Source organism: Carcharhinus amblyrhynchos, chromosome 3 (assembly GCF_965287045.1).
Source record: "Carcharhinus amblyrhynchos chromosome 3, sCarAmb.v2.hapA, whole genome shotgun sequence".
Classification (NCBI taxonomy): domain Eukaryota; kingdom Metazoa; phylum Chordata; class Chondrichthyes; order Carcharhiniformes; family Carcharhinidae; genus Carcharhinus; species Carcharhinus amblyrhynchos.
Window position 1 is genome coordinate 2,544,208 of NC_137326.1, and position 58,677 is coordinate 2,602,884.

Consider the following 58,677-nt stretch of genomic DNA (forward strand, 5'->3'; position numbering starts at 1 on the left):
GTCATGAGGGACCTTGTCAAAGACCTTACTGAAATCCATGTAGACAACATCCACTGCCCTACCCTCATCAATCATCTTCGTCACTTCCTCGAAAAACTCAATCAAGCTCGTGAGACACGACCTCCCCTTCACAAAACCATGTTGCCTCTCACTAATATGTGCACTTATTTCCAAGTGGGAATAATCCTATCACAAAGAATCCTCTCCAATAATTTCCCTACCACTGATGTAAGGCTCACCAGCCTGTAATTACCTGGATTATTCTTGCTACCCTTCTTAAACAAAGGAACAACATTGGCTGTTCTCCAATCCTTTGGGCCCTCCCCTGCACTGCCCCTTCATCAGGTGAGTGGGTGAGGAGCAGTCCTCCGAAAGCTAGTGGCTCGTGCTACCAAATAAACCTATTGGACTTTAACCTGGTGTTGTGAAACTTCTTACTGTGCCCACCCCAGTCCAACAGAGGATAAATAAACTTTAAACAGTAGCTGCTGGATCAATTAATAATTTTAATGAGACTGTTAGGTGTTTTGTTCGATAAGATTATAAAATGAAATGGAACCAAAGGGGATGGATGGAGTTCAGATAAAATCAGTCATGATCTCAGTGAATGGAGGCACGGGCTTAATGGGCTGAATGGCCTCCTCAGTCCCTCTGTCACTGATATGCCCCTCTCTTTGTTCGATTACACCATTCCAGCGTATTCTTCAACACATTCTTATCCGATACTAATTATCTGGTGTTAACTGCAGCTTAGATGTTAACTTGTTCCCACTGTGAGCACCGCTCCCCATTGGGGGAATCTGATTCCAGCAACGCTCTGAAAGTTTTTATCAGATGGGTCTCACTGCGTGTTGGTTTAGTGGGCCCTTCTATTGCCCTCTTTGTTGTCCAAGTGAAATAGCCAGGAATCCTGCAGGGAGTAACTCACCTCCTGTATCCCTCCCCCCACCTCCCCCCCTCCACCCCCCTCAAATCCTGTCCACCATCTGCAAGGCAAAATTCAGGAGTGTGATGGAACACTCCCCACTTGCCTGGATGGGGGCAGCTCCAACAACACTCAAGAAGCTCAGGACCATCCAGAATAAAGCAGCCTCACTTCACTGGCACCCACCTGCAAACATCCACTCCCTCCACCACCGGAGCTCTGCAGCAGCCGTGTGTACCATCTACACAATGTTCCGCAGAAATTCATCAAAGATCCTTAGCCAGCACCTTCCAAACCCACAACCACTTCCATCTTGAAGGACAAGGGCAGCAGATACATGGGAACACCACCTTAGAAATAGCAGCTGTAATTTGCATAACCACTCTGAATTTGGAAACGGACATGCCTCTGGCTATAATTAATGAATAGTGTCTATCCAGGTATGAAAGCTCCTCACACACGATGCACTGCACTGGCAGCAGAGCTGCAACACACTCTGTCATTGGCATCCCGCACAGCCATGGGTCAGTGCACATCAGCAGACTGGCCTTCCTGTGTTGGCAGGAGTTACAGAGAGTGAAAGAAGATGTGTCTCTCAGTGCCCAATTCCCAAAAAAAACTATCGATTCAGCAGATTTGAGTGAGAATTAATCAATGGAACAGAGGATGTTCGGGGGGAGAATTTCTGATAGAAACGTACAAAATTAAAAGACAGGGTAGATTGTAAGAATCTTTTCCCATTGGCAGAGGTGTCTGAGATCAGACAGGAAAGATTTAAGGTGAAGAGTAAATAGTTTACAGGAATCTGAGGAAAGATTGTTCATGCAGAAGGTGGAGGGAACATGGAACAAGCTGCCTGAGAGGATGGTGGAGGCAGGTTCTCTCACAACATTTAGGCAGAATAGACTATGGCCCAAGAGCTGGTAAATGAGATGAGTAAAGATCGGTATTTGGTGGTCAGCAAAAACATGGTGGGCCGAAGGGTCAGTTCCTGTACGACAATTGGGAATTGAACTGAAATTAGCAGAAGTTCTCTGAAATTGCTAATCTAAATCTAAATCTGTGGGCGGCACGGTAGCACAGTGGGTTAGCACTGCTGCTTCACAGCTCCAGGGACCTGGGTTCGATTCCCGGCTTGGGTCCCTGTCTGTGTGGAGTTTGCGCATTCTCCTCGTGTCTGCGTGGGTTTCTCCAGGTGCTCCGGTCTCCTCCCACAGTCCAAAGATGCGCGGGTTAGGTTGATTGGCCATGCTAAAAAATTGCCCCTTAGTGTCCTGGGTTGTGTAGGTTAGAGGGATTAGCAGGTAAATACGTAGGGATATGGGGGGGGGTTAGGGCCTGGGTGGCATTGTGGTCGGTGAAGACTTGATGGGCCGAAGGGCCTGTTTCTGCACTGTAGGGTTTCTATGTGTGTAAAGGCAGCCTGTATCTTGACCGTAGTTATACTAAATGTTCTCTGTGGAAAGGTCATTGATCTGGGGTGTTGTCAGAGCTGCTGAGTATTTTGAACATTTCTTGTTTTTTCTCAGTCTCATCACTGAGTTCAATAATTTCAGATAATATCCACTGTCTCCATTTTTCATACAGTGGCTGTTTCTGCTACTAATCACACCTCCTCTGGACCTGTCTTGCGTTTCTCTGTTTGGTTTATGATCCTTCAGTCTTACACCATCACCCCACTTTACCATTTAACCTCTCTGTCTATCACAGACTTCCTCTTCTGTTCTTTCCTCCTCTCCCCAGTTTTCCAGATTTCTGCTCTTTCTTAAAACTGGCAAATTTCTAATTTTGTTCAGTTCTACGGAGAGGTCACTGCCCTGAACCATTAACTCTGCTTCTCACTCCACAGATGTTGCTTGACCTACAGATCACGGAAGCTTGTGTTATGGTCGGAACGTAGCTGAGATAAGGACATAAGAACATAAGAACATAAGAAATAGGAGCAGGAGTAGGCCATCTGGCCCTTCGAGCCTGCCCCGCCATTCAATAACATCTTGGCTGATCTGTCGTGGCTCAGTTCCACTTTCCGGCCCTCTCCCCATAACCCTTAATCCCCTCTCTTATCAAAAACCCATCAACCCGCTTCTTGAAAATATTTAGCGAGGCAGCCTCCACCACTTCAATGGGTAGAGAATTCCAGAGATTCACCACCCTTTGAGTGAAGAAGTTCCTCCTCAACTCCGTTCTAAACCGCCCCCTCTTTATCTTGAGGCTGTGCCCCCTAGTCCTACTGTCTTTTTTCAGTGGGAAGAGTCTCTCCACCTCTATCCTATCCATCCCATTCATCATCTTATACGTCTCAATGAGATCTCCCCTCATTCTTCTAAACTCCAGCGAGTACAAGCCTAGTTTATTCAGCCTCTCCTCATAGTTCAGCCCCCTCAACTCCGGTATCAGCCTAGTAAACCTCCTCTGCACTCCCTCCAAGGCCAAAATATCTTTGCGCAGGTGCGGCGCCCAAAACTGCACACAGTACTCCAGCTGCGGCCTCACCAATGCCCTATACAGCTGCAGCAAGACCTCCCTACTTTTATATTCAATCCCCCTCGCGATGAAGGCCAGCATCCCATTCGCCTTCCTGACCACCTGCTGCACCTGCAAGCTGGGTTTTTGCGACTCATGCACAAGAACATAAGAAATAGGAGCAGGAGTAGGCCATCTAGCCCTTCGAGCCTGCTCCGCCATTCAATAAGATCATGGCTGATCTGTCGTGGCTCAGTTCCACATTCCCGCCCTCTCCCCATAACCCTTAATCCCTTCTCTTATCAAAAACCCATCAACCCACGTCTTAAAAATATTTAGCGAGGTAGCCTCCATCACTTCAACGGGCAGAGAATTCCAGAGATTCACCACCTTTTGAGTGAAGAAGTTCCTCCTCAACTCCGTTCTAAACCGCCTCCCCTTTATCTTGAGGCTGTGCCCCCTAGTCCTACTATCCTTTCTGAGCGGGAAGAGTCTCTCCACCTCTATCCTATCCATCCCATTCATCATCTTATACGTCTCAATGAGATCTCCCCTCATTCTTCTAAACTCTAACGAGTACAAGCCTAGTTTATTCAGCCTCTCCTCATAGCTCAACCCCCTCAACTCCGGTATCAGCCTAGTAAACCTCCTCTGCACTCCCTCCAAGGCCAAAATATCCTCGCGTAAGTACGGCGACCAAAACTGCACACAGTACTCCAGCTGCGGCCTCACCAGTGCCCTATACAGCTGCTTCAAGACCTCCCTACTTTTATATTCAATCCCCCTCGCTATGAAGGCCAGCATCCCATTTGCCTTCCTGACCACCTGCTGCACCTGCAGGCTGGGTTTTTGCGACTCATGCACAAGGACCCCAGTGTTGTTCTTCACGAAATACCCACAAAATGTCCCAAAAGAAGCCACATGAACTTGTCAGAAGAGTTTATTTAGATTGCAGGATAGGGAGTTTAAACTGTGTTCACTCCTTGAATGGAAGTGGTTTTGTTCAGTAGCAGGGGAAAAGCAGCTTTTGCTGCAGTGTGATATGGATCATTGCAACCTGCATCTTGTTTTGTTCCTCAACATGTTACCACAGGAATGGGTCAGTCCAGAAATATTTGTTACTCACTTTGCCTAAGGTCTGGAATTCTCTCCCTATGCCTCGCTCCCCCCCCAACACCTCCCCCCCCCCCCCCACCCCCCAACCCCCCGCATTCCCCTCTCTCTCTCTTCCTTTAAGATGCTTCTTAAAGCCAACCTCTGTGACCCAGGGTTTTGGTTGCCGTGTTGCTGTGGTGTTGTGTTGAGAATAACAGATGGGATCAGTGCATTAATCAGGGACAATCTCAAATCAGAGCAAAATGTGGACTCAGTCTGGGTGAAGCTGAAAGGCAGCAAAGGACAGCAAAACATTGGCAGGAGTTGTTTATCAGCTACCAGTCATGGTCGCGTGGGCATGGTATTAATCAGGAGATTAGAGAGGCGGGTAGCATGGGTAATAACACTGATCAGGGGTGACTTTAATCTGCTCACAGACTGGTTCATCTGAGTGCCTGGTGGCACAGTGGTTAGCACTTCAGCCTCACAGCGTCAGGGACCTGGGTTCGTTTCCCGGCTTGGGTCACTGTCTGCATGGAGTCTGCACATTCTCCCCGTGTCTGCATGGGTTTCCTCCGGGTGCTCCAGTTTCCACCACAGTCCGAAAGACCTGCTGGTTTGGTGTATTGGCCGTGCTAAATTCTCCCTCTGTGTACCCAAACAGGTGCTGGAGTGTGGCGCCTAGGGGAATTTCCCCGTGGCTTCATTGCAGTGTTAATGTAAGCCTACTCATGACTAATAAATAAATTTTAACTTTTAAATCCTACCGAGCAGTGATGTTGTGGAGGGTGAGTTTCTGGAGTGTGATAGGGATAGTTTTCTAGCTCTGTATGTTGAGGAACAGACTAGAGAACAGGTTATTTTAGATCTCGCACTATGGAATGAGAAAGGGTTCATTAATTATCCTCCTGTTTAAGAACCTTTCGAGATGAGGGACCACAATACGATAGAATCTTACATTCTGTTTGATTGTTTAATCTGAAACCAAGGTGTTAAATGTGAACAAAGGGAATGATGACGGGATGAGGGACAAATTGACTGAGGAGGATTGGGAAAATGTATTAAAAGGATATTATGGGGCATAGACAGTGGAAAGTTAAAGAATTATTACGTACTTAACTGTAACTATACATTCCCTTAGGATGCAAGAACCTAAAAAGAAAAGTCAGTGAGCCATGACTAACAAGGAAGCGAAGGATTGTGTAAGATTAAAAGAAAGTTGCCAGAAATTATACATCTGAGGATTGGGAAGATTTCAGAATTCAGCAAAGGAGGACAGAGAAACTGATAAAGGGAGAAAAGAGTGTGTACATAAAGCAGCAAATAACATGAAAATGTATAAAAGCCTCGATAAGTACGTAAAAAGGGTAATGTTTTTGAAGATAAATGTAGGTCCATTACAGACAGGGTCAGGGGGATTTATAATGAGCAGAGAAATGGGTAATGTCAGAGAACTGAATGTTAACTGTGGAGGCAGCCACACTGCGAGCCGGGAGACCCAAGCGGAGATTGTGCAGCGGGCTTCCCGCTGAGCCCCAAGCCTCCGCGAGTCTCTATCTGCCAGATTTCCAGCACCGTCAGCTCCTCGCTGGAAATCGGCACAGAGATTATTTCGATATTTAAATGCTGATTTAAATATAATTAGCAGCCCGGGTCTGAAGTCTTCTCCCCTCCCCCCCCAACCGGGGGTGGGTCACTCCAGCTGGGTTTACAACACTTCCCCACTTACAGGGGGGGGCTGGCGGCCCGACCCTGCTGGAGTGAAGGGGGGGGGGCACAATTGAGGCACCCCCCCCCTGCCAGGAGGTAGGGGTAAAGAGGGGGTGTCTGTCCAACTCTGCTGGCACTGCCCAAGGAGCAAAGTGGCAATGGGGTTGGGACTGCCAGGGAGATGGGGGGGGTGCTGGGCGAGATCAAGATGGGCTGGAGGGTGCGGGGGTGGGGGGGGGTGGTCAAAGTTGGCCCGGACACATCCAGTAGTCCAGCGACCCACGCAGACACGGGGAGAACGTGCAGACTCTGCACAGACAGTGACCCGAGCCGGGAATCGAACCCGGGTCCCTGGCACTGTGAGGCAGCAGCGCTAACCCACTGTGCCGCTGTGCTGGGTAGGAGGAGGATCTGTGGAGTCTGAACAACAGCATGGAGCAGTTGGGCTGAATGTTTCTGTGCCTTGCGACTCTGTGAAGTTTTGGTGGGTGAAGGGTTTGAAGCAATCGGCCAATCCAAAGAGCAGGGACAGAAATTTTAAAAAAAACACCAACAACAACAATTGTGAAAGCGCCTGGAATTCTTTCAAAAAGAACATTTTTCTCCACGCCACTCCATTCAGGAAGCTCTGCGCTCTGCTGCAATTTAAACATCGCACTGTCCGCTTAGCAAAAACTTTCCCAAACTCTGTCCCTCCCAACCCAGGAATGAATCACCAATTTCAGAAACAATCTGAAAGGAGCATTTGGGACAAGGGGTAAAAGTGTTTTTCCTGGTTGATTTGCTGATAATGTGTGAGACAGATGCACTTTCACAGATTGCGACAGATTCTATAAAAATCAGACTGAGATAAGGAACAAAACATGACTCATGGGGAATGTGAGTCACGACAGAGAATTTGTTTTTTTGACTGGAATAGGCAGCAACAGGAAAACAAGGGGTTGGGACAGAGCAAACAACCCAAACAGAATAAAGGGACAAAAGGTGCTTGTTTCAGCTGGTGGGACACAACTGGGAGAGTAAAGGGATTTGGGGACACAGATTCACAAATCACTTCGGTTGAGGGGAGACCTGATAGAACTCTACAAGATTATGAGGGGCGTGGACAGAGTGGATAGTTAGAAGCTTTTTCCCAGGGTGGAAGAGTCAATTACTAGGGGGGGCACAGGTTTAAGGTGCGAGGGGCAAGGTTTAGAGGAGATGTACGAGGCAGACTTTTTACACAGAAGGTGGTGGAAGCCTGGAACACGTTGCCGGGGGAGGCAGTGGAAGCGGATACGTTAGTGACTTTTAAGGGACATCTTGACAAATACATGAATGGGATCGGAATAGAGGGATACGGTCCCCGGAAGGGTAGGGGGTTTTAGTTCAGTCGGGCAGTATGGTCAGTGCAGGTTTGGAGGGGCCGAAGGGCCTGTTCCCGTGCTGGAATTTTCTTTGTTCTTAACAAAGCCAGAATTAAAACATGACGTAAACCAAGCCCTGAAATTCACTCCAAGAGGGATAGAATTGAAAAGTGGAAAGGTTTTGCCAAACGCTTAGTTAGGCTAGAGTGGTGTCAACAGCTCTGATTTCCAAACTGTAAGAAGGATGTAGAAAAGACTGGGGCAGGTACAAGAAAAGATTTGCCAGGATGGGAGGAGAACTGAGCGATTACACCAATCATCGCTGGTTAGGAGACTGAGGGGAGACCTGATAGGGGCTCTTCAAAATTATAAACGGATAAAAGCAAATTACTGCGGATGCTGGAACCTGAAACCAGAAAACGCTGGAAAATCTCAGCAGGTCTGGCAGCATCTGTGACACAGTGATTAACATTGCTGTCTCACAGTGCCAGGGACCCGGGTTCAATTCCAGCCTCGGGTCACTGTGTGGAGTTTGCAGATTCTCCCTGTGTCTGCGTGGGTTTCCTCCGGGTGCTCCAGTTTCCTCCCACAGTCCAAAGATGTGCAGGTTAGGTGGATTGGCCATTTAATTGCCCCTTAGTGTCAATAGGATTAGCAGATTAAATGCATGGGGTTGTGGGGATAGGGTCTGGGTGGGATTGTGGTTGGTGCAGACTCGATGGGCTGAATGGTCTCTTTCTGCACCGTAGGGATTCTACGATTCTAGGTCTTTAACAAAGGGTCGTCTGGACTCGAAACGTCAGCTCTATTCTCTCCTTATAGATGCTGCCAGACCTGCTGAGGTGAAGATGGTTTCACTTGTAGGGAAAGCGATTATAAATTTAAACTGGTTAATTAATGAATCCAATATTGGATTCCACAAGAGGCTTTTCCACCCAGAGTGAGGTGAGAATGTGGAACTGGATGGGGCGCCTGTGGATGGTTGAATAGCTCTGACAAAGGGTCACCCAGACTCAAAACATTGGCTCTATTCTCTCTCCACAGGCATGGTCAGACCCGCTGGGATTTTCCAGCATTTTCTGTTTTTGTTGCATGGATGTAGATACATTGATGCAGAAGCTGGATAGACAGATGAGGAAGAAGGGATTGGAGTATTTATTGATAGGATGAGAGGAGATCAAGTGGAAAGGGATATGGATGTATAGAGAAACCGAGAGAGAGAGAGAGAGAGAGGAGCAGGTGGGCTGAATGGCCTGTTTCTGTGCTGTACCTTTGATGAAATTTGGGTAGTTGGAGGATAAGAGACAGTATCTGAGGAACAATATCTGGTGAGTGTATCCCGGTAACAGTATCCCGGTAACCATATTTTGGTAACAGTATCCCGGTAACAGTATCCTGGTAACCATATCCCGGTAACCATCAGTCACATCAAGAAAGAGAAATGACAAACTGAAACAAACAACAGAACAAATGGACAAAGTGTCTGGGCCAATATCAAAAAGAACATTTCTCTCCACAGGAATGCATGTTAGTTATGCAATTCTGCATTTCAATATGATTTAAACAACACATTGTCTCTCTCTTATAAACAAAAACATTGCCAAACATGTTGTTTTGATTGCAGTGCAGTGTTTGTTAATGTGCCCAAAATATATACACTGCTTCTCCCAGTAACTCCAGTGTGTCCAACTGGCTTCCAGAGACCCCAGACTGACTGCGATTTCTTTGTTGTTTCATCTTCTCTGTGGCACAGGAACAAGCACTCAAGTCCCAGTTAGATTTATGACTTAAATAGAATTTCCATAAAACTAAAATATTTCCACAAACCAAGTTTTAACCCTTTCATTTTGCTGCTCCTGTTGTTCCCAGCTGCAATTTGATTTGTTCCATTCTGCTTTCCGACCTGACTTAACGGAACCCGAATATCCTAACCCTGACCCTAACTCCTCCAACCCCCGCTGGACTGTAACACACCCAGTCCCTCACCCTAACTCTAACCCTAACCCTAACTCCTCCAACCCCCGCTGGACTGTAACACACCCAGTCCCTCACCCTAACCCAGTCCCTAACCCAGTCCCTCGCTCTAACCCAGTCTCTAACCGTAACCCAGTCCCTAACTCTAACTCTAACCCTAACCCGAACTCCTCCAACCCCCACCTGACAATAACACACCCAGTCCCTAACCCTAACCCAGTCCCTAACCGTAACCCAGTCCCTAACCCTAACCCAGTCCCTAACCGTAACCCAGTCCCCAACCCTAGCCCAGTCCCTAACCGTAACCCAGTCCCTAACCCTAACCCAGTCCCTAACCGTAACCCAGTCCCTAACCCTAACCCAGTCCCTAACCGTAACCCAGTCCCTAACCGTAACCCAGTCCCTAACTGTAACCCAGTCCCTAACCCTAACCCAGTCCCTAACCGTAACCCAGTCCCTAACCCTAACCCAGTCCCTAACCGTAACCCAGTCCCTAACCCTAACCCAGTCCCTAACCCTAACCCAGTCCCTAACCGTAACCCAGTCCCTAACTGTAACCCAGTCCCTAACCCAGTCCCTAACCGTAACCCAGTCCCTAACCCTAACCCAGTCCCTAACCGTAACCCAGTCCCTAACTGTAACCCAGTCCCTAACCCTAACCCAGTCCCTAACAATAAGGGTTGGACGTGAGCTGAAAAAAAGTGACAGAGCATGAAGGGGGCATATCCTCTCCCTGTCTGATCCAAAAAACCTAATTCTGAACCCTACCTGACTCCCTGAACCCTCACCTGACTGTCACACACACTAACCCTAACCTGACAGTAATACACCCAGTCCTTAACGCTAACTCTATACTAATGCACGCAATCCTTATCCCTATCATAACGTGCCCTAACCTTAACTCTAACTTTACAGGACCATATCTTGTCCTTAACTATAACCCAACAATTACCTTTCCTATATCCACTGTAACACATCCTAAACCCTAATCATATAATATATAATACAATGACACCTCTTAACCCTCATCCAAACTCTAACACATTACTCCAGTTTGATTTATGTATCCTAACCCAAATCCAGCCCCACACTAACATTGACATAACCCTTCCCTACCCTGTCTCTCCAATAACTCTAACATAATCCCATTGCTACTCTAACCCTACATACTTAAACACTCAATGAAACTATCCTAACAGAGCCATAACCCAATCTCTGATTTAACACCACTCCAATTAACTTTCATTCCTTGACACTGCTCCTCCTTTCTGTTTGTATGCTAGAGATGGGACACGTGTTGAGAAAGCGATTCTAAAGTGATTTCTGCCATTAAAACCCTCCACCATCCCTTCCTTGCCTCTTGACTTGACTATTCCAGTGCTTTCCGAGCCAATGTCCCATCTTCCACCCTCCATTAACTTGACCTTATCCAAAACGCTTGCCACTATCCCAATTCAGATGAAATCTCATATGCCCATCGTGGCTGTGTTCAACTTACACTGATCCCAGGTCTGGGAATGCCTCAATTCTGAAATTCTTATCCTTGTTTTCAAATCCTTCAATGTCTTCACCTCATTTCTGTAACCTCCTCCAGTCCTACAGATCTTTGAGATCTTTGCATTAGTTTAATTTAGATATCTTCTCCATTGTCTTAAGAGGAGACATTGAGCTGGTTGGGCCTTTACCCACTGGTGTTCAGAGGAATTAGAGGTCATTTTGTTAAAACAAATAAGATTCTGAGGGGGCTCAATACACAGTGGCACAGTGGTTAGCAGGGCTACCTCGCAGTGCCAGGGACCCAGGTTCGATTCCTAGCTTGGGTCACTGTCCATGCGGAGTTTGCACGTCCTGGGTTTCTTCCGGGTTCTCCAGTTTCTCCCACAGACCAAAGATGTGCGAGTTGGGTGGATTTGCCGTGCTAAATTGCCCCTCAGTGCCAGGGGATTAGCAGGACAAATATGTGGGGTTACAGGAATAGGGCCTGGGTGGGATTATTGTCAGGGCAGGCTCGATGGGCTGAATGGCCTCCTTCTGCACTATAGGGACATTTTTGAGTTGATTTATTATTGTCACATCTGTTAACACACAGTGAAAAGTATTGTTTTTTGTGCGCTATACAGACAAAGCATACCATTCATAGAGAAGGAAAGGAGAGTGCAGAATGTAGTGTTACAGTCGTAGCAAGGGTGCAGAGAAAGATCAACTTAATGCAAGGTAAGTCTATTCAAAGGTCTGACAGCAGCAGGGAAGAAGCTGTTCTTGAGTTGGTTTGTACGTGACCTCAAGACTTTTGTATCTTTTTCCGGAAGAAGCTGGAAGAGAGAATGTCCGGGGTGCGTGGAGTGCTTAATTATGCCGGCTGCTTTTCCGAGGCAGTGGGAAGTGTAGACAGGGTCAGTGGATGGGAGGCTGGTTTGTGTGATGGATTGGGGCTACATTCACGACCCTTTTGTAGTTCCTTGCAGTCTTGGGCAGAGCAGGAGCCCATACCAAGCTGTGATACAACCAGAAAGAATGCTTTCTATGGTGCATCTGTAAAAGTTAGACAGTCACAGCTGACATGCCAAATTTCCTTAGTCTTCTGAGAAAGTAGAGGTTTGGGCTTTCTTAACTATAGTGTCACCCTTGAGGGGACCAGGATAGGTTATTGGAGATCCTGAGAGGATGTCCTCTCATGGAGAAACCCAGAACTAGGGGGCACAGTTTAAAAAATGTATCCCTCCCTCCTCTTCTGAAGGTGCTGACTCTCACTGGGGTACAGGGTCCCCCTCTACTCCTGAAGGTGCTGACTCTCAGTGGCGTACAGGGTCTCCCTCCTCTCCTGAAGGTGCTGACTCTCAGTGGGGTACAGGGTCTCCCTCCTCTCCTGAAGGTGCTGACTCTCACTGGGGTACAGGGTCCCCCTCCTCTCCTGAAGGTGCTGACTCTCACTGGGGTACAGGGTCCCCCTCCTCTCCTGAAGGTGCTGACTCTCACTGGGGTACAGGTTCCCCTTCTACTCCTGAAGGTGCTGACTCTCACTGGGGTACAGGGTCTCCCTCCTCTCCTGAAGGTGCTGACTCTCACTGGGGTACAGGTTCCCCTTCTACTCCTGAAGGTGCTGACTCTCACTGGGGTACAGGTTCCCCTTCTACTCCTGAAGGTGCTGACTCTCACTGGGGTACAGGTTCCCCTTCTACTCCTGAAGTTGCTGACTCTCACTGGGGTACAGGGTCCCCCTCCTCTCCTGAAGCGCTGACTCTCACTGGGTTACAGGGTCTCTCTCCTCTCCTGAAGGTGCTGACTCTCACTGGGTTACAGGGTCTCCCTCCTCTCCTGAAGGTGCTGACTCTCACTGGGGTACAGGGTCTCCCTCCTCTCCTGAAGGTGCTGACTCTCACTGGGGTACAGGGTCCCCCTCCTCTCCTGAAGGTGCTGACTCTCACTGGGGTACAGGGTCTCCCTCCTCTCCTGAAGGTGCTGACTCTCACTGGGGTACAGGGTCCCCCTCCTCTCCTGAAGGTGCTGACTCTCACTGGGGTACAGGGTCCCCCTCCTCTCCTGAAGGTGCTGACTTTCACTGGGGTACAGGTTCCCCTTCTACTCCTGAAGGTGCTGACTCTCACTGGGGTACAGGGTCTCCCTCCTCTCCTGAAGGTGCTGACTCTCACTGGGGTACAGGGTCCCCCTCTACTCCTGAAGTTGCTGACTCTCACTGGGGTACAGGGTCCCCCTCCTCTCCTGAAGCGCTGACTCTCACTGGGTTACAGGGTCTCTCTCCTCTCCTGAAGGTGCTGACTCTCACTGGGGTACAGGGTCTCCCTCCTCTCCTGAAGGTGCTGACTCTCACTGGGGTACAGGGTCTCCCTCCTCTCCTGAAGGTGCTGACTCTCACTGGGGTACAGGGTCTCCCTCCTCTCCTGAAGGTGCTGACTCTCACTGGGGTACAGGGTCTCCCTCCTCTCCTGAAGGTGCTGACTCTCACTGGGGTACAGGGTCTCCCTCCTCTCCTGAAGGTGCTGACTCTCACTGGGGTACAGGGTCTCCCTCCTCTCCTGAAGGTGCTGACTCTCACTGGGGTACAGGGTCTCCCGCCTCTCCTGAAGGTGCTGACTCTCACTGGGTTACAGGGTCTCCCTCCTCTCCTGAAGGTGCTGACTCTCACTGGGGTACAAGGTCTCCCGCCTCTCCTGAAGGTGCTGACTCTCACTGGGGTACAGGGTCCCCCTCCTCTCCTGAAGGTGCTGACTCTCACTGGGGTACAGGGTCTCCCTCCTCTCCTGAAGGTGCTGACTCTCACTGGGGTACAGGGTCCCCCTCCTCTCCTGAAGGTGCTGACTCTCACTGGGGTACAGGGTCTCCCTCCTCTCCTGAAGGTGCTGACTCTCACTGGGGTACAGGGTCCCCCTCCTCTCCTGAAGGTGCTGACTCTCACTGGGGTACAGGGTCCCCCTCCTCCTGATGGTGCTCCCGCTGGGGTACGGCTGTCTAAGCACTGAATACTGGAATTCTCTTGCTGAATCTCTCTCTTTATCACGTTCCTTAGCCATGTACATCTTCAACAATGTTTTTTTACTTGTCCCATATCCTCCTGATGAGTTTTGCTCCTGACATTTCAATAGGAATATTAATTGAATGCAGGTGGTTGTTAATATCTTCTATGTTTTACTCCAGACATTCTGATAGCACATCGCCATGGGAGATTCTAATTAGAACATAGAACACTACAGCACAAACAGGCCCTTCAGCCCACAAGTTGCACTGATCACATCCATACCTACCAAGCCATAGAACTATCTGTAACTTCCAATCCCATTAAATTCCATATACTCATCCAGAAGTCTTTTAAAAGACCCCAGCGAGTTCGCCTCTACCACCACCGACGGCAGCCGATTCCACTCACTCACCACCCTCTGAGTGAAAAACTGACCCCTAACATCTCCTCTGTACTTGCTTCCCAGCACCTTAAACCTGTGTCCTCTCGTAGCGACCATTTCAGCCCTGGGAAATAGCCTCCGAGAATCCACCCTATCTATTCCTCTCAACATTTTATAAACCTCTATCCGGTCACCTCTCAACCTTCGTCTCTCCAGGGAGAAGAGACTGAGCTCCCTCAACCTATCTTCATAAGGCATGCCTCCCAATCCAGGCAACATCCTTGTAAATCTCCTCTGCACCCTCTCAATAGCTTCCACATCCTTCCTATAGTGAGGCAACCAGAACTGCGCACAGTACTCCAACTGGGGTCTGACAAGGGTCTTATAAAGTTGCAGCATTACCTCCCGACTCCTAAACTCAATCCCTCGATTAATGAAGGCCAGTACACCATACGCCTTCTTGACCACATCCTCCACCTGCGAGGCCGATTTATGGACCCGCACGACAACGTTCCGATGAGACAAGGAGGTTTTGGTAGGTCAAGGGAACCGTGGTGCACGAAGGTTGTGATGAACCTAGTCAGGAAGAAAAGGAAGGCGTACAAAAGGTTCAGAGAACTAGGAGAAGTTAAGGATCCAAGGATGTTAAGGATTCTCAAAGATTCCAGGATAATTTTGGAGTTGGGGCCACCCTAGCTCCCATATCCAGAGCGCACATGAGCCATCTTGTAGCTTCTTCAACCCTCAAAAGGCTCATGTGTAACCCCCACCCCCAAGATGCCACAGCTACCTGGAGCCCAGCCACACGGCTGTTTCTGCTCAGACACTCAATGTTAGCTCTGCCTCATGATTTACGGAAAATCACTGCACCCTCCCCCTCACAAAGCTGCTGATATCACTTCATATTTCATAGTTAAAGCTGCCCCACCAAAGAAACGTGTAGCAAAAATCAACTGACAGCCGGGAGTCCGACTGTCAGCAGCAGTTTACTTCCACTTGTCATGTCCAAGGTGTTGTTGGTGAAACCTGTCATAAGGAGTGGAGTCTGTGCCCCAAAACAGCTCCTCCAAAACAGTGCTGCCTGCCTTCTAACCAGGAATAAATCCTGTTCACCCAAATCCCACCCACCCCGCGCTCACCCAAACCCACTGCTTCTTCCTTTAAAATACCTTTTTAAACCTTCCTCCCTGATCGAGCTTTTGACCATTTCACTTAATGCTGCCTCCCGTGAAACATTCGGGGTTCTTTATTATACGCGTGGAGGCTTTGTAAGTGAAAGTTGTTATTGTGGGACAGGGTCCCTAACTCATGCTTCCGTACCACCCACTCCAACAGCAGTGCTTGCTGTCCGAGGACAGGGGTTACGGTGATGCCTCCCCTGCTCGAACAGCCTGCTGTCATTCACATGGAGATGGTAGCCTAGGAATAGTGACAGAGGACCTGCCTGGTATACAAACCTGTCAAGGGTAGAGAGAGAACCAGATTGGGGGATTGGCTTGGTTGGAGGCGGGGGCAGGGCACTTTTGGATGGAGGGTCCGAATTGGGGAAGCAGGACATAAGGGAGAAAAATTAAAGAAAACATAACCCTTCTTCAAGACGAGGAGGGGGCGGTGGGTACAGTGGCACAGTGGTTAGCACTGCTGCCTCACAGCATCAGGGATCCAGGCTCAATTCCCAACTCATGTTATTGCCTGTGTGGAGTTTGCTCATTCTCCTCGTGTCTGCTTCGGTTTCTCCCCACAGTCCAAAGTTAGGTGGATTGGCTATGCTGAATTAGTGTCAGGGGGATTAGCAGGATAAAGTTGTGGGGTTAGGGGATAGGGCCTGGGTGGGCTGAATAGCCTCCTCTTCCCCTGTAGGGATTCTATGATTAGAACAAAAACGACCAGACACCAAGATACAAGGTAAAAATATCTTTAATTTACTAGAATGTATTTGTTTAGAGGGAGGTTGTTACACCGGGTAACAGCTGACAGTGCAATCCCAGAATCAAACCTTCCTCCACCACGTTGAGAAGTCCACTCCCTCCTTGTGCAGCAACACAAAGCCTGGTCCCCACAGTGAACATTTGGAGCTAAGGTGCCGCTTACCAGGTAAAGACCCTCAGCATGAGACCCTGCATCCCCAAATCTGATGCGTTTCATGCCCCCTCCTCTCCCGATCCCCCCTTCCAGATAGCAGCATAAAAAGGACCCCCTCCACAGATTAAAATAACACATTTGGTAACAAGAGTTAGCAGCATCTCTCTGCTGTTTGATGCTGGTTTGAAGATTTGGAGAGATGGTTGGGGGGGGAGGGGGGTGGAAGCGGAGGGGCTGAAGGGGAGGGTGGTCTGGGGAACAGGAGGACCCTCAGCATTCTCCGATTAGCTGGATTCCTGGCTCTGAGAGGCTGGTATCTCTTGCGCTGGGAGATCGCTGCTCACTTTGCTGGCCTCCTCGTCCGCCTCCACCTCTTCATCCTGCGGGTAGAGGTCTGGATATCGCTGCATGCATTCCTGCATCGTTCGAAACTGCTCCAGGCAATCAGAGCCTTTCACCTCTTCCTTACTATAGTGGAAACAGGAGAAGGCGGACTTAAACTGCTCCCCACATGGTCCGCTGGCCATGCCCCCCAGGCACGGACAATTCCAGTTGATGTCACCATTCGGCAAGATCAAACCTGCAAATATATTTTAAGAAACGGATTACAAATGGGCGTGGAGTACGGCACAGAATGATCCCAGTCAGCACCTGTCTACGTAGAACAGGTTGAATGGCCTCATTCTGTGCTACTTCCCGTCACCCACGTGACAAGCTTTTAGAAGGTGTGATGTTCAACCAAGGCTGCTGCTGTCCTCCTAGATGGATGTAAAATATCTCAGGGTAGAGAGGAGACGGGGTATTTCTCCCAGTGCCCGGGAGCCAATATTTATTCCTACATCACCATCAGAAATACCGGATTATCTGGTCATCACCATTTGTCCGATCTTTCCCTGTACAAATTACCTACCACAATTTGTATTTCCCACATTACAACAGTGACCATCAAGGAAAAATCCTTATTAGCCACATGACACTTTGGAACGTTCTTCAGTTGCAAAAGGTGCTACAGAAATGCAATTTTTTTTGTTTTTCTCCTTAGAGCAGAGAAGGTTAATCTGAATTAAAAGATGCTCCAAATTATGAACTGTTTTCAGTAGCAAATTGGTGAAAAGAACCAAAATGGCAAAGAAGGAGAATTTCTTTGTTTACCCAGCAAGTTGTTCTGATCTGGAAGGTGCTGCCAGAAAGGGCAGTAGAAGCAGATTCAATAACTTTCAAAAGGAATTGGAGAAATACTTAAACTTTTAGAGGGCTCTGGGGAAAGAATTAAAGTGTAGGATTACTTGGAGAGCCCTTTTAAAGAGCTGGCACAGGTATGATGGGCTAGTAAGCAGCTGCCAAACTGCATTCAGGAGAAATGAGAAGTCAGAAAGCTGTCTGTTAGCGACCGGCTTCAATGCCTAACCCTAAGATCAGGCTCAGGTGTGGTGGTTTCCACCCAGTACGGGACCTGCAGTCACTCCTTACCCCTCGAGTTTGTTCTGTTTCACAATTAGGTAAAGGGTGACTGATGACAAGACCATTCACCAGAAAGGTCTTGCTATGGGTGCTATTCGGATTGGCGGTTGGTGACTAGTGGAGTGCCCCAGGGGTCGGTACTGGGGCCTCAGCTATTTACCATCTAAATAGATGATCTGGAGGAGGAGGCTGAGTGTAGGGTGTCGAAATTTGCTGATGACACAAAGATGAGTGGAAAAGCAAATTGTGCAGAGGGTGTGGAAAGTCTGCAGAGGGATCTAGATAGGCTGGGCGAATGGGCCAGGAACTGGCAAATGGAATTTAATGTTGGCAAGTGTGAGGTGGTCCACTTTGGTAGGAATAATGGCAGGAAGGACTATTACTTACATGGCAAAAAGCTGCAGCATGCAACGGTGCAGAGGGACCTCAGGGTCCTTGTGCATGAGTCGCAAAAACCCAGCCTGCAAGTGCAGCAGGTGGTCAGGAAGGCTAATGGGATGCTGGCCTTCATAGCGAGGGGGATTGAATATAAAAGTAGGGCGGTCTTGCTGTTGCTGTATAGGGCACTGGTGAGGCTGCAGCTGGAGTACTGTGTGTTTTGGTCGCCGCACTTACACAAGGATATTTTGGCCTTGGAGGGAGTGCAGAGGAGGTTTACTAGGCTGATACCGGAGTTGAGGGGGTTGAACTATGAGGAGAGGCTGAATAAACTAGGCTTGTTCTTGTTAGAGTTTACAAGAATGAGGGGAGATCTCATTGAGACATATAAGATGATGAATGGGATGGATAGGATAGAGGCAGAGAGGCTCTTCCCGCTCAGAAAGGACAGTAGGACTAGAGAGCACAGCCTCAAGATAAAGGGGGGGGGGAGCAGTTTAGAACGGAGTTGAGGAGGAACTTCTTCACTCAAAGGGTGGTGAATCTCTGGAATTCTCTGCCCATTGAAGTGGTGGAGGCTACCTCGCTAAATATATTTAAGACGCGGGTAGATAGGTTTTTGATAGGCAAGGGGATTAAGGGTTATGGGGAGAAGACAGGAAAGTGGAACTGAGCCACGACAGATCAGCCATGATCTTATTGAACGGCGGGGCAGGCTCGAAGGGCTAGATGGCCTAATCCTGCTCCTATTTCTTATGTTCTTATGTAAGGGAGAGAAAGAGAGAGTGAATGAGAAAGAAACAGGAACCAGAAGAAAGTGGAAGGGACAAAAGTCAAGTGAGGAGGGGGTGGGGTGGTGGGGCGAAATGGGGGGGAGGGGAGGAGGAGGGAGGGAGGAGGAGTGGGGGGGGGGGGGGGGCGAAGGGGAGCGGGACGGAGGGAGCACTCAGAACGGAGGCTGCGTGTTAGCCTTGCCAGTGACACTTACATCCTGTGCTTGAACAAAGGGAGGATGGGGATGGAAGTGGGGATTGGTGGGCAAGAGATAGAATGAGAAAATAGAGTGTAAAAGCATACAGTGTCTGGTCTGTTACAACTGGGTAAGGCTGGGTTGGGGGGGGATTGGAGGGCTTTGACTCCAAGAGTTAAAGGTGTTTGATGCTCAGGAACGCAGTGACTAAAGTGAGATAACTCAAACTATAAACAGCACACATTCCAAGAATCTGAACAATCTCCGGGCTTGCCTCACTCCCTCTTAATGATTGCCACTAAGTTATACACTGCAGATTCCGACAGTGATAATCACAGATGCATAGGGAAACTCCATGGAGCAGCTTCTGTTCCGAGCTGCAGGAAGTGGCTCATTCTCCTCCTACATTCCAGCCTGGAGTCTGACTGCGGAAAGGATAGACGATAGTAACTCACAAATCAGGGAGAATGACAGCGCAGGAAATGATCGTCAGCTGGTCAGATTCCACCTGGAGTAACTGGCCCCAATCATGGGCCCCGCACTTCAGGAAGGAGAGACTGACCTTGGAGAAGGGGCCGTGCTGATTTGTCAGAATATCTTGGGTTAAACTGAGAGGGTGGTTTGCAGAGACTCAGTGTGTAACCCCTGGAGTATGGGATGTGTAGTGATCTAAGGGAGGTGCTGAAGGGAGTGGGCAAGGTAAATATAGACTATTGCCGCAGTGAACACGGGGAAACCAGAACAAGGGGAGAGATTCTTCAATTGGGAAGTACTTGTTCACATGCAGAGTAATGGAAATCAGTACTGTGTGGGGGGGGTGGGATCATTGCTGCATGTGGGGGGACCATTGCTGTGTTTTCTACAGTGACACTAAACAATAAAGCAATTCACTGCACAACGGGAGGCCCTTCAGCCCATCCTGTCAATGCAAGCTGAACAAAATGGTTACCCAGCCTAATCCCACAATCCAACTCTTAGCCGGTTGCCCTGGAGGATATGCACTTGAAGTTCACAAGTACTCTCCAACGTGGAGTGTTTCTCCCTCAACAACCCTTTCAGGCAGTGAGTTCCAGATCCCTCACCAAATAATTCCTTCCTAACTCCCTCAACCTATCAATTATCTTCAATTATTGCCCTGTTTACTGGCCTCTGCTAAGGGAGCTAGGTCCTTTCTATTCAAAGAACAAAAAGCAGTACAGCACAGGAAGAGCCCTTCAGCCCTCCAACCTGCGTCAATCACATTGTCCTATCTAGACCAGCAGCTTATATCCCTCTATTCCCCGTCTGTTCGTGTGTATATTCAGATAACTCGACCTAGATCTCTCAATTTTACCTCAATTAAATCTCCCTCCAGCCGGTCCTGTTATAAAGAAAACAACCCAGCCACTCAATTTTTCATTCTAGCTGAAATTCTCCATTTCTGCCCAATCTGTACCTGTATTTCTGATGGGATCACATTGTTCCTGTAATGTGATGACCACGACTATACTCTGTACTCTAGCTGAGGTTCATCTGGTGTTCAAACAGTTCGAGAATAACCTCCCTGCTTTTGTATTCTAAACCTGGTCCCAGAAAGGCAAATATCCCGGAAAGCTTCATTAACCACCTAATCTGCCCACCTTACTGCTGCAGTTTCCCCCGTGCTTCTAGTTCAATCCCTCCATGCCCTCGTTCTCCCCATCTCTCTGATCTCTTCCAGCCCCACAAGCTCCCTGCTACATCCCCGCTGAGATCTCTGTTCTCCTCCAATTCTGGCCCCTTGAGCACTGCCCACTTCTATCTCTCTATCACTGGTGGCCGTGCTTTCTGTTGTCCCCAAGCTCTGGAATTCCTTCTCCTCTCCCTTCCCTATTATAAGATGCTCCTTAAAACCAGCCTCTTTGGCCAGGTTTTTAGTTCCCTGTTCTGATATCTCGTGTGGCTCAACAATATCTTTTGTTTCGAGATGGTTTACTGCAATCGTGGTACTACCTAAATATGAGTTGTTGCTGGCATCTGTTTTTATATTCTGAGCTAGTTTACTCTCATTATCCATCTTACTTTTCTTTATAGCTTTTTTCTTGGCTTTCTGCTGACCTTTAGAGATTTCCCAGTCCTCTAGGTTCCCACTAATCTTCTCCACTTTGTATGCATTTTCTTTCAATTTGATACCCTCCTTTATTTCCTTAGATATCCATGGCTGATTATCACTTTTTCTACAGTCCTTCCTTGTCACTGGTATATAACCACTGACCACACTCCAGGAGCTCTGTAGGGAGAGGCACACTTGACTCGGAGTTTCGACACGGTGAGTGATCCCCAGGAGGGCAGAGGAAACACTTCTGAGACAAGCTCAAAGCCTCCATGAAAAAATGCAGGATCTGCACCACTAATCCCTGGAAATCTCTGTCCCAACACTACCCAGAGTGGGGGGAAAACATTGGGAAGGAGCTGAATGCCTGGAGTTTCATCACCCAGAGCAAACTGAAGCCAAGTGTCAAGAGTGAAAGGGTAGCAACCCGGGCATCTTCCTAGGCACCCATCCACCCAAGCGGGCAGCACATCCAGACACAGTGCCTACCCGGGCACCCCACCCACCCAGCCAGCCAGCCCCCCGCCAGAGACTGTCAGTCATGCACTGGACCCCTCAGTGACCTCATTTTTAGTTTGGAATCGAGTCTCCCTCGACTCCGGAGGGGCTGCCTCAGATGAAGATTGGCTACACGGCAAAAGTACTCCATTGGCCATGAGGAGCTTTGAGAAATTCCCAGGTGTGAAAGGTGCTATGGAAATGCAGCATCCGGTTTGGGGAGAGCAAGATCCCAGAATGACTAGATCCTGTGTGTGTTAGTGATGCTGCTTCAGAGATAAGTATGGACCTGGACACTGGGCTCTGCTTAGAGATGGAGTAATGGGATTCTTTATGACTATCTTAGAGACAGTTAAGATGGTCATAAATCTTATGATTTAAAACCTCACCCAAAAGACAGAGCTCTGGTAGCGTAGCACTCTCCCACCCCACACTGCAGCAGCAGCGCAGCACTCCCCCCCCCCCCGCGCCGCAGCAGCAGCGCAGCACTCCCCCCCCCGCGCCGCAGCAGCAGCGCAGCACTCCCCCCCCCCGTGCCGCAGCAGCAGCGCAGCACTCCCCCCCCACGCCGCAGCAGCAGCGCAGCACTCCCCCCCCCACGCCGCAGCAGCAGCGCAGCACTCCCCCCCCCGCGCCGCAGCAGCAGCGCAGCACTCCCCCCCCCGCGCCGCAGCAGCAGCGTAGCACTCTCCCACCCCACACTGCAGCGTAGCACTCCCCCCGCAGCACTCCCCCCCCCGTGCCGCAGCAGCAGCGCAGCACTCCCCCCCCCCCCCCCGTGCCGCAGCAGCAGCGCAGCACTCCCCCCCCCCCCCCCCCCCCGCGCCGCAGCAGCAGCGCAGCACTCCCCCCCGCAGCACAGCAGCAGCGTAAGTCTAGGTTATGGATGAATACTCCGATGGGATTTGGATCCACAAACCATTCCAGCTGACCTGCCCCATTTATGAACGGTGATAATCTTCAGAATCAATGTCAGATCCACAATCAGAACACAATGTGAGGCAGCCTGGGGAAGTGACTAAAATGTGAAGGTACCGGCGTTGGACTGGGGTAAACACAGTAAGAAGTCTCACAATACCAGGTTAAAGTCCAACAGGTTTATTTGGTAACACGAGTTTTCGGGGCTCTGCCCCTTCATCGGGTGAGTGGGAGTTCTGATCACAAACAGGACATATAAAGACACAAAGTCAGTTTACAAAATAATGGTCGGAATGCAAGTTTTTACAGGTAATCAAGTCTTAAAGATACAGACAATGTGAGTGGAGAGAGGGTTAGGCACAGGTTAAAGAGATGTGAATTGTCTCCAACCAGGACAGTTAGTGAGATTTTGCAAGCCCAGGCAAGTTGTGGGGGTTACATCTCGCCAAGGCCACTTCTTCTCTTCAAACAATTGCACAACCTCAAACAGACCATTGCTCGCAGCAAACTACCCAGCCTTCAGGAGAACAGTGACTACAACACCACACAACCCTGCCACAGCAACCTCTGCAAGACATGCCGGATCATTGACACAGATGCCAACATCTCACGTGAGAACACCATCCACCAGGTACACAGTACATACTCTTGCAACTCGGCCAACGTTGTCTACCTGATACGCTGCAGGGAAGGATGTCCCGAGGCTTGATACATTGGGGAGACCATGCAGATGCTGCAACGGATGAATGAACATTGCTTGACAATCACCAGGCAAGGCTGTTCCCTTCCTGTTGGCGAACACTTCAGCGGTCATGGGCATTCGGCCTCTGATCTTCGGGTAAACATTCTCCAAGGCGGCCTTCACAACACATGACAGCGCAGAGTCGCTGAGCAGAGACTGATAGCCAAGTTCCGCACACACGAGGATTCATGTCACACTATCTGTAACCCTCACAACTTACCTGGGCTTGAAAAATCTCACTAACTGTCCTGTCTGGAGACAATACACATCTCTTTAACCTGTGCCTAACCCTCTCTCCACTCACATTGTCTGTACCTTTAAGACTTGACTACCTGTAAAGACTCACATTCCAACCATTATTTTGTAAATTGAGTTTGTCTCTTTATATACCCTGTTTGTAAACAGAACTCCCACTTACCTGAAGGGGCAGCGGTCCGAAAGCTAGTGGCTTGTACTACCAAATAAACCTGTTGGACTTTAACCTGGTGCTGTGAGACTTCTTACTGAAATAACTAAACACAGCCTTTGGTGCCATCTTGTGGCCAGCGATACGTTGCAGTGTGTCAATGTTTAAAATGACTTGCAGTTTACTTTGATTTCCTGAGCCAGTGAGACAACATTCTGAAATCTGAGAATTAGCGATTCCTGTTGCGAGGTCATAGACTCAAAACATTAACCCTAATTCTGTCTCCACAGCTGCTGCCCAACCAGCTCAGTACTTACAGCATTTTATTTCAGATTTCCAACATCTGCAGTATGTGACTTTAAAGTTTATTTATTAGAGTCACAAGTAGGCTTACATTAACACTGCAATCAAGTTACTGTGAAAATCCCCCAGTCGCCACACTCCGGCGAGCGTTCGGGTACACTAAGGGAGAATTTAGCACGGCCAATGCACCCTAACCAGCAAGTCTTTCGGACTGTGGGAGAAAACCGGACTACCCGGAGGAAACCCATGCAGACACGGGGAGAATGTGCAGACTCTGCACAAACAGTGACCCAAGCTGGGAATCAAACCCGGGTCCTTAGCACTGTGAGGCAGCAGTGCTAACCACTGTGCCATTGTGCCACCCACTTTTGTTTTAGAATTGAATCCAATATTGCTTTGGGAAAATGAGATTGTCTTTAGCCCTCAGTAATTGAGGTGATTAGATGTGTAATTTTCAGAAGTAACACTGCTTCATCAGCAAATGTCAAAAAACATTCTGAGCTGGACGAGTCATTATAAATACTGTGGCTACAAGATTTCGGAACTGGGCTTCTGTAACAAGGCGTCTTTCACATAGTATTCTCTGTGCCAAGCACAGAAAAAGCACCTTCTACACTGTCCCCATCAAACACTCCCAGGACAGGTACAGCACGGGGTTAGATACAGAATAAAGCTCCCTCTACACTGTCCCCCATCAAACACTCCCAGGACAGGTACAGCACGGGGTTAGATACAGAGTAAAGTTCCCTCTACACTGTCCCCATCAAACACTCCCAGGACAGGTACAGCACGGGGTTAGATACAGAGTAAAGCTCCCTCTACACTGTCCCCCCATCAAACACTCCCCCAAGTACAGAACAGGATTAGATACAGAGTAAAGGTTCCTCTAAACCATTCTGCCATTGAACACTCCCAGGACACCACAGGTTTAGATAAAGTAATATAAGCTGATTTTAAACTTTACATCCATCATTACATCCATCAGTTGGTAAATAGGTGGTCATCCATTTTGGTAGGAATAACAGCAAAATGGACTATTATTTAAATGGTAAAAAATTGCAGCATGCTGTTGTGCAGAGGGATCTGGGTGTCCTTGTGCAGGAATCTCAAGAAGTTGGTTTGCAGGAGCAGCAACTAATTAAGAAGGCAAATGGAATTTTGTCCTTCATTGCTAGAGGGATGGAGTTTAAAAACAGCAAGGTTATGTTGCAGCTGTATAAGGTGCTGAAGGGGCCACACCTGGAGTATTGTGTACAGTTTTGGTCTCCTTACTTGAGAAAGGATATACTGGCACTGGAGGGGGTGCAGAGGAGATTCACTAGGGTGATTCCAGAGTTGAGAGGATTGGCTTATGAGGAGAGACTGAGTAGACTGGGGCTATACTCACTGGAATTCAGAAGAATGAAGGGAGATCTTATAGAAATGTATAAAGTTACGAAGGGAATAGAGAAGATAGAAGCAGGGAAGCTGTTTCCACTGGCAGATGAAATGAGAACTAGGGGACATAGATTTAGGACTGAGTTGAGGAGGAATTTCTTCACCCAAAGGGTTGTGAATCTATGGAATTCCCTGCCCAGTGAAGCAGATGACGCTCCCTCATTGAATGTTTTTAAAGCAAGGATAGATAAATTTTTGAACTATAAAGGAATTAAGGGTGATGGTGAGTGGGTGGAGAAGTGGAGCTGAGGCCACAAAACGATCAGCCATGATCATATTGAATGGTGGAACAGGCTCCAGGGGCCAGATGGCCGACTCCTGTTCTTGTTTCTTATGTTATGTTCTTATTACGAAGTGCTTCATGGCATAAATCAATTCCTGCCTCCGAGATTACCTGCCTCCACTACAGTTTGCCTAAGACCTGGGGCTCAGCTCCTCCTTCTGCGACTGGATTCTCAACTTTATGACCCACAGACTGCAGTCAGTGAAGATAGGCAACAACCCCCTCCACGATCATCCTCAACACCGGTGCCCCACAAGGCGGGGGTTCTCAGCCCCCTACCACACTCTTTATACACTATGACTGTGCAACCAAATTCCCCTCCTACTTTAATTTTCAAATTTGCTGACGACACCACTGTAGTGGGTCGGATCTCAAACAATGACGTGACAGAGTACAGGAATGAGATAGAGAATCTGGTGAACTGGTGCAACAATAATCTCTCCCTCAATGTCAACAAAATGGATCGTCATCGACTTCACGATGCTCAAAAGAAAACGCCCCAGTCTACGTCAACGGGGACGAAGTAAAAACGGTCGAAAGCTTCAAGTTTTTAAGTGTCCAGATCACCAACCTTCCTGGTCCTCCCATGTTGATTTTATAATTAAGAAAGCCCACCAACACATCTACTTTCTCAGAAGACTAAGGAAATTTGGCATGTCAGCTACGACTCTCACCAACTTTTACAGATGCCCCATAGAAAGCATTCTTTCTGGTTGTATCACAGCTCGGTCTGGGCTCCTGCTCTGCTCAAGACTGCAAGAAACTACAAAAGGTTGTGAATGTAGCCCAATCCATCACACAAACCAGCCTCCCATCCATTGACTCTGTCTACATTTCCCACTGCCTCGGGAAAAGCAGCCAGCATAATTAAGGACCCCGTGTACCCCGACATTTTCTATTCCACCTTCTTCCATCGGGAAAAAGATACAAAAGTCTGAGGACACAAACTAAACAACTCAAGAAAAGCTTCTTCCCTGCTGCTAGACTTTTGAAGGATCTACTTTACTTTAAGTTGATCTTTCTCTACACCCTAGCTATGACTGCAACACTACATTCTGCACCCTCTCATTTCCTTCTCTATGAATGGTACGCTTTGTCTGTATAGCATGCAAGAAACAATACTTTTCACCGTTTCCCAATAATTGTGACAATAATGAATCAAATCATGATGTAGAGATGCCAGCATTGGACTGGGGTGGGCACAGTACAAAGTCTCACAACACCAGGTTAAAATCCAACAGGTTTATTTCGTGCCACGAGCTTTTGGAGCACTGCCCCTTCATTGGGTGAGTGAATGATGAAGGATCAGTGCTCCAGAAGCTCGTGACAACAAATAAACCTGTTGGACTTTAACCTGGTGTTGTGAGACTTTTTACTGTGCCCAAATCAAATCAGGTGGTAAATGACAAGATAGAAATGGAGATGTATTTGCACAAATCTTTGAAGATAACAAGACTAGCTCAGAAGGCAGAAGGGATCCTTGGATTTAACAAAAGCAAGGAAGTTATGTTTGTTCTTTATACTTCAGCAGGTCGGCCCCTGCTAAACAACTGTGTCTGATTGTGGACACTGCAGCTTAAGAAGAACGTTGAGGACAGAGGAGATATATTCGAATGGGACCAGGGCTGAGGAACTTCAGTTAATGTGGAGAGACTGGAGATGCTGGGATTGTTGTCCCGAGAGAAAGCTGAGGGCAGGTTTGATGGAGATTTTCAAAATCATAAAGGTTTGGATAGAGTAAATGAAGAGATAGAGTGTTTCCCAGGGAAGGAGGGTTTAGAAACAGAGAATAGGAAGTTGAAGACAACCAGAGGTGACATGAGGAAAGGTTTGTGGGATTGTTTTTTCCTGATCCAGTTGTTTTCATTTGGAATGCGCTACCTGAGGGAGCGGTGGCTGCAGAGTCAATAACGGGAGAAATATCTGACAGGAAACATTCTCAGAGCTTTGGGGGTAAGAGGAGTGGGGGTAAGAGGAGTGGGGGTAAGAGGAGTGGGACTAATCGGATCACTCCTTCAAACAGCCCTCACAGGCAGGACAGGCCAAAGGGCCTCCTTCTCTACTGTATGATTGTACTCGAGTCTACAAACAGCAATGACCAGATAATTAGTTTATATTTTTCTGATATTGGACACAGGCAGTTACATACTCACTCATGTCAGCACAGTTCCCTGGAACCGTTTATACACAGCCGAGAGGGCAGACCAGGTTCCTCAGGACAGTGACTGCGACTCAAACACCTTCAGCTGATTAATGTCAGGATGGGGTTGTCTACTGATAACTGTTCATTCACAATTCAACTCATGAGGCCATGCAGACCTACCTACACCAGGTATGAGTGATATGCTGTGTACCAGCTGGATTCGAACCACATAAACACCAGGCAATGGCCACCCTGACAAGACATCACTGCTTCACTCACCACTGGTGGGGCTAATGTGGTACACTGCGTACCTTTCCTCTCTCTGGAGCAGAAGCTGTGTTCAGGTCCTGTACCAGGACATGTGGGCCAAGGAAGCAACAATTCACCAGGTTGATGGGATTCCTCCCATCACCCCCACCCCATTCCCCAACCACAGGCAAAGAAGCCTGAGTGAGTTACACTTGAAAAAGTATCAACAACACACCCTGCATTTCAATAGCAACTCAGAGTAAAATGCCTCAAGGTGTGCCACGGGAGGGTAAATGAGGCAAAATTAGGACAGGTCTTCAAAAGTTTTGTTAAAGAAGAAGGTTAAGTATCGCCTTGGAGGAGGAGTGGGGCGGAGAGGGAGCGGGGGTGGGGCGGAGAGGGAGCGGGGGTGGGAGGTGGGCGGAGAGGGTTCAGGAGGAAGCGGGGGAGGTTGGGGTGGAATTCTAGAGCACAGGGACCAGGCGGCTGAAGGCACGGCTGCCAATGGCGGAGGGATCCAGTCTGGGACTCGGAACTGACTGATTGGCCCCTGCGAAAGCTCACAGAGGTTCTGTAACGAGGAGCCACTCAACACACACTCACCGTGGTCTTCGTAAGGGTCGTTGGGATCATCTGCTATTAACTCCGCGCTGCTGGGAGCTTCATGGTCCTCTTTGGTGACAAAAATGACCTTGTCTTTGCCTGAAAGTCAAGGGGAAGAAATCAGACTGAGACAGGAGGGGAAAGGAGGGAGTTTACATTTCTATAGCACCTTACACATCCTCATGATGACACGAATCCAAGAAATTCTGGAATATAAAGACACTCTCAGTAATGGTGGCCATGGAACGATTACAGATTGTCAGAGAAACCACTAGGGAAGGGAATGTGCCATCCTGATAGATACTGCTGAGACTCCTGGGAGCTCCAAACTTGCACTGAGGTGAGCCACGGGAACAACAGGGTTTATTGATGAACTGACCTCCTTGAATGCCAATCTCAGCTACCTGTAGGGGCAGATCCCCAGCAGGTAAGCCCTCACCCTGGGTCCCCCCACCCATCCTCTTAAAAAGAGGCCCCACCCCATGTACATAATGCTCCTCTCTTCCAAACAGCAATCCCCATTCAGAAATAACAACTCACTATTTACATGTTACAGACAGTAACAAACAAACATTCATTTGGCATTACAGAGACAAGACCAATCGGTTCAGGAAGATGACGGTTCTGTGGAGGTTGTTTTCTGGGAAATGGGACTGGCCTTTGGTCTCTTTCTCGTGATCATGTCTCTGAGGAATCCGCCTTTGGGGATTCTTTGATCTACCACTACTAGTGTTCCCGGTTCTTCAGCTGAAGGTGTCACTCTGCACCCCAGTCCCTTCCATCTCCCCTGCTGGATATGGTGCTGCCAGTAATCGGTCTGCATACCTACACCACAGAAACTCATCGTGTCTCCAGCTGTAGGTCAGGGATCCAGTCTTTGGCCGGTCTTATTGCCGGAACCCATTTCCCCAATGCATAGTTCCTCGCTGCAACAAGTTTATCTTTCTGGAAAGTTCTCAGTTCGGTTTGTGGGATGACATGGTGCAGATTTTACACCCCAAACCCAATGTAGTTCCACGTACTCTTCCAATTCCCACAACACAAACCGCAGCCCCCTTGTCACTTAGCACCTGCTCCAGGGAGCCAAACCTGGTGAACGCATCATCAAGCTAGTCCAGTTGTAGTTGTTTGTGTGCGTCCACAGCCATGAGTAACATGTAGTTCCCCACTGGTCCAGCAAAATTGATATGGACGCTTTCCCATGGTCCTTTTGGCCATACCCATGGATGTAATAGTAACGCTGACAGTATTTTATGAATTTGGAAACATGGGGCAGACGCTCCTGCTTTCTCCTGTATATCAGCTTCAGTGTTTGGCCACCTTCTTCATCCATACCACCTTTGGGTGCCCTTGATACAGCAGCTCCAGCACCTTCCTCCTCAATGCCGTTGGGATAATAACCCGCACAGCTCACAACAGCAGCTGTCCATACTGACATTTGGTTCAAACAGAGCCTCATTTTGGGGTCCTTCTTGTGATAAGTCATTTCCCTCCAGACAAGGTCTATCACCCAATTCGGTGTGGGGCCCTTTCCTGTGGCTTGTTTAACATTCACAGCTGTTTATTTTCCTGTGAAAAATACATTCCCTTCACCCTCCCTTGGCATCCTCTCTGTCCCCCGGCAAAAGCAGTCTCGATAGTGTGCCTGCGTTGGTGTGTAGGTCCGACTGGCGATAACAGATCTCAACACTGTCAATGACATGGTCATTGCCCACATTTGTAACCTCACAGCTGAGATTGATGGGATACCCAAATAGGGGTAAAAATTCACGTGTGGTACATGGATTAGAGGGGTGTGGAGGGATATAGTTCAAGCACAGGTCAGTGGGACTAGGCAAACAAAATGGTTCAGCACAGACAAGCAGGGCCAAAAAGCCTGTTTCTGAGCTGTAATGTTCTATGTGGTCCCTCGAGGGGACAGATTTCCAGCCATACTGGAATTGGGGAAACTTCCCCAGTCCAAAGCTGATACTCAGTGCTGTCTCCTCCATTTGGGAATAATTTCCTTCTGCCTTAGAGAGTGACCAAGATACAAAAGTGGTCGATCTTCCCCATTGGCCCTTACTTGGGAGAGAACAGCTCCCACACTGCGCAGTGAACCTTTAAGAAAAGGCTTTTTTTTTAAAAATCATGACCTCTGAGCTCACAGACTGAGCTGATGTTATTTTGTTGCCAGCTTGTTTGGAGATGTCCTTTAATTGCTGCTTAATCAGGAAGTTTGTTTAGTTTTGCTGGGATATTTGTGACTCTGCATCGCTAGGAGAAAAACTGGTTGGCAGGTCAGGCGATGAGGTTTTTTTTCAGTTCTGAGCTGCAGGTTAGGTTTGAGTTTTAGAAGGGACGGCAAGCAGACAAGCAGTCTCTCTCTCTCTTCCTCCCCGGTTTTGGAAATTATGCAGGTTAGCTAAATGTGTTCCTGGATTGGAAAATGTGCTGTTGGTGCCCCAACCTGGGGTTCTGGGAAGCTGTTCTGAGTCTATCCAGAGAACTGTAGATTTTATCTAAAGGACTCAATTCCAGTATCACGTGATCATTAATCTTTGCTGTGTTACACCGGTGACAAAAGGGATTTTTTTTGTTTATGGGAGTGGTTTGATTGGAACACATTAGATATATTTGTTAAGGGTTATACATCATAGTGGCTGTTTTGGCTTGTCTGTAATTGATAAAAGTTCTTGGTAATTTTTACACTATACATGTTAACTATATTCTTAAATAAAGTCTGAGAAAAGCTCCCTACTGGGTTATTGGAATCATACCTAAAGTGAAACATCTCAAGCTTATCCTAACCAAATCCAAGATACAAAACTTATGATCCAGGTGGGCTCTATAAAAAACTGACCCTGAACTTTAATACTGGTGACGTGTCACATGCCAGCCGAAGAGGTAACTCTGGGTTTAAGTGTATCAAAACCCCAGGCTCCTTTAATGCCTCTTTTGCCTTTTGGCAAGTCTTCTCACATTCTGGCATCCAGTGCCATATCTGACCTCTCATCAGTAGCCAATGCAGAATCTTCAATACCGTAACTAGCTCCGGCACAAACCAGCTATAAAAATTGATCAGTCCCAAAAAGGACCTCAACTGGGACACATTCCCCAGCTTGGGCACCTTTGTGATAACTCCCGGTTTCTTCAGAGCCGTACACAAACCCTCACTACTGATGACATGACCCAAGTGCTCCAACGAGACCCTGAATCATTTGCGTTTGTCTGTGTTCTTGCTGCCTTTTCAGTGTCTCTTCCAGATTACCTAAATCTTCCTCATCAGTGGCACCTGTGATTAATGTCATCTCAGTGACACTGCACCCCCCGAAGACCACTCAGAATTTGCTCCACTGTCCCCTGAAAAACTGCTGGAGCCAATGTAATTCCAAAAGATAGTCACTTATAGCGAACCAATTCTTTCTGGGTGACAATCATTAACAACAGTTGTGAATCCTCACCCGGTTAGGGTGCATCAACCCAAACAGGCACCGCTGTGTGGCGACTAGGGAAATTTCACAGTAACTTCATTGTAGGGTTAATGTAAACCTTACTTGTGACTGATAAATAAATAAAATAAATAAACCCCCATTTGCAGATATGCCTGGGAAAGATCCATCTGCCAGGCTACTAAAGAGATTCTTGATGAGGGTTAACAGATACTGTTCCACGCATAAGTTTGGGTTCCCACACAGTCTCACAGATCCATCGATCTTCATGACAGGGACTATTGCAGTGGTCCACTCCCCAACTCTACCAATCAGTTCAGCCTCCACTTTGTGTCTAGTTGCATACGGTACTGACCAGGCTGCATGCTCCTGGGGTAAGTCTCAGTTTCAGCTGTATCTTCACCTTCACACCTTTCATTTTCCCCAGGGTTCCTTTAAACACCTCCTAATATCTGCTCAAATATTTCAGCCAGGCCCCAACGAGCTCCTAGGAGTCTGTTTACTGCTTCACAATTTAGTCTCGATTCCTTCATCCGAGCCCTCCAAACGCAGGGTAATTCCTTTTCATGGGGTACAAGGGGAGACATGCACACTGCTCCCTCAGCTGCACCAGGGTGGACACATAAACCTTCAAAAGGCACCACCTGATCCGTATATGTTCTCAGAACAGTATTTATGGGTTTCAGGGAAGATGATTCAGTTTCTCTTTACATATAGACTCTGTAATCAGTGACACCCCCCACGTCCACGGCCATCCTCACCGCCTTCCCTTCCAATTTGTGCGTCACACCCTTCATCACCGGGATAGCCCAGGACACAGTGTTTAGCACTGCTGCCTCATTGAGCCAGAGACCTGGGTTCATTTCCCAGCTTGGGTCATTGTACGAAGTCTGCATGTTCTCCCCATTTCTGCATGGGTTTCCTCCGGGTGCTCCAGTTTCCTCCCACAGTCTAAAAGGCATGCTGGTTAGGTGCGTTGACCACGCAAAATTCTCCCTCAGTGTACCTGAACAGGAATGTGGTGACAAGGGGATTTTCACAGAAACTTCATTGCGGTGTTAATGTAAGCCTTACTTGTGACACTAATAAATAAACTTTAAAACATGGACTGACAACACAGTCAGCTTAAATTTCAATTTCTCCGTCAGTTCCTTTTTGCCAATTCCTTGTCCCCTTCAACATTAGCCGCTCATCACTTCCTCCTGGTTGTGGAGCCCAGTCGCTTCTGTTTCACCTCTTCCTGAGACCCTGATGCTCGATAATTGTGGGCAATTTGACCTGTTCTTCCTCAGCTCCAACACTGAGCTCCTCTCATCCAGTCACGGATCCCCACGTGGCCCTTTTTACCACACTGACAACCCCCCCTTGGTCTTCGATCGACTTCCTCGGGCGTCTACCATCCTGTACACTGTTGCTCCCATGTGTAAGTGTGAAGTTTCTGCAGCAGCCCGTCCCATGGATACTGCGACCTTAGGTCCTTTTTGAAATTGAAATTCTCCATTAACAACCTTCACCTAATTTCTTCCTGCAGCAACCCACAAATCAGACTGTCCGGCAGCACCTCCTGTAGGAAAGCTCCAAAAATCACTAAATTCTGCCAAGCTTTGAAAGTCGTGACAAATTTAATAACGTTTTCGCCCTCCAGTTGGTCCCGCTTGTAAAACCTGTCCCATTCTGCAATTTATTATGGTTGTGGCACTAAAAGTGTTCCTTCAATAACTTTCACAGCTTCTGAATGGTTTAGCAGCTGGTTACTCTAACTGTAGTATGTTGCTGAAGGTTCTGAATGATTTGACTGCCCCACTGTGTTCAATACTGGGACAACAAGATCATCTTCAATCTTGTTCACTGTAATGAAAATACTGAATCGCTACATTAGCCGAACAAGCCTTAGTCTCCCTGTGGAACTCTCCGACTGTCCCGAACTTTCTCGCCATTTCATCTTGGTGGCGACAAGGTTTCCAGCCTCAGCACAGCTAGGCCCAAAGCCTGTTCCTCCCACACTGACTCCTGGCTGCCAAGCACGATCCCTCGACGTCCGCAGGACTCCTCACTCACCCCAACTATCAGCAGCAGCTGTAGCAAGCAGTTCCGCCACTGTACCCTGGGCTGCTGCACCCTGGGGCACTGCACCATGTTTAAGAAATGCGTGTCTTCGTCTCTTTAATCCAACTCATGCCAGTTTACCCCATGTCCTTAGCTTTGCCCTAGAGTGTGCCTACCTGTTTCTGAGCTACCCTCTTGCTCATTATACAATGCAAAACGCCTTGGGATTTTCCTTAATCTCGTTTTCCAAGGGCATTTCATGGTGCCTTCTGGCCCTCCTGTGATTGGACAGCAAGCGCACAGATAGATGTTTAGTTTTTAGATATTGCACTCTCAGGCTGGTGGAGTGCCCGTCTGCACTCTTACTAACGTCTGAGGTAGGTGCTGTTTGATTTGATCAGCTAATTGTGGGGATGTGCAGCCTTTGTACCTGGCATTGCTCTGACACAGAAACATTGCTCAATTGTGTGATAGGCTGGACTGATAGTGGAAAATACCATTTGTATAGCTATGGCGCAGGCAGGTAGCTTCCTAGTGCTGTGAGACAGCAACTGGCCCAGGCTCACCCACACAAACACTACCCCAGGGTTATCCTGGCACCCCCTCACCACCTCCCACACCCCATCTTTCCCATCCCCTTTGGGAAAAAGATACAAAAGTCTGAGGTCCCATACCCACAGACTCAAGAACAGCTTCTTCCCTGCTGCTGTCAGACTTTTGAATGGACCTACCTCGCACTAAGTTGATCTTTCTCTACACCCTGTGACTGTAACACTACATTCTGCACTCTCTCCTTTCCTTCTCTATGAACGGCATGCTTTGTATAGCGCACAAGAAACAATACTTTTCACTGTATGTGAATACACGTGACAATAATACACCACTCCCCCCCCCCCCTCACCACCTGGGGACACAGTGGGCCCAGCACCCTCACCCTCAGCACCCTCACCCTCCATTCCCTCCTCACCTTCACAGCGCCTCCCCCCTTCCCCCCGCCCGTTCCCCGCACTCTCTCCCCCCGGCGCGCGCCGCCCCCCTCCGTGGGTTTTCTCCCCGGTTCCCCCTCTCCCCCCGGGCTCTCCCCCCTCACCGTGTCCGTGTCCCCCTCCCCTCGTTCCCCAGCCCCCTCTCTCCCCTCTCCCCTCTCCCCCTCACCGTGTTGCCGGCAATGGGACATGGCTCCCTCTCTCTCTCTCTGTCTCCTTGTCGCCGCCTCAACTCTGACCCCGACTCAACCCTGACCCCGCAGCCGCCGCCAATCACACCCAGGGGGCGGGACCAAAGCAAGGGCCCAATTTAAAGCAGCAAAAAAACCCAATAGATAAGATTCACCCTATAGAATCTATACCACCCACTGGATTCACCCTATAGAATCTATACCACCCACTGGATTCACCCTATAGAATCTATACCACCTACTGGGTTCACCCTATAGAATCTATACCACCCACTGGATTCACCCTATAGAATCTATACCACCCACTGGATTCACCCTATAGAATCTATACCACCCACTGGATTCACCCTATAGAATCTATACCACCCACTGGATTCACCCTATAGAATCTATACCACCCACTGGATTCACCCTATAGAATCTATACCACCCACTGGATTCACCCTATAGAATCTATACCACCCACTGGATTCACCCTATAGAATCTATACCACACACTGGGTTCACCCTATAGAATCTATACCACCCACTGGGTTCACCCTATAGAATCTATACCACCCACTGGGTTCACCCTATAGAATCTATACCACCCACTGGATTCATCCTATGGAATTTATTATATCCACTGGCTCTATCTGATAAGATCTATAATATCCACAGATTCTATCATTTGATGAACCATAAAATCAGGGAATGGTTACAGTGCAGAACGAGGCCATTCAGCCCATTGCATCTGTGATGGCTCTCTGAGGAGCAATTTACTTTGTGTCCATCCTCTGCTTTTCTCCACAGCCTTGCACACTTTTCCTTTCCAGATAATGATTCAATTCTCTTTAGAAAATATCAATTGAATCTGCCATCACTGCACTCTCAGTGTGTTCCGGATCCTAAACATTCTCAATGTTACAATGGCTTTCCTCATATCAACATTGCTTCTTTTGCCAATCATCTTAAATCAGTGTCATCTGGTTGTTGATCCTTCTGTTAATGGGAACACCTTCTCTCAATATAGTCTCCAGACCTTTCACTTCTATCAAATCTCCTCCCAACCTTCTCTTCTCCATGAAGAACAGCCCCAGCTTCTCTAATTTATCCATGTAGTTGAAACTCCCTCATCCAGTGGACCTAATCTGGTATTCCTATCTCATTCTCTCCAATGCCTACTCATCCTTCTGAAAGTGTGGTGACCAGAATAGATGCAATACTCTGGTGGAGACTGAACCAGTGTTTTATACAGGGTAATTTTAAGTTCCAACTTTTGTAACTAATGCTTCCACTTATAAAACTCAGGCACTCCTTTATTGGCAGCTCTCTCAAACTGCCTTGCCATCTTCAATCATTTTTGCTCCTGTCCCTGATAGAATTGCACCTTTTATTTTATTCTGTTTCTTATGTTCTTCTTGCCAAAGTGACTTCATACCATGTCCCCAACTCCTTCACATTGGGGGTGAGCTATGGACAAATTCACCCCTCACATTTACACATTAAAAACCATATTTCTGTGTCCTGACAGCACGGTAGCACAGTGGTTAGCACTGCTGCCTCACAGCACTAGGCACCCAGGTTCAATTCCCGCATCGGTGTGGAGTTTGCACGTTCACCCCAGGTGCTCCGGTTTCCTCCCACAGTCCAAAAGACGTGCTGGTTAGATGCATTGGCTGTGCGAAATTCTCCCTCAGTGTACCCGAAAAGGCACCGGAATGTGGCGACTAGGGGATTTTCTCAGTAACTTCATTGCAGTGTTAATGTAAGTCCACTTGTGACACTAGTAAATAAATGAAACAAAAAATAACTTTATACCATTTCCTCAACTCCTTCACATTTGGGGATGAGCAAATTCACCCCTCAAATTAAATCATGTTTCTGCATTGCTACATTTATCCAACTTGTTAAATTGTGTAATAAACACAATAAGAGCAGTTTAATTAATATTGAGACCTTTGGGTCTTATTTCTCACTGCAGAATCCCTGCTTCACACTGCAACAGGCTGGGGGGAACTACACTTCCCGGCGTGCTCCTGGGGACTACACCTCCCGGCATGCCCTTGGGGACTACACCTCCCTGCATTCCTGGGGACTACGCCTCCCGGTATGCCCCGGGGGGAAACTACACCTCCCGGCACTCCCCGCGCGGGGGGTGGCCCCGCCCCCTGGCAGCGCGCAGGCGCGGAATGTATCAGTCTGGGGGAAGCCGGAAGTGAGGGTGTGGGAGGCTCAGGGAGCTGAGCAGAGCCAGGGTCTGGGGGGCAGCTCAGTGTGACCGGGAGGGAGAGCATGGCCAGGTCCGATGTAAGTCGTGAACGTCAATCACAGCCTTGTGAATGTGAATAGGGACTGGGAACATTCTCCAGGATGTGAAATTGTTCCAAGAAGTTTCCTGGAGAGGGGACTCTGGCTAAGTTTCACCCCTTCAGGGTGGCACAGCTTTTAGTATTTGAGAAGGCAAAGCTTCCCTTCTTCCCGGCACAGTTAATGTGAGACCTAATAGCTTCCCTTATAAGTAAGGGGCCATCCAGAAGGGTCCTGCAGCCCCCCCCACTCATCCTGCCCCTCCTCACCCTGTCACCCCCCCCTCCCCTCCCATTCACCCCCATCCCTTCCATTCACCCCCATGGCCCTGGTGTTCTGCCAAGATGAAGGATTGACCTGCACTACACGGTGGTGGTTTTGATCCTGATTGTGTAAATTCAAATTTTGCTGAGGCAGATTGGACCCAGAACACCTGGGTATGATTCAGTTTTGTGCTGACTGACAAAAGAGTCATTGGCACTAGAGAGAAAGAAAGTGACTGTTACAATGATTGGATTGTGAAAGAAACCCAACTGGTTAGTGACCTGTCACCCCAACCTGTTCTGCCTTCAATCCCACACTAACACAGTCGTGTCTCTCTGCTGCTCAATAAGACCAGCATTTCGATACCTTCTCGGGGATCTAGGGTGAAAGTAAATGTCAGTTTTTCCATCAATGTCTACATCCCAAGAACAAAAATGAGATCACTGCTGTATAAATACCTTGTATTTTGAGGGTTATCAAAACCACATGGACTGCAGTGATTCAGGAAGCTGCTCCCCATCACCACCTTATCGAGGGAAATTAGGGATGGAAGATAAATTCTGGAGTCACCATGATATCCACATCCTTTGAGAGACTTTTTAATAATTCATCTGCCTTGATGGCTCTTCTAAGGTTTGATTCCTAACTTTTCCTGCTGTTTTTGCAGGCTTCAGGGAGCAGCAGGGATGAACATGTGAAGGTGACAAATCAGAGGAAAAAGGGCTTCCTGGACCGTCTTGGGGAGACTACAGGTGGAATGCTGATGGGACTGGTGGCTTTCCTCTTCTCCTTCTATCTCCTCTTTACTAATGAGGTAGGTGCAGGGATTGGGTTCCACACTGGTCCTTAGGCAGACTGGTTACTGTGTGTTTTGTGGCTGTGGCTTTTGATTTATTATTGTCTCATGTATTAGTATACAGTGAAAAGTATTGTTTCTTGTGCGCTATACAGACAAAGCATACCATTCATAGAGAAGGAAAGGAGAGGGTGCAGAATGTAGTGTTACAGTCATAGCTAGGGTGTAAAGAAAGATCAACTTAGTGCGAGGTAGGTCCATTCAAAAGCCTGACAGCAGCAGGGAAGAAGCTGTTCTTGAGTCAGTTGGTATGTGACCTCAGACTTTTGCACCTTTTTCTCAATGGAAGATGGTGGAAGAGAGAATGTCCAGGGTGCGTTGGGGTTGGGGGGGAGGGGAGGTCCTAAATTATGCTGACTGCTTTGCTGAATCAGTGGGAAGTGTAGACACAGTCAATGGATGGGAGGCTGGTTTGTGTGATGGATTGGGCTACGTTCATGACCTTTTGTAGTTTCTGGTGGTCTTTGACACAGCAGGAGCCCATACCAAGCTGCGATACAACCAGAAAGAACTAATACAAATATAGAACAGATTCTTTTTGGTGAGAAGTATGAGGAGAGGCAATGGAAATGAAGTGTTGGAATTTTAAAGAAGATGCAGAGAGAGTTGGGGATGTTTGTATTCAAATCTTTGGAAGTTGTCTGCAGGTTATCAAAGCCATTGATAGGATCCTCATTCACAAAGCAGGAGTAATGCCAAACCTTTACAAAACACCGGTTAGGTGCCAGATGGAAAACTGTGTCCATTTCTGGGCAGGCTGCCTCCGGAAGGATGTCAGGAATTTGCTGGACTGTTTTATAAATCTGATTCTTGAGTCCACAGTCTCGGCTGAGAGGCAGAGTGCCAGCACTGCTGGAGGCCCCACACCTTGGGAGGATGTTAGAGATCCCATAGCACGATTTTGGAGAAGGTTAGGGAAGGTTGCTGGGCTGCTATTTATTCCTCATCCAGCATCACAAAAACTGCTTACCTGGTCAATACCAGATTGCTGCTCTGGAATCTTGCTTCTGCCTTCATTGGTACAAGGTGCTTAGGGTGTGAAAGGTGCTATAGAAATGTTCTTTTTAGATACTTCTACCTCATGAGACACGGAAGGAAAATGGAAAGAAAATGTTTACAGATATCAGATGATGAAATCTGGCTAATTGTGAAAAGGGTGTGTGTACATGTGTGCGTGTGTGTGGATGCTGCATGCGTGCATATTAATGCTGCGTACAGCCTTTGAAGGCAGGCCGATGTTTGCGAATGGCTCTATGTCAATCACTGTCTGGTTTGGTCTCCTGTACAACATCGCATGTTACTTTGCCGAAGGTGCTTTAGAAATATATGTTTGCAACCAACGAGTCCACGATAGCACCTTCCAAACCCACCACTGTGACACAATGATTAGCCCCTCAGAGCCAGGGACCCGGTTCAAATCCCAGCTTAGATCATTATCTGTGGGGAATCTGCACGTTCTCCCCGTGTCTGCATGGGTTTTGTCCAGGTGCTCCAGTTTCTTCCCACAGCCCAAAAGACGTGCTGGGTAGCTGCACTGGCCGCGCTAAATTCTCCTTCAGTGTACCCAAACAGGCACTGGAGTGTGGCGACTAGGGGATTTTCACAGTGACTTCATTGCAGTGTTAATATAAGCCTACTTGTGACACTAATAAATAAGCTTTAAAACTTTAAAATATCTGCAAGGACAAGGGCAGCAGATACCTGGGAGTGCCACCACCTGGAGGTTCCCCTTCGAGTCACTCACCATCCTGACTTGGAAATATATCGCCATTCCTTCACTATCGCTGGGTCAAAATCCTGGAGCTCCCTCCCTAACAGCACTGTGGGTGTACCTACACCTCAGGGACTGCAGCAATTTGAGGCAGCTCACTTTCTGGAGGGGAATTAGGGATGGATAGTGAATGCTGGCCTGGACAGTGACACCCACATCTGTGAAAGGTTTCTTTTTGAAAAAGGTTGCTGCTGTTGTGAAAATCGGAGTGAGTTTTCCCTTCTTTCTATTTCATATTCCTCTCCCTCCCAAAACCGAGGAATTTAACCATCCTTTTCATGCAGGGAAGGTGCGTCACAACTCAGAATTCCCTGGATGAGGGCCTTTCCCTCGTGATGTCCCTGAACGATATCTTCACCCCTGTACCTCAGAATGACGGGAAGCTGGTGCATCTGTCGGGATCCCTCATGACACTGCAGGTGAGTGAAAAGAATCAGTTCCCTGAGGCAACGGGTTCAAATCCCAAGGGGGGACAAAGTAACTCAGTGGAGGTTCAGTGTAAGAGACCAGGGAGAGGGTGGGGGTCAGGGATGGATGGGGGGGGGGATGGAGGGAGGAAGGAAGTGGGGGGGGGGGGTGGGGTGGGTTGGGGGGGAGGAGAAGTTGCGATCGATCAATAAGGGTTGACCTTGTTGGGTGTAATGGGTGCCCTGGTAACCGCTTGATTATCGGGTGTGATATTGTCCCTTCTCCCCGTTCCATCCTCCCTCTCACTTTCGGTGAGATTTTGAGCTGTTGCTTTTCCTACTTGCCGTTGATTTATTGACACAAAACATCATGTTTTTGGGGTAAAAACAGAAAATGCTGGAAAAACTCAGCAGGTCCGGCAGTGCCCGAGGAGGGAGAAACAGGAATAACATCTCATTTCACAGAACAAAAGAGAGGGAGCAGTGTGATGGAGTTTATATTGTACAAGAGGAGCTGAGCAGAGTAGGTCAGTGATAGGTGGGATCTTGGAGGAATTGCACAAAGCCGTTTAGGGCTCAAGAGAAGAAAAAGGTGTGTTAATGGCCAGATTAAAGTCTAATAGCAGTATAACAGTCAGATAGCAGAATGTGATAATAGGAAAACAAGGGTCAATGCTCAGTGAAAGCAAAACTGATAAAACAAGAGACAGGGGCTTCCAGGGGGAGGGGTGGGGGAGGTGTTGTTGGGATAAAAAAGGTTTGGATTAAAAAAAAGTTGGGGTCAGGGTGGAGAAGAGGTCAGAGTGCAAAGTTGTTGAACTCCACGTTGAGTCTAGAAGGTTCATGGTCCATCTCCTCTCCTTGACTTCTCTATCTCCATTTCTGGTGATAGACTATTTATCGCCTCGCCCCCCCCCCCCCCCCCCCCCCCCCCCCCCCACACACCCCACACCTCCAGAGCTCCCTCGACTCCAGCTCCTTACCCACCCGCTGCCTGTAAGGACTCCATCCCAGTTTCTCTGCCTTCGCTGAATCTGTTCCACTGATGTCACCTTCAGATACAGCACTTCCCAATTCCTGTCCTTTTCTGTTTTTATTTCCAATTTCCAGCGCCTGCAGTATTTTGCTTTCCTCGTGGGGGGGGTGCTTGCATTTAGGGCTAGGAAGGCTTGATAGCCCCGGAATGACTGACAGTGGCTCCCAGTCCAACAACACATCCAAAATCCCCATCCTTGTGCTGAAATCCCTCCTTGTCTGTGTAATCTTCCTCAGCCCCACTGCCCTCAGATTTCTGACCCCCGGTTGTTGGAAATAGAATCCCTACAGTGCAGGAGGCCGTTCGGCCCATTGAATCTGCACCAACGCTCCAACAGATAATCGTACCCAAAGCTCCCCACACCCTATCCCCATAACTTCATGCATTAATCCAAACCGTCCCCCTAAACTACATGGAGAGCCAATGACCTAGTGGTATTATCGCTAGACTGTTCAATCCAGAAACTCAGCTAACGTTCTGGGGACCCGGGTTCGAATCCCATCACGGCAGATGGTGGAATTTGAATTCAATAAAAAAAAAATCAGGAATTAAGAATCTACTGATGACCATGAAACCATTGCCGATTGTTGGAAAAACCCACCTGGTTCCCTAATGTCTTTAGGGAAGGAAATCTGTCCTTGCCCTACAAGTGGCTACATATGACGCCAGAGCCACAGCAATATGGTTAACTCGCAACTTCCCTCTGAAATGGCCTCGCAAACCACTCAGTTTCAGCAGATGGAGTTTAACCCTGATAAGTGTGAGGGGATTCATTTTGGTCGGACAAACTTGAATGCGGATTACAGGGTCAACGGCAGGGCTCTGAGGAATGTGGAGGGACAGAGAGATCTTGGGGTTCATATCCACAGATCTCTGAAGGTTGCCACTCAAGTGGATAGAGCCATGAAGAAGGCTTATAGTGTGTTAGTGTTTATTAACAGGGGGTTTGAGTTTAAGAGCTGTGGGGTTATGCTGCAACTATACTGGATGTTGGTGAGACCACATTTGGAATATTGTGTTCAGTTCTGGTCACCTCACTATAAGAAGGATGTGGAAGCATTGGAGAGAGTGCAGAGGGGATTTACCCCCAGGATGCTGCCTGGTTTGGAGGGTAGGTCTTATGAGGAAAGGTTGAGGGAGTTGGGGCTTTTCTCTTTGGAGCGGAGGAGGATGAGAGGTGACTTAATAGTGGCTTATAAGATAATGAGGGGGATTGATGGAGTGGACATGCAGAGACTATTTCCTCGGGTGGATGTAGCTGTTACCAGGGAGCATAACTATAAGGTTGATGGTGGGAGATATAGGAGGGATGTCCGAGGTAGATTCTTCACTCAGAGAGTGGTTGGGGTGTGGAATGCACTGCCTGCTGTGATAGTGGAGTCGGACACTTTAGGAACTTTCAAGCGGTTATTGGATAGGCACATGGAGCACTCCAGAATGATAGGGAGTGGGATAGACTGATCTTGGGTTTGGACAAAGCTCGGCACAACATCGAGGGCCGAAGGGCCTGTAGTGTGCTGTACTGTTCGATGTTCTGTGTAACTAGGAATAGGCAATGAATGATGGCCAGCCAGCGATGCCCATGTCCCACGAATGAAGTTAAAAAATCATATTTGGACACAAAGGGGCAATTCAGCACGGCCAATCCACCTAACTCGCACGTCTTTCAGCCTGTGGGAGGAAACCGGAGCATTCAGAGGAAACCCACACAGACACGAGGAGAATGTGCAAACTCCACACAGACAGTGACCCGAGGCTGGAATCGAACCCGGGTCCCTGGCGCTGTGAGGCAGCCGTGCCACCGTGACCTCCTGAGCAGCTTGATTTGATTGGCTGCACCATTAACGGCCGTGCCTTCAGCTGCCGGGGTTCGAGCTCTGGGATTTCCAACTCCACTCACTGTCTTTAAGACACTCCTTAAAACTCGTGTCTTTACCTGTGAACTGGTTCTGGCGTCACTTTCAATGGCTCCATGTTTAAAATTGTTTTTTTTATATTTCTTGTAGCCACTTTTTGACCCAAACTACGGGATTTCTCTCCACGTGGTGAAGTTACAGCGGCGTGTGGAGATGTACCAGTGGGTGGAGTATGGTGATTCCAGGTCAGTGCCGATGGGGTTCCAGAATTCAAACATTGAGGTTTCTTTCTAAGGTTCACTCGACTGATTCCCGGGATTGGGGAGATGGGGGCGGGTGTGGGATTGGGATTGTTGTCTTCTGAGGAAAGATTGGCCCTGTATCCATCGGAGTTTAGCCGATTGAGAGGTGACCTTATTTAAACGTGAAAGATCCTGAGGGGATTGGAAAGGGAGGATGCTGAGAGGGTGTTTTCCCCATGTGGGAGAGACGAGGCGGGGGGGAACATTTTAATAGATTATAGAATCGACAGTGCAGGAGGCCATTCAGCCCTTTGAGCTTAAACCAACAACAATCCCAACCAGATCCTATCCCCATAACCCCATGTATTTCCCTTCCTGATCCCCCTAATACTAAGGGTCAATTTAGCATGGCCAATCAACCTAACCCGAACACCTTTGGACTGTGGGAGGAAACTGGAGCACCCGGAGGAAACCCACGCAGACACAGGGAGAATGTGCAAACTCCACACAGACAGTGACCCAAGCCGGGAATTGAACCCAGCTCCCTGGCACTGTGAGGCAGCAGTGCTAACCCACTGTGCCACCGTGCCACCCCAAACCTCAAAGGAGTTTCCCATCTGAGACTGAGATGAGGAGAAATATTTTTGTCTCGGAGGGTGGTTAGTCTCCCCCAGGGAGTGGGGCAGGCTGAGTATATCTGAGACTGAGTTAGACAGGTTCTTGTCTGATGAGGAAGTCACAGTTTATAATGGATAAATAGCTACGCTGAGTTGCCGTGATCCTAATGAATAGTGTAGCAGGCTCGAGGGGCTGAATGGTCTACTTCTTTCCTATTTAGTACGTATATTGTTTAAAACAGTGGCATTTCTGTAGCGCCTTTCGGGATGTTGCAAAGTGCTTTATAAGCAGTGAAGTATATTTGCAGTGTAGTCCGCGTTGGGGTCAGAGAGATGTTTGCAGTAGTGGGTCAGCGAGGAGAAGCCAAGACACTTGTCAATGCTTTGTCAGCGTTTAGCCCCAGTTCTAGCAGAGATCCAGATGGCTGGATTTGTACATAACCGTTTACAGAGCCGGGGATTTGAGAAGTTGGCTCCAGTCCTGGGTGTTAGCGTGTTAACGCTTGCCGCATCAGCTTCCGAACTGCAACATTGTGGTGATGGAGGAAGCACAGCAAGATCCCACTATCCACAGTGAGTTGAGTGAGCAGAGATGATGGTTAAGGGATGAATGTTGGACAACACGGAGAGCTCCCCCTGCTCCTCTTCAAATGGGGCTATGGGATCCTGCGCTGCTCGTGGGATCTTGCTGTGCACAAATTGGTTGCTAAATTTAGCAACATGCCAAATCCCATGGCACAATGTGAAGGAATTCTCCCCAGTGTCCTGATCAATATTCATCCTTCAGCCAACCTCACTGAAATAGATTATCTGATCGTTGAAAAGCAAATGAGTGTGAATGCTGGAAAATCTCAGCAGCTTTGACAGAGAATAGAGCTAACGTTTGTCTGGATGTAGACGCCCTGATGGAGAGTCGTCCAGACGTGAAACAAAGGGGAAGCTGGATAAACACACGAGGGGAAAATGAATGAAGGGCCGGGTGATTGGATAAGATGAGGTAGGATCGGAACTTGGGTAGAATATAAACGCCAGCACTAACCATCTGGGCCGAATGGCCTCTTTCTCTGCTCCAGGCTCTGTACAACCCAATGAACTTTGGAACAGGCATGGTCCATTCAGCCTGCAGTGCCATTCTATCAGATGTTGGCTGGAATCTTCAGGGAAAGGCTACTTAACGAAGAACAGTGCATCGCAGGAACAGGCCATTCGGCCCACTAAGCCTGCGCCAATCACATTGTCCTATCTAGACCAACCACCCGTGTCTATTCCCCATCTGTCCATGTGTCTATCCAGATAATTCTTCAATGTGGTGAACGTATCTGCCTCAACCACCTCACTTGGCAGTGCATTCCAGGCACCCACCACCCTCTGTGTAAAAAGAAAATTCCCCCATGTATCTCTACTGAACATGTTCCCCCCCCCCCATCTTGAACTTGTGCCCCCTTGTAATTGTCACTTCTGCCCTGGGGAAAAGCTTACAACTCTTCACCCTATCCACACCCCTCGTAATTTTATAAACTATCAGGTCCTCAGCCTCTGTCTTTCCAGGGAGAACAATCCTCATAGCTAATACCCTCCATACCAGGTAAACCTTTTCTGTGCTCCCTCCAAAGCCTCCATGTCCTTCTGGTAGTGTGGTGACCAGAATTGGACACAGTATTCCAAATGTGGCCTAACCAGTGTTTTATATAACTGTAACATAATTTGCCAACTTTTCTACTGGATGCCCCATCCGATGAAGGCAAGCATGCCGTATGCTTTCTTCATCACCTTTTCCACCTGTGCTGCCACTTTTAAGGATCTGTGGACCTGTATTCCCAGATCTCTGTGTTTCTATGCTCCTGATAGTTCTACATTTATTCTATAGCTCCCATCTGAACTGGATCAACCAAAATACATCATCTCACATTTGTCCGGATTAAATTCCACCTGCCATTTCTCTGCTCAGTTTTCCAGTCAATATCCTGCTGTATTCTCTGACAGTCTTCATCACTATCCGCAACTCCAGCAATCTTCGTATCACCCACAAACTAATCAGGTCAAATAATTTTCTTCCAAGTCATTTATATATATCACAAATAGCAGAGGTCCCAGCATTGATCCCTGCAGAACACATCAATTGGAGTTTTGCTGTGTGGTGACCGTGAGGAATTAATTGCTGCACTTTTATCCGTAGGGATTATGAAGAGAATGGGGAGAAGAAAACAGAGACCAGATACTCCTACAGTAAGTCCCAGCTGATCAATCACTGAATCACCTCAATACTAACCTGTCTCCTGTGGCATTGTCACAGGAAGGTGTGTCCCACTAACAACATATTCCCCGAATGCCAGGAAGTTATTTAGTTTTTATTTATTGTTAAATAAGCATTGGTTCAGTGACGCAAAGTTAAACCCAGACTTTAATCCCTTCCACCTCACTGCTCCTTATTTCTGTAACCTTTCCAGAGGGGAAGAGAATGAGGGAGGTGGAGAGGTTACAGTGAGAGGGAGGGACAGGGCTATAGAGGGATTGGGAAAGAGCTTTGAGCTTCCGTTACCGAGATGCTTCCTAATCAGAAACTCACTAACATCACAATTGTTGTTCAGATACCGAATGGAAATCAGAAGTTGTGAACAGCAGAAGTTTTGACCGTGAGATTGGCCACAAGAACCCAAGGTAAGGATTGTAGTGAGACATTTGGGAACAGTCACTAGAATCAGAATGACAGAGTGTCCCCCCCCACCTCTGGAAATGACAGCACACGGCTTTCATACAGTCCAGCCAATGACTCTCCTATGGCACTATTTAAATTTATGTAAGTTTAGTTGTTAATCACAAGCAGGCTTACATTAACACTACAATGAAGTTACTGTGAAAATCCCCTAGTTTCCACACTCCGGCACTTATTCGGGTACACCGAGAGAGAATTTAGCACGGCCAATACACCTAACCTGCACGTTTTTCCAACTGGGAGGAAACCGGAGCACCCGGAGGAAATTCCACACGGACAGTGACCCAAGCCGGGAATCGAACCTGGGTCCCTGGCACTGTGAGGCAGCAGTGTTAACCACCGTGCCACCCTATGTATCTTGGCCTACATGGATAGGCATCCCCTGATTTAACTGCTACACTATTGGTGGCCATACATTCAGCTGCCTGGGCTCCAAGCTCTGGATATACCACCCCCACCAAACCTCTCCGCTGCCCTCTAACCCACTTCCTTCAAGATGCTCCTCTTTAACCAAGCTTGTGGATATCTTCCCTAATATCTCTTTGTATGGCCTGATGTCAGATATTTTGAAAAACTTATTCATTTATGGGATGTGGACAGTATTTCTTGCCCTTTGAGAAGGTGGTGGTGAGCTGCCGCCTTGAACCGCTGCATCCACTGGTGTAGGTCCACCCACAGTGCTGTTAGGGAGGGAGTTCCAGGATTTTGACCCAGCGACAGTGAAGGAATGGTGATATATTTCCAGGTCAGGATGGTGAGTGACTCGGAGGGGGAATTGCAGGCGGTGTTCCCAAGTTTTTATTTATTGATTTGTGGGACATGGGCATTGCTGATTGGCCAGCATTTATTACCCGTCCCTTGTTGCCCTTGGGGGGGCAGTTGAGAGTCAACCACATTGGCTGTGGCTCTGGAGTCACATGTAGGCCAGACCGGGTAAGGATGGCAGATTTCCTTCCCTAAAGGACATTCGTGAACCAGATGGGTTTTTCTAACAATCGACAATGGGTCATCAGTAGATTCTTAAATTCAGATGTTTATTTCATTGAATTCGAATTCCACCGTCTGCCGTGACGGGGTTCGAACCTGGCTCCCCAGAACATTAGCTGAGTTTCTGGATTAATAGTCTAGCGATAAAACCACGAGGCCATCGCCTCCCTGATGTGTCTGACACTCTTGTCCATCTAGGTGGCAGTGCCTGTGGGTTTTGGAAGGTGCTGTTGAAGGAGCTGTGTTAAGTTTGTGCAGTAGATGGTGCGGATTGTGTGTAGCTGATGGGGGTGGGGTGGTGGGCCAGGGAGGGGGGTGGTCACTCAAGCGGGGCTGCTTTATCCTGGGTGGTGTCGAGCTTTGGGAGTGTTGTAGCAGCTGAACTTTCACCTCATTCTGCCCAAAGCTCTGAGAAACCAAATGTGAAAGGTAACTGTCTAAACACCAGGCTTTTCTCAAACCAGCTGGTGACCTCGTCAATAGTAATAAACAGTGGAATAATTTGAAGATTAATTAACTGCTTTCCTTCATTCCCTTAGTTCGATGGCAGTCGAATCATTCATGGCAGTAGCTGCTGACGTTACCGTGGGCAATTTTCACCTTTCTAAAGGTAAGTGAGTTGTTTCCTGATGTAGAAATCCTCCCAAAGCTGGTTGCAGCGGAAAGGAAAACACAGAAATAGGTAAAGGAGAGAAACTGGACGGAGTGAGAATCTCAACACCCTCCAGGACAAGTCAGCCCACCGGACTGGCACCTCGCCCACCACCTTCAACATCCACTCCCTCCACCACCAGCCCAGAGTGACAGCCGTGTGTGCCATCTACAAGATGCCCCGCAGCAACTCACCAAGGCTCCTTAGGCAGCACCTTCCAAACCCACCACCTCTACCATCTAAAGAACAAAGGAAATTACAGCACAAGAACAGGCCCTTCAGCCCTCCGAGCCTACGGAGGGACAAGGCAGCAGATACTTGGAAATATCACCACCTGGAGATTCCACTCCGAGTCACACACCATCCTGACCTGGAAATATATCACCGCCGTTCCTTCACTATCACAGGGTCAAAATCATGGCAACACCTCACCCCCACTAACAGCACAGTGGGTGTACACACACTCGTCTGCTGAAGGAGCAGTGCTCCAAAAGCTCGTGATCCCAAATAGACCTGTCACATTTAACCTGGTGTTGTGAGACTTCTTCCTGTTTCTTTTCAAGGACTAATTGACAAGATCAACAACTTTAAGAGGATCAGGTTGGACAAGTTTGATGGCCCGCACGCTGACATCATCGTCCAAGACGATTACTTTTACCACAGCGCCAACCCCAGGATGCCAGAGGTGAGCAGCCCCCACTCGCACCATCTTTCCCGTCCCCCTGCTCGCACCATCCCCCCACCCCCCCTCCGCTCACACCGTCCCCCCACCCCACCACTCGCTCCGTTTCCCCCAGCCCCCCCGCTCGCACCATCTCCCCTGCTCCCACACCCGCACATGCCAACACACACCCAACAGGAACTCCACTGAAATAAAGGTTTAAACAGAGAGTGCCGCACTGTCAGAGGGTCAGTGCTGAGGGAGTGCCGCACTGTCAGAGGGTCAGTGCTGAGGGAGTGCCGCACTGTCAGAGGGTCAGTGCTGAGGGAGTGCCGCACTGTCAGAGGGTCAGTGCTGAGGGAGTGCCGCACTGTCAGAGGGTCAGTGCTGAGGGAGCGCCGCACTGTCAGAGGGTCAGCGCTGAGGGAGCGCCGCACTGTCAGAGGGTCAGCGCTGAGGGAGCGCCGCACTGTCAGAGGGTCAGTGCTGAGGGAGCGCCGCACTGTCAGAGGGTCAGTACTGAGGGAGTGCCGCACTGTCAGAGGGTCAGTGCTGAGGGAGTGCCGCACTGTCAGAGGGTCAGTGCTGAGGGAGTGCCGCACTGTCAGAGGGTCAGTGCTGAGGGAGTGCCGCACTGTCAGAGGGTCAGTGCTGAGGGAGCGCCGCACTGTCAGAGGGTCAGTGCTGAGGGAGCGCCGCACTGTCAGAGGGTCAGCGCTGAGGGAGCGCCGCACTGTCAGAGGGTCAGCGCTGAGGGAGCGCCGCACTGTCAAAGGGTCAGCGCTGAGGGAGCGCCGCACTGTCAGAGGGTCAGCGCTGAGGGAGCGCCGCACTGTCAGAGGGTCAGCGCTGAGGGAGCGCCGCACTGTCAGAGGGTCAGTGCTGAGGGAGCGCCGCACTGTCAGAGGGTCAGCGCTGAGGGAGCGCCGCACTGTCAGAGGGTCAGCGCTGAGGGAGCGCCGCACTGTCAGAGGGTCAGCGCTGAGGGAGCGCCGCACTGTCAGAGGGTCAGTGCTGAGGGAGTGCCGCACTGTCAGAGGGTCAGCGCTGAGGGAATGCCGCACTGTCAGAGGGTCAGTGCTGAGGGAGTGCCGCACTGTCAGAGGGTCAGTGCTGAGGGAATGCTGCATTGTCAGATGGATGGAAAGGATTTCACAGTCACTGTTCTGAAGTGGAGCTGGGAATTCTCCTTGTCAATATTTACCCTACAATAAACATCAGAAAATGCATTGATTGCTCCTTCTCAGAGTACAGTGTGTGGGTTACTGTGTGTAAATTAGCTGCTTTGTTTTCCTACATTACAGAGTGATGACGTTTTATTGGCTATAAAACACATTGTGACATCCTGTGGTTGGGAAAGCTGCTATACAAATGCAGATCTGTCTCTCTGCTTGGAAAGACAGGCTTCCTGCCCCTGTAGGTTCTGACTGATGGAACTCCTGCACCTTGTTTCCAACTCCTGCCACAGGAACTCCTCGTGCACGTCTCAAAGTCTGACTGTTCCCACCAGCCCCAGGTGAGGATTCCCCAAGAGTTATGGATCTGGTGGTGAGACCCTCTCAATTTATCCCCATCCGAATGGGATATCCCAAAATTGTTACAAACCCTGCCTCCCTCCCTCCATCACTGACTCCCTCCCTCCTCCCTCCCTCCCTCGAAGCTGTGTGGCCGCAGAGCAATGGGGAAAATGCCCATTCGGGGCGCCCACAAATCCACCCTCTAAATTGTAAAAAATTTATCAGAGGGAGGTAAAGGGAGTGTGCAGATTCTCCGAGGAAGGTTAGGGGGAAGTGTGTCTGCCAGGAGGTACGGGCCCCACTGCTCATCGCTCTCTTCCTGTTCCGTTAACAATCTCGGAATTCTTCTTTTCCCAGGTCGGTGATCTCCGTGTTTCCTTCCATTTTGCAGGGCTGAGTGGAGAATGGTCCTTCCTGGGTCGGCCTGATGTGGTAGGTTCCCTGTTCCACTGCTCTCTGTTTCTTACCCCTGTCTCTCTCTCTCTCACCCCCCCCCCCCCCCCGAGCATTAACTCTTGGGGAGGGGGGCGGTTCCAGGGGTCCCGGTCTGGCCGGTGGGTGTTGATGGGTAAGTGATGGGTCAGTCACACTCACTCAATGTTCAAGGCCTCCTACAGGCCTCGGACATCATCCAGGCTTTAATCTCCCAGACACCCGCGTTCCCTGTCTCGGGAAAACCTCTTGGCCAAGTCAGTCACCGCGACATTCCCAGCTCTCCAGACACGGATAGTTTCAGTGCCACGGATCTGTTCAATAAGATCCTCGATCCCACTGTGAAGATGTTCTGGATCCCGGGAATATCTCTGTTGTTGAAGGAAGAGCAGGGAAAATCTCCGCTGTGTTGTGGCCAATAGTCATCCTTCAGTCAGTGTTACTGAAAGCAGAGTATTTGGTCAGCGACACACTGCTGTGTGTGGGATCTTGCTGTGCGCAAATTGGCTGCCAGATTTCCTGCATTACAACAGGGATCACATTTCAGAATGATTTCATTGCCTGTAAAACACTTTGGGACATTGAGGCTGTGAAAGGTGCTGCAGAAATGCAAGACTTTCACCGTGTGCCGGAGGAGGGGAGGTCGCCTGGGTGAGAGACAGACACAGAGGAAGAGCCGGTTAGAATTGCTGCTTTGTGTTCCCTCCACAGGTCACCATCGTCGCTCGTCAGGCGAAGGACCAGCTGGCTCCGTACCAGACACGGTCTGGGAATGTTCTGGAACTGTTGTATGAAGAGTCACTGTCAGCAAAGGTCAGTAACGAGATGGTTAACAGTCCCAGCTTTACCCAATCCTGTTATGGCACAGTGCGAGGCAAGTAACACACTCACCAATCGACATGTCGGGTTTACAGGAACAGGCCATTCAGCTCATCCAATCAATACCGATGTCACCTCTTTATGTTTAACACACGTCCGTCAGCAAATCTTTCTATTCCTCTCTTCCTCAAGTTTAAGTAGCTTCACCTTAAATACATCGATACTGTTCACCTCGAATACTCCACATGGGAGCGGTTCCCGCAATCCCCCCTCTCCGTGCGGGAGTGGTTCCCATCTTCTCCCCGCTCCCCGTGGGGAGAGTCCCACATTCTGCCCACAGTCCCACATTGTGGGTGGGGGTGTATAGGTGGAGGGATTGGGGGGGTGAGGGGGTGTATGGGTGGAGGTGGGGTGGGGGGGGGGTGTGTGTACGGGTGGGGTGGTTTAATGGGTGGGGTTGGGGGTATATAGGTGGAGGGATGGGTGGGTGAGGGGGTGTATGTGTGGGGGGGGGTGTTTGGGTGGAGGTGGGGGGGGCGGGGGAGTGGAGTGGGGGGGGGTGTGCAGTGCTGATAAGGGTCAGTGGAAGCTGCTGTTGAAATTGCTGACTGATTCTCGTTTTCCCCCCCCCTCCCCGTCCTGCAGGAAGTGTTTGAAAAGGAACATACTGCGAATTCGATGCTAACCTGGGGCTTGCGATTTGCTGGCTGGCTCCTGATGTTTGTTGGCATTAAGCTGATGATAAAGATTTTCCACACGCTGGGTAAGCTATCCTCTTTGTCTTTACTGTAAGATTTGTCAGTTATCAAAGTGGCCTCCGATTACAGCCAGTACCCAGTGCAGGATGGGAATTATACTGATCCTCGTGTCCTTGGACCAGTTTATCCTCTGGACATTGAGTCGTGGGAACCAAGAGGAGGCCATTCAGCCCTTGAGGCTGTTCCACCATCACTGGCGGAATCCTCACCTCATTACCCCAGCTTGGTTTTATATCCTTTCACACGCTTGCCCAGTAAAGATCTACCTCTCGCCATCCTGAATGATGGCTGCGCTCAGACAAAGAGAGTTCCTGGTCTCTGTTTTCAGTGCATGGAAAGAATATTTCTCTGGAATCTTCCTCGGCGCCTCAGAATGTCCAATATAGGAGTCTGCAGATCTAAAATTCATTCCCGTTATCAAGAGAGACAGCAGTGCCTGTTCACACATCTGTGTACATGTGTGTGTGCGCGCGCGCATGCAAATGGTAACCCACCCGTGTGCCGCGGGGATGTTGAACATGGGTCACTGGGTTGTGTTGACACGGGCGTCAGATGTTCTGGAATCCTGTTCAAAAGAAAAGCAGGAAGTTGTGTCGAAAGCATTCTGTAGAAGGCGGATTGACAATGAGGAGCTCTTGGCTCAGTTAATGACAGAGCCAGCGTGAGGGGGAGAAGTTTAGTATTGCCCGATACAATTCAAGTGATGTGCACTTTATGAAATGAAAAGGTAAAGTAGTGTGTTGTAAAGTCCTTGGAGGTGAAAGTCCCTTCACCAAAACCCCTTTATTTACAAAATCCAACGACCCTATCCAGAGCACGCTCAGTCTGCAGTCTCCACCCAGAGTGCCAGAGGAACTGACACGCCTCTTTCAATACAGAGCACGGGGCTGCCATCAATTTGGCCTTTAATCAGGGAGTTCATATTCAAGCAGGTGAACCTCGATTGCTGAGTAAAATCGTTACGTCGATGTTTAAATGTTCAGTAAATCCCGTTTAGATTGTAACTGGAGCAGTGATGCTGCAGCTTGCCAGGTCAGTGGGGCACGAGGTGGCGGCCGTTTTGTAAAAGTAGATGGCGGGAATAAAGTTTGAAAACCACTGATATATCGAAGTGTTTTGGCAGCACAACATCTCACACAGAGTCTAGTGGGTGCATCAGCCACATGTGAACATCTGATTGTTAAATTTAGATAGCGGGAAATAGGTACTGTTACGTGATTTCAGTGTTGATATTGGCGTGGTGTGTGAATCGTAACCGTGTGTTTGGTTCTAAGACAAGCACGTTTAATCACTGTGACTGCTTTACTCCTTCATCCCTAATCTTGTTCCTGAGGGAGGTGGGTGACACTGGGCTGTACCAGGATGGGGGTGATCTACACTGGATTCCGTTTTAAACGCTCTCTCTTTGTCTTCCTGCAGTGGACTGGATCCCGGGAATTCGCGAGCTGGTCAGCCTGGGCTTGACCATTTTCGCCGTGTCCTTAGCCACGTCGTTGACCCTGCTGACCGTGGCAACTGGCTGGATCTTCTACCGCCCCCTTGTGGCTCTGCTCCTGGGCATCGTGGCCGCTCTGCCCCTCCTCATCGCAAAGTCCCGTGACCGGCCCAAGATGCTCTGAGCTCCGTCGGAGAGACAGCCGTCCGTACGGCACTCTCTCCCCTTTCCGCCGTCTGCTCGACACTTGCGGGAACCCCCAAGTAGCCAGTTGGAAAATCCCAATGTTCTCGTTCACGTTACTTCACAAACTGACGACAAGCCTGAGACAGTGAAGCAAGTTTCCTACAATGTTCCCTTTTTGCTGTTGTGTTTATTGTGGATTACCCTGGCCCTGCCCTTTGAGCTCACACTGTAAGGGCTAAAGTGGTCAAAGTCTGGTGCCTGAAACTTGTGTGTGTACGTACACGCGTGCATGTGTGTGCGCATATATATGTGCGTGTATGTACCTGCCCCCGGCACTCATTCTGAGTAAAGATATTTCAGTATTAAAAATTTATGACAATCTGAATGCTGTGATTCAGCGACATGAGGCTACGATCAGTTCGAGTCGCCTTTCTTACGAGGTTCCAGTTGTATTATTGTGAAGGAGGTACAGAAACGTGTTTTTGTGATGAACAAGTATATTTTTCAATAAAATTTAGTCACATGGTTACTATTAGGTGGACTGTACACGTCTCCCACAAATCATCCTTGTCTTTACCATTTCTCATTTCCACACGAACCATTCCCACATTCTGGTTTCCTGAATTTGGGTCATCCCTATCTTTGTGCTAATACCTTCATTATTTTACAGGGCCACCCTGCACCTTTCCCTTTGCTTCCTGACCTTCTTAAACATCCCATACCCTCAGGCTCCAATCCAGGTCCTGCTGCAGCCATGGCTCCGTAATGGCTATCAGATCGTACTTATTTATTTCTGTGCGTGTTGCCTGTTCACCTGTTTTGTTGTAAATGTTATGCACAGATAAAGAGCTTTTAGTTTTGTCCTTTTATTCTTTTTATTTCTATAACCTGTAGTGTCATCTGTTGATTAGTACTCTCTCCCTTCCTGTCATGGTGTATTTTTCATTTCTCATAATAATACCTTTCGCTTTTGCCTTGTTGCTTTGATTTACTGCATCTTAAATTTTATCCCTTGCCTTCCCCCGCCCCCCGCCCCTGCGCAGCATTATTTAAAACCCTTTCTACGTCCCTAGTTATTCAGTTCGCTATAATACTGGTCCCAGCCTGATTCAGGTGTAAATCCTCCCAGTGGGACAGTTCCCACTTTGCCCAGTACTGATGCCAGTGGCTCCACGAACCAGAGCTTGCTTCTTTCACACCAGTCTTTGGAGTCATGTATTCTCACTAATCTGATTTGTTTTATGCTAATTTGCAAGTGGCTGAGATAAGAATCCAGAGAATATGACCGTTGTTAAGAGCATAGCTGACGTTAAATGCTAGGATATTCCAGTAAGGAAACTTGAAACAGCTGCTCTCTACTGAATTTTGCAAATTGGTATAATGTGAAGATGTGGAGACCAGTAACTGTTTATTTAAAAATAAAACAAAGTTCACTTGAAATACACTTATTACCCGGCTCCAAATCCCTCTATTTTCCTAACATCAGAATTAAACTTCCCCAAACAACACCCCATAAGTTTTAAAACTATAGGCAAAATCCAGCAATAGTTACCATACCAGGCACTTGCATCTTTCAGGATTGCTTCTGACTTACAATTGAACAACTGCTTTCTCAAAGTACAGCTTGTTGGGAGTTGGCAGAGCTTCCTGCTTTGGACTGAATTCTCAAAGACAGCTACCTTGCAAAGGATAAACTTGCCTCTGATATATTGGTTTCCATTTTGATGTTCCCTTCTCTGAACTAACTTTTTCAGAAGTCACATTTTATTATCACCTTTTCGTGAGTTCATGTTCTGGAATGCAATTGTGAAATTCACACCTCGTGTTCTCAAACTCTTGACATTCCATCCTCTAGTTACAACTTGCTCTAGGTACACATCTGTTAAGTGTTGCTAGGCTTAATAATATATTAAAAAACTAATTCTATCAACCCACCCAACCTGTCTCTACTAGTTTTAAATAGCTTATATTTAAAAAAAATATAACCATCATATCACATTCACAATTATCTTTGCTTTTCATTTTATGACTATTTCCATCTATCGATCGGGTTCTGCTTCCTAATCTGATGCCTTGCTTCTCATTCACCATGCAGGATTGCGAGGGTTGGTTTGAAGGAATTATTTCATTTTAATTTAAGGGCTAATTTCAATCTAAATTTCAGTTTAAAGTCTAGTTCTTTAATTAAGCAATTAACAAAAGTTGGAATTGACAGAGTGGTCTGGACTTGAAACGTCAGCTTTTTTTCTCTCTACAGATGCTGCCAGACCTGCTGAGATTTTCCAGCATTTTCTCTTTTGGTTTCGGATTCCAGCATCCACAATAATTTGCTTTTATTTATTATCTTAATTAGCAGAAGTTGCTCTTTTGATTGGGTACAGATTAATTGAAGCTGAAAACAGGAGTTTACAGGCTGTCAGCTGGATCTAGTTAGACAACTGGTTGAATTCAGTTTCAGACGCGGGGAATTCGGGGCCATTGAAGGAGAGTTCCTTCAGTGCTGCCTTGTCTGCACTGGAGCTTGGTGAAACAGAGTCTTCAGAGGTAAAGTTTAAGGGATAATTGCAGTCTAAATTTCAATCTAAAGCCTAGTTTGTCCTTTAATTCAGCAACTAACAAAATGTTGTTCTTTTGATTGGGTGAAGTTTAATTGCAGTTTGCAAACAAGCTCTCAGCTGAAGCTAATTAATTAGACAACTGGTTTAGCCCAGTTTCAGATGCTTTGATTTTGGAGCTATAAAAGAAAGGCTCCTTCAATGCTGCTGTGTCTGCACTGGATGCTGCCTTGTTAGATCAGAGTGCAGGTGGAGTTAGGTAAAACAGAGAATCAATGGATAAATTTAAGGCATCACTAAATTTTGTTTCAGGGGATGGGAACCAGAGCCGAGTGACAAGGGAAAGAGAAACAAGGACAGTAATGAGAACAGAAAAATACAAGAACGGTAGATGGGGCAATAAAGGGCAAGAGGCAAATAGGGTCACAGTATAAAGAGAAGTTAGAGTAATGAAAAATGGCAAAAAGGCTTCATATCTTAATGCATGAAGTACTTGCAATAAGGTAGACTAACACCAAAAATCAACAACACGTTGATAGCCATTATGGAGACAGTTAAAATGTCAAAACTGGGAACTTAATATTCATGGATATTTGACCTTTCAGAAGGACAGGAGGAAAGGAAAAGGTGGTGGGGTAGCTCTGTTAATAAGATATAAAATTAGGCCAGTTGTGAGAGACAAATGTTGGCTTGGATGATGTAGAGTCCATTTGGGTAGAGGTGAAAAACAGCAAGGAAGACATTGGTAGGAGTAGTGTTTAGACCCCTGATTGGTAGCCACACTGTAGGAAAGGTATAAATCAGCAAATAGAAGCATGTAAAAAGAATAGAGTAATAATTATGGGTGGCTTTAATTTTCATGTTGATTGGATTAATCAAGTTGGAAAGGGTAGCTACAACAATGAATTCATGGAATGCATTCAGAATAGTTCCCAGAGCAATATGTCATGGAAACAACCAAAGAGGCTATCTTGAATCAGGTAATGGGTTATGAGGCAGGTTTAATAAATGACTTTAGAGTAAAAGATCCCCGAGGAACTAATGATCATAACATGAT

At 48.2% G+C, this 58,677-nt stretch overlaps 2 protein-coding genes across 2 annotated transcripts; one reads left to right on the forward strand and one right to left on the reverse strand.

The window, feature by feature from the left end:
* Positions 1-16,268: 16,268 nt before the first annotated feature.
* LOC145362942 (mitochondrial intermembrane space import and assembly protein 40-like) lies at positions 16,269-35,631 on the reverse strand. Its single transcript, XM_080218621.1, has 3 exons — positions 35,546-35,631; positions 28,914-29,012; positions 16,269-17,031 (listed from the first exon to the last, which is right to left on the reverse strand). The coding sequence occupies exons 1-3, from the start codon at positions 35,565-35,567 to the stop codon at positions 16,736-16,738; spliced, it is 417 nt and encodes a 138-aa protein (XP_080074747.1). The 5' UTR covers positions 35,568-35,631; the 3' UTR covers positions 16,269-16,735.
* A 2,116-nt stretch (positions 35,632-37,747) lies between these two features.
* Positions 37,748-55,629, forward strand: tmem43 (transmembrane protein 43). Its single transcript, XM_080218622.1, has 12 exons — positions 37,748-37,856; positions 38,788-38,934; positions 41,032-41,166; positions 44,197-44,291; positions 47,082-47,131; positions 47,494-47,563; positions 49,145-49,215; positions 49,821-49,942; positions 51,793-51,867; positions 52,579-52,680; positions 53,332-53,449; positions 54,864-55,629. The coding sequence occupies exons 1-12, from the start codon at positions 37,842-37,844 to the stop codon at positions 55,061-55,063; spliced, it is 1,200 nt and encodes a 399-aa protein (XP_080074748.1). The 5' UTR covers positions 37,748-37,841; the 3' UTR covers positions 55,064-55,629.
* Positions 55,630-58,677: the final 3,048 nt, after the last annotated feature.

What these genes read in the sequence shown, in the direction of transcription:
- tmem43 (XM_080218622.1), top strand. An exon ending in AAGAGTCACTGTCAGCAAAG is followed by an intron (nt 52,681 to 53,331) that starts GTCAGTAACGAG and finishes CCCGTCCTGCAG; the next exon opens with GAAGTGTTTGAAAAGGAACA. An exon ending in AAAGATTTTCCACACGCTGG is followed by an intron (nt 53,450 to 54,863) that starts GTAAGCTATCCT and finishes GTCTTCCTGCAG; the next exon opens with TGGACTGGATCCCGGGAATT.
- LOC145362942 (XM_080218621.1), bottom strand. Translation starts at nt 35,567, where the DNA reads ATGTCCCATTGCCGGCAACACG. An exon ending in GTCCCATTGCCGGCAACACG is followed by an intron (nt 29,013 to 35,545) that starts GTGAGGGGGAGA and finishes CTTGACTTTCAG; the next exon opens with GCAAAGACAAGGTCATTTTT. An exon ending in CGACCCTTACGAAGACCACG is followed by an intron (nt 17,032 to 28,913) that starts GTGAGTGTGTGT and finishes ATATATTTGCAG; the next exon opens with GTTTGATCTTGCCGAATGGT.